Source organism: Borostomias antarcticus, assembly GCF_949987555.1.
Source record: "Borostomias antarcticus genome assembly, chromosome: 14".
Taxonomy (NCBI): Eukaryota; Metazoa; Chordata; class Actinopteri; order Stomiiformes; family Stomiidae; genus Borostomias; species Borostomias antarcticus.
In genome coordinates, this window is record NC_140247.1 from 8400340 (window position 1) to 8471258 (window position 70919).

Genomic DNA, 70919 nt, shown 5'->3' on the forward strand with positions numbered 1-70919 from the left:
TCTGTTCTCTAGTGACACATGAAATGGCAACTGCCCCCAAAACCTTTATAGAGGTTTGAAATGGGGGGGCATGTAACACAGGCATGTTAAAGCAATTCAACCCGTAACCTAATCCCATGTTCCCAGGCCGACTGCTGGTTGGGCCGCGTCATTCTCCACTCATCTTCAGAGGAAGTGGGAGATCCCTCAACTGGCACTGCACCCATGGGAACAAGAGCGAAACGGCTAAAGTATATAAACTCTTGTACGATTAAGTGGTAAGTCGCGGATGTACCCTCATAATAACACTGATATGTCCGGATCAAGAGCAGTTTGATTTCTCACCACAGAAAACAAAGGTTTTACATGAATAATAAGCCAGATGGGTGTGAGGTAACGTGATCTCAGTTTGCTTTGAATCTGTCTACGACTGCAGCGACGGAGAGACAGATGCTCTCGATTACCGGGCCCAGTGTCTCCGATCTACGGAAGAGCATTAGGGCCAACAGCTGACTTTTTTCTCAGAAGTTATTTCTGACTTTTTTTTCTCAGAAATTCAGTTTTTTTCTCAGAAATTCTTACTTTAATCTCAGAAATTCTGACTTTAATCTCAGAAGTTATTTCTGACTTTTTTTCTCAGAAATTCTGACTTTAAACTCAGAAATTCTGACTTTAAACTCAGAAGCTTAAAAAAATAATAAACAAAGTTGTTGGCCCTAATGCTCTTCCATACCGATCAGATGAGACTCAACTAGGCTACGTTTCATTCAGCTCTGTGAGCTACATAGAATCTCCTCCATCATCCTACACATGCAAGCCTTTGGGTGTGTGTGTGTGTGTGTGTGTGTGTGTGTGTGTGTGTGTGTGTGTGTGTGTGTGTGTGTGTGTGTGTGTGAGGAAAAGTAGCATCCCCATCCGACTAATGACATGTCACATGTGATTATGACTTTAATTGAAAAAGGATTGTTCCACACTAGGCTATCACTGGTCCACGCTGTGGTTTATTTTCTCAAAGGCTTTGCTATTGCAACAATGTCCTTTCCCATACTCTCTGTGGTAGAATAACAAACACGGTCTGAGCAAGCTGACGCTTTTAAGTGTGGGCGTTATTAAGCAGCGCAGCTTAAACCCTGGACCCGCGCCGACCTCCGACCCCACAGGCAACTGGGTTTACCAAAACACTTTGGAGGAAAGTATTGAACCCTTTTAATTTATACTGATTTTTTTGAATAATGCAAAAAGTGGGATTCTACGCTCTTTATCTAAAAGTGCATGTCAGTGAGTATGGAAATGGAACTGTTTATGATCACCATTGAAACCATGTTGAGGTACATCAAAATACAGTTCATGCACTAAATGTAAATGTACTAAATAAAATACAAACCAAATATGTAATGTTTCTCAGTGGTTATGCAACTTTATTCAGAAGCTGAAGTTTGCGCACTACAATGGTTCCTGTGGTAATAATTTCAGGATCAGACCATAATCCCTGAGAAGCAAATATTTGAGTTGACCATTTCAACCATCCAGATACTGGAGGATAAATGACAGCCATTAGCACAAGTTAAAGCAGTACAAAATCATTTCAACGTCATCAAAAGCATGTGTAAACCACATGGGAAAATGCATTTCTACATTCTAAACATCATTATACAAATACAGCATTTAAACAAAGGCACAGTACATAACTACTGCTTTATAATAAGATATACAATCATACCCAATATGGGTGAGGAACAGATTGATAACACCTCTGTTAAACACTGTTCTTGCTCTTGTAAAGCGTTCAAACCCACAGCGACTATTTAGCCTGTGGGATTCTACTGCAGCATGATTACATGAGCACATTGGCAGCATTCACACTGATAAGAGTCAAATAAAATAGAATACATGGCTCTCCAATAATCTATGTTGTGCAAAAAGTATCTGAGAGCACCTGTTACATGAGTCATTATTCTAATTTCATCTGTCATTGATTCAAACTATGGGTCTCCTGTGGACTAGTGGAAACATAACAAACTGATTTTAGTGGGTGTGAGAGTATTCAAGACAAGTCATCCGCTCTCAGTGGACGAGGTCCAAATGGTTAAAGAGCATTAAACTACTTTACAAGAGCAAGCAACACTTCATTTGAAACCCAGCTGTGCAATTTTTTAACAACAATATCTTCAAGCAAATCAGCAGTTGATTGTAACATTAATTCAATATCTCCACTATATATATTAGTTTCCCTGACTGTATCAAATACAAGGAATGTTTTTAAATACAATAGATCCTAGAGATATTGGCATATTTGGGGTTAAATTGTTACATCACTTGGCTTTGACACAGCTGTGGAACACGTCAGTGGACGTAAAATCTATTAATTCATTCATTTCAACACGAGGGGAAAGTGCTTCATCCCAACATACCTCAGGTTAGACAACCTGACCCGAGAGTACATTTGAAAAACTGCCAATTGCCAGCTCAAATCATAACACTGACATAACCATAACAAAAAGCAGATAAAATATCTTCACATCACTGATTTTGTCCGGAGTCTTTTGAGATAAATGAACAAAGGGAACAACTTAAAAACAAGAACCCAAAATTAAAATATTTCCCCCCAATTTCTAGAGTTCTCATGTGTTTCCTACTGACCCATAAACACTCATGTGTTTCCTACTGACCCATAAACATCACACTGAACGGCTTTCAAGATTCTGAAAGGAAATGAACAATAAGGCAAACAACTATGAAATTCAGCAAATAATGAATGTAAAGCTGCAAAAGGCTTGAATATAAGAATACATTCTATGAGAATTGCAAATACATTTACAAGCAACATTTACAACACAGAGCACACGTGATTCCCTACAAAGCTCAACACTGGAAGCTCCTCCCACCCAGCGCCGGGCTGCTCCGCCCATAACCGCGACAGGAAGTTCAGGCACCAGACAGGAAGGGGAGTGTCCCGAGGGGGGGGGGCCGCACAGCAGCCTGGAAAAACTATCAGAGGCCGCGTGTCACTGTGGCAAAAACACAGTGACATCACGGTCCAATACCAAACACGGGTCCCCGAGGGCCTTTCAGATACCGAGGCCCCGGGGACGAGGATACGAGAGGGGCCGGTCACCCTAGGCAACCTGCGGAGGGCACCAGGGGGTGTCTGGGTAGAGAAGACAGTGAACAGACCTGAACCTGAGAACACAAACAGGCAGAGAGAGAAGCAGGGAGGTTAGATTCACTGTTGTGAAAGACGTTACTATTTTTATTTTGCTAAGGAGCTCTATTCCAGAGGACGGGGGTACGCGGCCGGACCCCAGTGAGATGATCTCGTCTCTTACCTGGATGGGTCCTCCTCCACAGGAAAAGCCCCTTTCATATTAATGATGTTCCTCTTGTTCTCAAACATCCCATAACTCAATGTGATCTGAAAAGGACAGCAGAGATACAGTAGATAGTTAGCACCACTGGTAAATTAATAAACTATGATGCTTCTCAATATATGGTCAGATAGACACAGACACACACACACACACATGCACTCACCTGTTTGTGAAGTTCAGTTCTGGACACCTGTTGCAGGTTCTCCAGGTGGGAGTGGAACAGGTTGCTTCGGGTCAGAGGAACCCCCAGCACCGACTCGATGATGTAGCCAACGGTGCAGTCATCAGGCAGGCGGATTTTCTCTGCAGTGTTCATGAAATGACCGCCGCTGAGGTCACGAGAGGAGAGAGAGAGCACGGTCAACGGCCGTCCGCACAGTGGAACACAACCTAAGGGCTGGTTATGGTTGTTGTTGTTGTTGTGGTTGCGCAAGTCTACTATCTCACCTGGCCCAAGGGCTCATCTTCAGCGCCAGACCTCGACTCACGCAGAAACCCGCTCCCCCCGTAGCAAACCAGAAGTTGACCGGTCTCTAAAATCACAGAGAGAGAGGATGTTAAGGAAATGGTTACTGACCCAACTGAGGCATCTCAAATGAGCTGGGTGAGAGAAGGTTCATCCATTACATTACAGTCATTTAGCAGACGCTTTTATCCAAATCCAAAGCTTTTATCTGGACAAGGCAATACTGAAAACATGGTAGATACACAAGGTGAGCACCAGGGTCTCAGGTGTAAAACATTACAGTACATTACAGTCATTTAGCAGACGCTTTTATCCAAAGCGAATTACAATAATTGCATTTATGTAGGAAAAGCCAATGTACTACTACTTGCCAGAACTCACAAGTGCATCTCCTTTCTAAAACAAGTGACTAAAAGCAAAATCTAGTGCTGAAGGCAAAGTGCAAGAATAGATATCTAATTGTTCCCCCACCATCTTGTTGTCCCCGAGCCTCTCAGTGGCCTCGATGGGCCGGTCCAGGCTGGGCTTGCCCAGGTACATGTCCTGGGTGTGGGGGTACTGGGACAGCAGCTTCACCAGCGTCCCAACGTTCACATAGTTGTCATCGTCCACATGACAGAACCACCTAAGAAGGAGAATAATATTGTTGTAGCTTGATATCCATACGAGCAATACTATCATTATGAAATCCTACGCACAATTCAACAAGGCATTCTGAGTGAAACCGGCAGTTGGAAACACATACTTTTTCCCGGACTCTATAAACTTGTCGTACTCGACGGCCATCTTGCAGGAGAGCGCCTGGCGACTGTGAGCAGCCGAGCAGTTGGTGTTGATGGCGTGGCTCCCTGTAGCAACAGGAAGAGAAGAGGTGATCAGACCTTACTGGCTAACTGGAGCAAAACAGCCTCTTCCACTCAGCACCATCTGCCACTAGGACTACAAACCCCAGGAGCCCAGGGCGGCCATTTCCATGGGGATTAACAGACTTGGTTTCTCACAACATAAAAAAAATCTAGACCTTTCTTAATAATCTCTTCAGATAAAACTTTCAACTCCAAAACTCACCAATTTTCTTCTTCAGCTCCTCATCCTCTCCATCCGTGAAAATGTACGTCTGCGAAAAGAGAAGAATCATTGTTGAATGAATCGGTTCACTTGATCGTGAAATACATGAAATTAGAGCCCCTTTCTCAAGTGGTCACGCAATCAGCAACATTCCTCAGGACTACGCAGGTCCTGGTCAGTCCAGCGTCTGTCCAGCCCAGCGTGGTCAGTCCCCCAGAGTTAAACCAGCCAGATCTAAGACCGCCCTTGTGTCCCCCGTTTCCCTCTCCATGGCAACTGTGCAGCTCTCCCAAGCATCCCAGACATAGAACAAAGAGAAAGGCAGACTGTGCCGACACACACACACACACACTGACTCGCACGCACTCACACACACACACACACACCAAGCCCCAAACACTCCATTCCTCTAGACCCACCCCGCTCCCTTATTTCAACCAGTTGAATACAGTTAGAGATGTTAGGGAGCTCTTTTGTGCGCCCTGTTTTTACGGGCTTTAACTTGTCAGGCCGAGCTGCAGGCTCTTGTTTTGTGTAACAACAAAAGGGCGTCCCGAGTGGCACCCTGTAAAGAGCGCTGGTGGATTAGGAGTGTGTGTCTATGGGCTGGGCTGGGCTGAGCAGGTGTTGGGCAGGGCGTCTCAGACAGAGCTCTGGTGATGGCAGCCCCCCCCCCCCCCCACCATGCCCCGCCTGTGGCCTTGGCTCCGCCGCTGCTGTTTACTCCCCCCCCAGGTGAGAGAGCACCTGCCGCCCAATGCCACGCTCCCTTATCTCCGCCACGTGTCCCAACACGCCGGGTCACGCTGCCTCGCCTGGGGTCGCCCCCCCCCCCCTCCTCCTCTGCTGTCTGTGTGCACTTGGAACACTTTATGACAACCAACCCACCCTCCCTCTAACTGATTACCCCCAACGCCCCCAACGCAACCGCAACAGTAATTTGTGTGATCAGTATCTGAACGGCAAACAACAAAAACGTTGAATTCTTTCGCAAGGCCCGTTTTCCACCCTCCAGCACTGCCGGCCAAAGCCAATTTGATAGGTTTGCGGAACAAACTCTGAGCAGATGTTGGGCGATGCTCGGGGCCTTGGGCCTGTGTGTGTTTAGGGCAGGATGGCGGTTTCGCTGGTGAAGGGATCAGAGACTGGCGCTGTTTGCTTTAAACTTCACTCAATAGACGGCCTAATCACCCGGGCAGCTGCCTGGCCCGCCGGCCTGGGCACTGACAGAGACGAGGGGGAGCCGGAGGGCGGGGGGGGGGGTGGGTTCTGCTGATTAGTAAATCGAAATCTGTGTGTGGCCATTCACCCCCACTTCACCACCACCCCCCCTCCCCCTCCCCTGCCTCACACTCAATAGAACAATGCTGGCTGTTTTCATGCTGGGGAAAGTCTCGGCTGGTAAATTCTAAATATGTTTGCCTGCATTTGCATACAGCTGCACCAGTTAACTAAAGAGAGACCCGCGGGAAGGGAGGGGGGGGGGGACTAAAGAGAGACCGGGGGGGGGGGGGGCTGCTTTGTCTCTCCCCTCTTTAACTGCAACATTCAAGAATACCTCTACCCATGTGGAATACTGATTCCTACCCCATCGCATAAATAACTAGTCTGCTATTGAGGAGAAGTGTGGACGTAAAATCGGATTTTTACTGCTCTGTGTCTCGACCACAGAGAGGAGAGAGAGGGTGTGTGTGTGTGTGTGGGGGGGGGGGGGCGCTCCTCACCGCAGGAAGCCCTGGCTCGGCCCCGTCTGGGGGGAGAACTGCAGAGCGTGGTGCCTGGATGGCTGTCTCCACATCCCCGGGAAGGAAGGGCACGACGGCCCCCCTCCCTCTATCAACAACCACCTACTGCCTGGCCTGCCTCCACCCCTCCTCTCTCTCCTTCCCTCTCTCCCTCTCCCTCCCTCTCTCTCTCTCCCTCCCTCTCTCTCTGACCCCCCCCTCTATCAACAACCACCTACTGCCTGGCCTGCCTCCACCCCTCACCACCATCCTCTCTCTCCCCCCCCCCCCCCCCCCCCCTCTCTCCCTCCCCCCTCTCTCTCTCTTTATCTGTCCTTTGGCCCAGTGTCACTATGGATAGAGTAGGCCCACCCTACAGAACAGCACTGTCCTGAGCAGCTGTACACATGCAGGCTAATTCCTCCATACTGTGAAGAGCTATTTGATTAACTCCAGCACGGAGCCAAGTACCCCTCCAACGGTCAGCCACACAAACACCCTCATTGTGGCACCGCTGGCTAATGAATGGGATCTAGAGGTGGAATGCGCGCCACACACAACAAAGATGTCCCTGCCAGCTGTCCTGGACACCAGCAAAGTGTCAGTTCAAGTCTGATGGACGGGGATGTGTGCAGTCCGATACTGAAAAATAAACTGTTTGTGAGGCAACAGTGACTGGTCATTTTCTGCGGGTCACTGAGGACCGCAGCCCAGTGGTTTAGTCCTCATTGTCTAGAAGCTTCTCTCTAGGGAAGCGGTATTGTTCCAGGGGGGAAGTATGGTGAAACGCCGGAAACAGAGACACAGTAGATTAACAATCCTGCACAATAACACATTGTAGACAAGAATGCACAAGAGAAAACTCAACGATAAAAAATAGTTTTTTAACACCACTGACTCATAAATTGTGCATTTCACTTCCTATAATTCCTCTGAGAGAAAACCTGCTAAATAATTATCCAACTGTAAAAAGAGGCTGACTTGCTCCATGTTCATCAAAACTCTATTATAGCGCTGTCCATAATTCACAGGCACATTGTGTCAACACAGTAATCACAGCCTGGGTCTGTTTACATGTATACAGCCTCTGGGAACGGTCGTGTTACGGGCGGATCTGGCGTGAGACGCTCTCAACCCGTGAGAGATTTCACTCAGAGCCCTGAACCAGTCCTCGGGATTACCAGGGCCACACGCAGCAGTGATCATGGTCCAGTTCTGTTTATCCGGACCGAGCACAGCCTCGAAGTAACATAACTGTGACTGTAGACTACACTGCACATTGCATGTGACGAATAGAAGAATCTGGATCTTGACCTTGGTGGCAACAGGGGTTTTAAATAGAAATCAACCCCCTTGAGAACGTGCAGGATCTAGCTTCGCAGGTGTTCCCTCTGCTGGGAATCCCACCCTGAGAACCGTGTCTGTCCGTGTGTACTTTCTACGGTGGGAATATCGAGCGTGCGTTAGAGGGCGGTCCTTTGTTCCCGCTCCTGGCCACCTGGCCGGCCTCCTCCAGGAACTCCCTCTGGTATTGTGGGTCCGGCTCGGTCTTTGTGTCTGCCGAGCCTCCCACCAGCTGCCTGACTAAGCCTGCTGTTCCTCTCACAGACAGGTTCACTCACACCCGCTATGGCCGGGTCCACTGTTACTGCAAACGGCCGGGTCAGAGCCTGTCTTCAGCTTGAACCTGGGCTGATGGTGGTGGGAAAGATTTAATAGTGGTCCCATCGGGCAGGTGTGGATGCAGAAACCTCCCCTCGTGTGTTTAGGGCATGGTTCGTAATGTGTGTGTGTGACAAACGAATGCTGCTCATTCTTAGGTGTTCAGAGCAGTTTTCATGGTAGTACATTCAACTCAGCCCACCTCCTCTTCATAACAGTGCAAAGCGAGAGGGAGGGAGAGAGCGCTCATCTAACCAGCGTCAGATGTCTATCGCACGGAACAGTGGTGTTTGGGAAAGAAACCCTCATAAAGAAAGTCTGTGATCGTGCCCGAAGCGAATTTAACGGACTTTTGGAAACTATGCGTGACAACTCGGAGTGCTGGGTAAAAATCACTTTGACTGCCTCCTGTTTCCTCCTCTGCTGTGCCCGTGCGCGCCTTTGTGTGCGCTCTTAAAAAGCGCTTGGTTCTCAGGGTCCCATTTTCATACCCAGCGTGCTTCTCCCGGCGCAGACTTCCCTATAGATGCTCTCCTTTGTCCCAGGCATCCCCTTACCGAAGCCCCCGTTTTCCCATCCTTCGCTGGCTTGACCCAGACGCGGCTCCCCCGTTCCCATGGAGAGAATGAGACAAGGAGCTGGGAAAGCCTTTCTTCGCCCTTCAGAAAGACGCTTTGTTAGCGCTGGAAGGGGGACAGAGCTGGAGCCGCGGCCGTGGGGCATCCATTGCACCGAGGCATTCACGGGGACACCCAAAAGAGGCGGATAATAGAGGGGAGGGGGGCTGGGAGTCCTGAAACTTCGCCCTCCCCGCGTTCTCAGGGGCATCACTCAAGGCAGAATAAAAAGTGACAGAGTCTAAGAAACTGAGCATAATTAAGAGGGTCGTTTGGGCATCGCGGTGCCAGTGGGGGGAACGAGCCACAGTAGCCTGAGCAGTTACCATCCAGGTGGTCAGACCAACACTGCACTAGTAAAAGAGCAACATTTGTGTTGTTGGCCTATAACTTATGAGTAATCATACTAAATTATATTTCTATGGGGCTACTGCGTTCACGTGTTGCATGTTTGACATGAAATGTGCCAACTGCCTGCCAATAAGTTAAATTCAGTTGTGTAGGCCTATCATATAAATAGCAATAAATCAAATCATCATAATCGTGTATTCGTGCTCACCTGCTTTATGTTTCTTGAGATCCAGGTATCGAGGAGAAGATTGAGTCGAGACTGGTGGAACTTCTTTGTGGTCTTGACAGCGATGAAGATGTCATCTGCTCTGATGTCCTCAGCGGGAGTCGCCTCTGTCCCCGACCCAGCGGACAATGCAGGCTTCTCCACCTCTCTCCGTCCCCGAGATAACTTGGAAAAATAGGCAGAAAATCCTTTCTTGGCTTGCGGCTCAGAGTTGTGATTCTCCTCCCCCTGAACTCCATCGTCCAGGCTCTGGAGAGAGCGCGTCCCGACCTCGTCCTCGCTGGGCACGTCTTTCACCTGGACTCGGTGGAGCTGCGCGACAACCAGCAGCAGCAGCAGACAGATGAAGCCCGCACTAGCTATACAAATAGCCGTTTTCTTCCCATAACTTTTCAACATGTTGACATGTATTTTAAAACTACAATATGTAGTTGCATAAAGATAATTACTAAAACCTAAAAGTCCATATGGTAATTATCTAGGGAAAGCTGTATTCGCCTATAAGGTCCCGTTTGTCTGCATTTTCTGAATAAAGCGCTACCAACTGGTGAGAGACCTATTTATAACCTCTCCCAACGCAGGCCACGCCCCGTAGGCGGTCCGCGCGCTGGTTTCATGTCATTGACGCCCATAGGCGGGATTTCCTTTGAGGGACTCCCAAGAAGAGTGCGCGCGCGTGTGAGTGTGTGCGCGCGCGCGCGTGTGAGTGAGTGTGTGTGCGAGCGTGTGTGCGTGTGTCGAAAAGATAACTTGGGAGATTAAGAACAGTTTGTCTTATCAGCAAGCAGCTGGTCAGTTACAGAGCCTAGGCCTGCATGTAAAATATTTACTTTAGGAAAACACGGAAGCAGGTGAACATTTGATTAGCTGCGTCTTTCAAGTATGCACGTTGAACCTATGGTTTCTTGAGACCAACAGAGGAAGGCCTTTACTATCCACAGAACAAAAGGTCCAAGGGTTCGAGAAATTCCTCCCCTTTACCAAAATATAGTGAAAACATCAAGACAAAATATTTCTTCATTTGAAAAAAGGCATTATTGCCATGAGTTACATAACGTTAGTGTTTGAACATTTTCAATTCACTTCTACATTGAAATTCTGTGCAAAGTCGTTAAAATTCAGCCAGTGTGGACAGCTTGTTCAGCAGCACGTCTGAGTCTATTCTTCTACTTTGACCTTGTAAGGGCTTTAAACAGCTGCCCATTCCTCTGCACTTGTTATTCAAATGTTGTCTCTTAACTGAGGGGCGTCTGGTGGTGGAGGCCTGACCCCAGATGGACTGTGAGTTCCAGCAGCAGGTCGTCCTGCTCCTAAACATACCAGCACTATACTGGTCTACTGGTCCCAGTCCACTCCTGGTCAGAGTCATGGCCTGTGTTTGGTGCCAACCTTTTGTGTTGTGTGAAAATGTTGATATTTTTGGTGCCACTGGTCATCGTTTTGGTGGGGGATTTTTGGTAATGTTCAGCCATGGCACCCCTTGAGTGCCATAACTAGACCGTAGTGTAGCCGGTATGTGAAAGTCCTTCTTACAGAATGTAACAGGGACTCCTATAGACAACAGTAGGGTTGGGCTCTGACCATAAAACTAAACTCACAGCTTACAAGAGAGAGGCCGTCTGTTAACTTAAGCATTGTTGTTATTGACAAGGCCTTTTGTGCATCTTTTGAAACTACCCAGAAATGGGCAGCTCAAAACAAGCATAAGAAACCAGGCAGAGGGGGCCGTCTCCTCGGCCCTTCTGGTCTTGGATCAGCGGCTTCTTTCTCCCGGCCTTTAGAGGAGGATTCAGTCGGCCCCCTGGAATCCTGGGACAAAGCCACGGCGGGTGAAATATACAAAGTAGGTTTCTCCTTCAGAACCGGCTCGCTGGTCACTTTCCCCCTGTCTTCCGTCCGCTGACAGCCATGACAGAAAGAGCAAAGAGCTTCTCCTCCTCTCAAACGGCCCTCCAACGCCTCTTCATCCCCACCGCCCTAACCACGTTACCGCCGAATTCCAGAGAAATGAACCCCTCGTTCTTCAGAGAACCCACTTCCTCACCAGAGAACCGCAGACCCACCAGGACACGCAGCCGTGCCTGAGTCCTCCCTGAACTTGTCAACATGTCTGAGGATCTGAGCAGGCCTGGGGGGCCGTGGAGGCCTGAGCGTGATTAAAGACCTGCTATTTATAGTCCTCGCTTCACGAGCCGCTCACAAAGACGAGGTGAAGTATTCCTGTGCACTCGGAGACTAGTGTGAGTAATACGACTATTGTCATTAGAGGATGGAAAGCCTGTCTGTACTTACTCCAAAATGGTCCCAGTTGAAAAAGATACTGTTGCTGTCCAGTCAGGAACATGCATTAAACGGAGCCGAGAGCTTAAACAATTGCAGCTGCGACTGACTGAAGTCGAGGCATACTGAGGCATACTGTAGGCATTATCTCGCTCTGCTGATGACAGGCATAAAGCGTCTGTACCTGATGAAAAAGGCTGAGCCTCCCTCCAGCTCTGAGGCATGCTGGGAGAATTGTTTTTGAATATGTTACCAATAAGCAGGGAACAGAACAGGAAGGACAACTTTGTCAAATCTCTCCCTTCCCTTCCATCTCTTCTCTCTCTCTCTCTCTCTCTCTCTCTCTCTCTTTCTCTTCCATGTTTGTCTATTTGAAAGGCCTCCACTCAAACTTATGGACATGTTTTCCGTGTGGAGGACTGATTTATAAACACATGCTCCATTTATTAGTTCCTTCATTGTGCAGCTATAACCCTGCAGAGCATCATGATCCTCTAACGTTGCAGAAAAGGCAGGAAACTGACCCTCACTTCTGAGGGCCGGCTGGGTCCCCTGGCTCTCACTTCTGGTGTGACCTGTAATCCTATCAGAGCTAGTGTGTCCACGCTGGGAGGATAAACAGAGCCAGGGGCTTCTCTCTGATCCAGGCTTTCTCAGCCCCTCTGAGAGCGGGAGCCACATAATACATACAACCTAATGTTATACGCGCTAATGTCATGTCTGTTTTACATAATATCCGTACATATAACAACATACGCTTCCATGGAGATGTCTTATGGTCATGAATATGAAAGCTTGAGCAACAAATATATGAATCATTCTCAACTCTCTCTCGTTCTAACTGATTACATGTAGAAGCTGTACAAGGCTCTAGTTATTTTACTATAATGTATTAAAATACTGATTGTTTTTGCTCAGTTGAGTTCCCTCTAGGACTTCCAAAATTATTTGGACTTAAAATGTCAAGATTCACTAATGATGGCAGATTTTTTTTTGGGGGGGGGGGGGGGAGGGTGGGGGCATACCTCATAGGCAGTGGATGCCGAGTTTAGTTTCCAGTTGTTGTGGGCGTGATTACTTCCACCGGAGCAAATTGATTTGCAGTACAGTGTTGACAGGACTTGATGGCCATCACAGTACAGCCTGTTCACAGACTGACATGTCTGGGCATGTTGAACGACCATAAGGCCTGGACGAATCTGTCTATGGGGTTGACAATAACAACAAAATATTGCTTTTGCATGTCGTATATATTTCTCTTTATCCAGCACCAGATGCGACTCATTTTCATGTCAAACTCTGACAGATTGATTACAACGAGCCACACCGGTGGTGAATGTGTTCAATAATGTTATTCTATCAGAGGCGGAGCCAAACTACCATGATTGGAAATATTCAAATATCCCTGTCGTCACTTAAGAGACTCATCTCAGACCTGTTGGGTGTGGTGGTGATGATGAGCACAAACCGTACCATCATAGTCTATATTTATTTTGAAACCTACACATAAACAGTTCTAATGCCTTGATTACAGATTAGTCTCACGAGAAGGTTGAGTCTGTTTTAACTGGGTGAGTGCTGCCTATCAAGGCCTGAGTACAAGAGGTCTCTGTTAGGATGAATGGCCCTTCTTCAACCTGTACAGTCTCTTTGTCCCTGTGCTGCCATTAGCTCCTTGCTGGGACACAATGGGGATCCAGATGATAATGAGACATATCAGTGTGAGGACTGGCTTCCATTAAGTTCTCAGACATTTCTGACTGGGTTCTCTCGTCAGGCCTATTCTCATTCAAATAGCCCAAAGCATGTCTATGGGGAACTAGAGCCAGCAGTTGGATAGCGGTCAAAGGGGGTATTTGGACTTTTAGTTTTGAAGAGGTTTGTTTTCCCTCTGTCTCTGATCGTTCACACTGTCTGTGGTGATTTGGTGGTGCCTTGCTGCAAAGGAATTTAATTAGCAGCTACAGTCCCAGTTTAACCACACTTCAATCTCTAAAACATGCTCTAAACCTAGGAAATAAGCAGCGTGTTGAAAATCTTAGTGTTAGTCTTTTGCTTTTCAATTGTACATGAAAGCTTTCTCATCAATTATCTGAGCCACTTACATCTGTACGAGTTACCAAACAACCGTTTCCACATCCAAACAGCACGTATCTATTGCAAACAGGAAACTCTAGATGACATCACGGATGTCCATGATGCCCTATTTAACGTGGTCACAGTGTTCTTTCACACTAATACTCAGTCTCTCTTTCTCCTCTCCCACAACTCTAGAGCCTGTTCAACTCATTTGCATAACTGTTCAGACTTCCCAGCATGCCCCTGTCCCTGCCCCACTTCCACACTCAAAGCTCACAACTTTCCCTTTGTCCCATCAGGTTGCCGTGGGAACCGCCGATGATTGACAAATTGGAAGGATGCTAGTCTCCCCGTCTCAGGCCAGGGTTATAGGGATGCTGGTCTCCCCGTCTCAGGCCAGGGTTATAGGGATGCTGGTCTCCCCGTCTCAGGCCAGGGTTATAGGGATGCTGGTCTCCCCGTCTCAGGCCAGGGTTATAGGGATGCTGGTCTCCCCGTCTCAGGCCAGGGTTATAGGGGTGCTGGTCTCCCCGTCTCAGGCCAAGGTTATAGAGGAGGCGGACTCAGGGAAACGGAGCTAGATGAACTCACCGAATAGGAACATGGGGGACATGTGGGACATGTGGGACATGTGGGACATGTGGGACATGTGGGACATGGGCAAGCTGTTGTATTCGTCTTGTTTGTGTTGTTCCCAACGGTACAGGCTGGTCATTGTGCGTTCAATGTGGGAATCTGCAGGGGACCTGTTCCGCCGGCATACTGTCGGGGAAGAAAGGAGCTCTGGGAACTGATACTGTCCAAAGGACAGGGCTGCCGACGTGTGAGTCTCTCACGGGACGGCTCTCAGAGTGCTGAGCTGGGCGACATTCCACTGGGAAAGTGCTGAGCTCAGACTCGGGTTGTGTTATGAGGGTGTTGTGTACATTGTGTGAATCACCTCATCTCAAAGGGGAATGGAAGTATATTGGTTTAGTTTTAACAACCGTGATGTGATATTATGTGGCTAGCCCATGAAATTTGTGCTACCTCCTTTCTGTGACGCCCCCCCGTTCCCTGTAACTTATCTGCTCAGGAGTTCCTGTTCAAGCGCAGGTGAAAAGGACAGAGTTCTCCCCGGAGTCTCACACTTCACAGTGGATTGATACCTGATCTGTTTGGAACTGACCGGCTCCATGTGACCCCCTCACTTCCCTGCCCTCAGGCGCCTCGGGGCTCCCAGCGGGCCCCCAGGGAGGCCCACAGAAAACATTCCCCCCTCAGCGGTGGCTCGGCCCCGGCCAGCGTGTGTGAGGCTGGGGGCCTCCGCCCTGAGAGAGCTCCATCATTGTGTCCTTCATAAAACGCTGAAGAGGACAATGACAGATGATCCAGGCTTCCAGGTCAATTATCAGCACCATCGCTAATGTCCTTCTGCGTGTGTCGTTCTTATCTTCTGCCATGTCAGAATTATCTTACCATTCTCTTTTTCATAACACGTCTTTCATAAATCTCAAAATGGGGCTGATTTACGTGTCTACAGCTGGAGTTATAATGTGGATTTATACTTTTCTTTGCCAGTGTTGCTGTTGTTGCTGTTGTTGTGATTGATGTTGTTTTCGTTGTTGCTGTTTGTCTTAGAGGATTAATATGATGTCATTGTTGCGTTTTCAGAGGCGAGCCATTTCTCAGTGATGATGTCATGTGATCGGTCTGTCCACAGAGCAGCATCCCTCTGTCGCTTCTGCGTTTACAGCAGGGAAATCATGTCAGCGAGGCTCAGAGAACGGGGCTTATGGGAGCACCATGGGAGGCCGGGGGAATTACGGCCCAACAATGTGAAGCAGATGTGATTGTGAGGTTGTTGGATTGTTTTACTGCCGTGTGAAACCGGGGGGAGACGACACAATGAGGACGAGCTAATCAAGCTAATTAGCGAAGAAAAGATGGTAACTGCGCCGACATGGGACGTAAAGTCTGCATCTCCTGTTGACACACACACACACACACACACACACACACACACACACACACACACACACACACACACACACACACACACACACCTTCTGCGCCCCAGACAGGCCAACCTGGTCAGCTGAGGGGATCTTCCGCTCTATTTGGTTCAGATTGGTTCGTGGCTCAGCGCAGCTCCAGAGCCCGTCTCCTTCCCACAGAGCTGCGGAGCTGATCCTCTCAGATTAAGTGGATTAGCAGAAGCCTTGTTTAACTGTCAGGCTGCTCTCAATATAGAATAGGGATTTAATGCGCAATCCCTCCCATAAAGAAAAGTATAAACTCATTATTGTTTTAATTAGTAAAAGGAATGTGTAGATAGATATAATAAATTACTCAACTGAGCCATCATAGTTTTTCCAAGAGCAGACCAGTGTTGGACACGTCCTGCGTACTGACCCCTATGCGTTTCAGCCCTCCTCTCCTGCTCTCTCCGTGGGAAGCTGCACATGTAGCATCGGTTACAAGCCTTCTGATTTCCCAGGGGGGGCATCAATGCGCAGCAGGTTAGGCTGGAATTCCCTGCCGCAAATTATATGCGGCCCATTATACGATGGGATAGAAAGCATCACGTTACCTGTTTAAACGGATCAGGTGACCGGGTCAGGTTTGGTCTTGACCATCAAGTGAGCAGTTAAAAACATGACTTTCTCACAGCTACTTTGCAGGTCTAGTGATCACATTCTCTCATTTTATTACACTGTGGCATTACATTCATGTCCACCAGGCATTCCTCCATGGTAATCTGATGACAGAGATTCTCATGGGTTGGGTTGGCATGAGTGCCAGCCAGCCAGGCATGGGGACAGCAGTCGTCCAGACAGACAGATCAGAGTGTGCTTCTGTTGATGCCGGGTCCTTTCATGGAGCTGGGCTGGGTGTAGCTGTGTGGCAGGTGCTCCTCCCCGCCCCGCGCCCCTCTGTTAATCTCCCTCACAAGGCCGCGACCTCTCACCCCTCGCAGTCCTCCATACGGGCGCCACGCTAATCGCACTGTTTAGCAGGAGGTCGTCTGCGGCCCGACCGCCACAGATGGGCCCAGACAGACAGACGGACAGACGTGGGTCTTCTCACAAACACCCCGAGCTGTGGTCCCGGGTCTCCGCCTCGGGCCCCAGCAGCCCCCACTGCCCCCCCCCCCCCCATGCCCCCCCAGGCCCAGTCTGGATGTGCTGTAAATCTGCTGTTAGCCGTGTTAAGCTAACGCTCTTTAGCGCAGCTCAGTAGCTGAAGAGTGTGTTTTCCGTGGGACGCGTCCCCTGGTTCTGTGGTTTTAGATGCGTTTCTAATACAGGTTCTAGTATTTGGACAAAGTCATGGGATTTTCCAGCGAGCTGCATGTCGTTAATTCAAGTTGAAATTGTCTGTTTGTTGTGTTTTGTCTGAACAAAAACATGTCAGAGGAAAAGAGGAGAGAAACATCCACCTGTTTATTTATTTCCCTGCTTTCATTGAGCATCTGTGCCCATGTGGCGTCATGCCGTGGGGAGGAGGAGGGGGAGGAGGGGGGGACTTTTGTTTTGTGTTCCCCCTGTGACTGGGCCGGTCATGTGATCTCCCCCAGCGAGGCCGGTTTGGAGGCGCCCCGGTTTGCGTGATCCGTTCAGCCAGGCCCACTCGCTGGCCGGGCCTTTCCCACAACCTCCGGGCACCTTGGAGGAAGTCATCCATGGCTAACCGGCCTCCTTAATCAAAGGCTGAATGTAGAAGTTGTCCCGGAGGTTGGCTGCTGCAAGTGCGGCATTAGCAAAGCACATGCTCTCCTTTCACACAGAGACAATGCTGCCCATTGTGTGAGTCCAGAACTGTCCATTTTGATTTAAGAGGGATCTCTCCAGCTAATGGACAATGCAGAGGGGATATCTTTGGCCCTGGAGTACACCAGTGCACTTTTGGAAGCACTGAACAACATCAGAGAATCAAAGGGCCTTCTGTTTGCATTTGATCCCCTCTAGATAAAAGATTTAGGGAACTCTGTGAAGCCTCTTGTATCTAATTAGATATTGGGAAGTTAAGAGTTGTGAAAAGAGGGCTGTAAATATGTAGAACAATGTATGCAGTAGTAACAGACACATTTAAGCAGATAAAAGTGTTTCCTAACAAAATCAACATTTCATTAGGCGATTGAGCTGAAAAGGTGGTCTCTGCAATGCTGTTGTGACAAGATGAACTGGGCTTGATTCCAGCTGATGAAAGAGGCTGGAGGGTGATTCTCACTCACGTCATAACAGCAGCTCACCATGACTAATGCATCTCCGGGCTTCACATGCACGTCTGCAGCGCCGCTGAATCACCAGACACTGTGCTGGGAGAAGAGGTGACAAAAATGCCCCGGTTTGATATTGATTTCAGCTTGTGATCTGGATACCGTTGACTCGCAGTTTAAGATAAGATAAGCTTTAATAATTCCCTACGGGGACGTTGGGGCCTTTAAGAGTGGGATGGGTTAGGGTTAGGGTTAGGGTTCTGCCTGAACAACGCTGTCTTTTTTGACCCGTAGCCTCGGCTCCAGTCAGTTTATAAATAGCTCTGACGCATCTCTAAAAAGAGCTTTGTTTTGTCTATTGTGTCCCCATCCTGGTACTGTCCTGAGCGTTAACGGGCCTATCTCTGACGTGTGCTGGTAAACATCCTGCAGACTCAGTGATCTACCCTCCCATAGAGACGGCCCTCTCTGGACTGGGGGAGGCCAGATCACTAACACTGTTGTCTTTGTCATGTTTTGCATGAATAAGGGACGAGGGCCAGACTAACATCCACACTAACATCATGACCCAAATGTTGGCGAAAATATTTCTCGCAATGTTTAACTGGGCAAACATGGTCCTTTTTCCTGTGTGTGTGTTTAGGAAATGAGCTGATTAGAGGACTGAACTAGCGCACATTCTGTTCTCTTTCTTCTGATTACAACTGACTCTTATAAATACAGAACATTCATCACTTCACACAAGGTTTCTTGTTAATATTGTAATTTAATTAAATAAATACAGCATCAACCTGTCAAATCCTATCTTTACTTGTGTTTTGTTGTTGTGCGTTGTCGGCTGAATCATCCAAGTAAGAAGCTATGTATTTCCATTTATCTCTGACATGTAATTCTTTGAACATTATCAATGTTTATTGCATAGTTTGAGTTCTGATAACAATTTCCTTTTTTTGGCATCACTATTTTTCTTTTGAAGTAGTTCACACGTTGATGCAAACAGGGACAGCGTTAAGGGAAGCATAAAACTTGGTCAGACATGGTTTCTTTTCTCTACGTGATTAGGGTCCGTATCAGGCTGTTTAAGAGTGCCCTTTAAATGGGGGTTTAGGGGCTTTAAGTGTGTGTGTGTGTGTGTGTGGGGGGGGGGGGGGGGGTGCTGGATCACCATTCTTTTCAAGCTCTTGCTTTTTTCATTGAAATGAAGGCTATCTATCCATCTAAGGGCCTGTATAGGTCTTTTCACAGCAGGAGAAAGGGCGTTGTAGACAGACCTGTCCAGGGATTGCACAGACATGGGTCACAACAGATGTGTTAAACACAGTCAACCCTACCACAAAAAAAGTTTAGAAGGGGGGTTGTGCGTTCTTTATTAGGGCCAGTTTTATGCTAATTGCTGAACAGAGTTAGTCAAAGCTGTTTTCTTCCTGGTCTTTGGCGTGCGCGGCGCCCGACGTCACAAAGCATGGAGTAACCCTCGTTTCCCTCCTTTTCCTGGTTGTGACGGGGTGTTACAGAGAAGGCGAGGTTTACCGCGTCTCAAGCTATAAAGGCTCCCAGGAATCCCCGTTATAACCTTAACTCTGTATTCTGATGTGTTTGAATATATTGAATATTGAAATGAAAATATGTTCACTCATCTCAGTGTGCTGCACATTGCAGCACAAAGATGTCTATCTTCTATCTCAACAAGTGGTTTTGTTTGGGGGTGTGATCTGGCCAGAGGGCAGAGTCTCAGGTCGAGGGGGTGGAGCCTGCAGCCGAGCGCCTGCTGCTGGGGTCCTGACCAGCCGGCCTCCTGGGAACAGAGAAGCAGCCTGGGTCTGGCCCACACCACTTTCTGCCTGCTGTCACCATGCAAACACAGCTCCAACCTAAACAGTGTGACTATATTGTCTGAGTGCACTTTTACAATCTTACTTCACGTTCCATAAAGTAGAGCAACATTCCTAAGTACGTTCCAAAAAGTAGAACATTCCTAAAAAAGTAGGATGTAGTGTAACAAAGCGATCCAAATCATGATGTTGTGGATTTCAGCCTTGCTTTGTCTTCCGCCTATCCAAATGTCCCAGCTCTGATGCTGTAGGGGGAGGAGCCAAGCTCTCTGCATCAAGCTGGGGAGTAAACAATGGGAGCTTGGCATGGACAGCCCAAGGCAAGCCATCTGCCATGGAGAGAGCTGGCCCCCATTGTCAGCCATAGTGGAATGTGTAGCCAGATTGATGGGGCTCTGTGGTGGCTGATTCCTTCAGGGTTCTCTGAGGCAGCAGGCCGAAGCGCTCCACAGGGAAGCCCCTCCATCTCCCCCTGTCCCCACACCCCCCCAACCCCCCTCCATCCCCCCCTGTCCCCACACCCCCCTAAACCCCCTCCATCTCCCCCTGTCCCCACACCCCCCTAACCCCCTCCATCTCCCCCTGTCCCCACACCCCCCTAAACCCCCCCAATCTCCCCCTGTCCCCACACCCCCCTAACCCCCTCTATCTCCCCCTGTCCCCACACCCCCCTAAACCCCCTCCATCTCCCCCTGTCCCCACACCCCCCTAAACCCCCTCCATCTCCCCCTGTCCCCACACCCCCCTAAACCCCCTCCATCTCCCCCTGTCCCCACACCCCCCCAAACCCCCTCCATCTCCCCCTGTCCCCACACCCCCCAAACCCCCTCCATCTCCCCCTGTCCCCAAACCCCCTCCATCTCCCCCTGTCCCCACACCCCCCTAAACCCCCTCCATCTCCCCCTGTCTCCACACCCCCTCCATCTCCCCCTGTCCCCACACCCCCCTCCATCTCCCCCTGTCCCCACACCCCCCTAAACCCCCTCCATCTCCCCCTACCACCTGACCCAGCAGCAGGCCTCACTGCCTCCTGAGCAGATTACTGAAGTCAGCCTAATATTATATGAAACACGGGTTGTTAGTTAACTTGAAAAACATTTTCATGGAACATTGTCGACATACCACAAGAGAAGTTGGCCCTTTTCAATTTGTTACTGCAGTTTGTAATAAGCATGCACTTTCTCAAATGAGATGAAAGTATTTAATGAGAAAATAATCCTCTTATGTTTAGTGGTTGAGCCCATCATACATTTCAAAGTGAATTCCTTGTGATAAATGCATTTATTCCCCTTTGTTGAAGCGCTTTTCTTCACTCTGAATTTCATCGGGCTGAACTTTGTCCCAGTAGCACATTTATTGTAATATGGTTGCATTGTTTTATACTCGTCCATAAGACTTTACTAGACTGTGTGTTGAGTGTCAGTGGGTGTGAGTGGGGGTGAGCCTCTCAGAGTGTGAGTGGGTGTGAGTGGGTGTGAATGGGTGTGAGCCCCTCTCAGAGTGTGAGAATGGGATCTTCCAGGCGGCTCCCTGGTGACGGGGGCCATGGTAATGTGCTCATGCCTGGATGGCGACCCTAGCCCTAACCCTGGCGACCTCCGACCTTCTCAGCAGGTGTGCTAGTGGCCGGCCTTTATGAGGAGAGGCGCCCTCTCTGGCTCCTAGAGTGTGTGGGGCGGGGGGGGGGGGGGCAGAGGGGTTTACACGGGACAGATGTTGTATGTGAAGCCCCGCCCCCTCCCCAGGGAAAGTGTGCCATCGCCGGGGGAGGGGTTAGGACAATGGGGCAGATCGCTGGGGGGGGCAGGACAATGGGGCAGATCTCTGACACAGCCTCACAACACTGGTTTCCATGGCAGCCTGTTGTTCCAGACACATCCACTGACGCCGTCTGTTAATTATGACTGGAAACACTCTGGTCTGGAATCCCCAACAGAATACCCCTTTATTCCACTGCTGGAATTACGCCAGCATGGCGTTCATAGTTCAAACTCGTAATTCTGCATGTCTCTGCTTAGCCTCTCAGCTAATGCCTTTGATAGGCTGAAAAGAGTTCGAGCTGAAGTCAAAATAGCCATGGAATAGTACCACTCATTTACCTGAAACCAAATATAGCTACAGTAAGCCAAAACAGTTTGATTCTGGAATATATCGACAGTGCTTGAGATGATGCTAAATCACATAGCCTCGTGTTCTGACTGTCGTTGTCCGTCTGCCGGGGTTGGGGGGGGGGGGTTGAGGGGTCTGCCGTGTCCTGGGGTAGCGGCGGGGGGGGGGAGGGTTGAGGGCTCTGCCGTGTCCTGGGGTAGCGGGGGGGGGGGGGGGGGGGGTTGAGGGGTCTGCCGTGTCCTGGGGAAACGGGGGGGGGGGGGGGGGTTGAGGGGTCTGCCGTGTCCTGGGGTAGCGGGGGGGGGGGGGGTTGAGGGGTCTGCCGTGTCCTGGGGTAGCGGGAGGGGGGGGGGGGGTTGAGGGGTCTGCCGTGTCCTGTGGTGGGGGGGGGGGGTTGAGGGGTCTGCCGTGTCCTGTGGTGGGGGGGGGGGGGGGTTGAGGGGTCTGCCGTGTCCTGTGGTGGGGGGGGGGGGGGTTGAGGGGTCTGCCGTGTCCTGGGGTGGGGGGGGGGGGGGGTTGAGGGGTCTGCCGTGTCCTGGGGTAGCAGGGGGGGGGGGGGGGGGGGGGGTCTGCCGTGTCCTGGGGTAGCGGGGTGGGGGGGTTGAGGGGTGTCCTGGGGTAGCTACTATCTCCAGGTTGGATCAGGGCGGTGGAGGAACGTCTGCTCGCTGACGAGCTTCAAAGCTTCAAAGCGTCGGGGAGCAGCAGAGACACAAGACAGAGACTCAAACCCAGCTTGTTGTCCTGTCTGTTTACAGCAGCAGTCGTTTCCTCTGACGAGGTGGTTCAGCGGAATGCAGGTTTCTGTCGGTCTTTGATCAAACCAGGCGTCATCTGAGAGTCACAGTGTGCAATAAACGGGCCGTAAAGCAGCTACTTCAATAGCCTGGAAGATTGACCGCTCTATCCAGTTCAATCGCAATGTGTAAGCACATAAACAATGTTATATCCAGTTTCAATTAAAAGATTAAGAGACACTCTTGAACTCGGTTCCTGGAAAGTTTTCACTTGTATTCTGAAGGCTGACAGGGGAGCTGGGCACAGTAATAAACAGGAACAGAAGGGCCCGGAAAAAAAAAGATCAACGGAAACGGTTCTAAAAGGAGGGTTCTAAAAGGAGAGCTCTATGTGGAGCGTTCTATGAGGAGAACACATCGCCTCACTGTGCTGGTGTTTTTGTCGACATTGACCCTGTCTATAAAAGCGCATTGTTAATTTGGCCGGGGGTCTCTGCTCGGCCACAAAGAGCCTGCAGACAATGTTGGGGGGTAAACGCTGGCCCCTGGTGTGGGAGCCGTCACTCCTATGATGCAGGACATTTGTATAACATTAGCGGGTTCACAGCCCCGGGGTCAGAGTGACCAGGGGTGAGGAGAAAGAGAGGGCAGGGCCTCGGGACGCATCTTGAACTTCGGTTGACAGGAAGAAAGCGAAGGTCAAACAACCCTTAGATACGCGTCTTGGCAGTAGCTTGGCCGTCAACGTTTTTTGAAAAGAACTCTGAAAGATTGCTTTCTCTGTTTTGACCTGAAAGGCCGTGGTGATCTAGCACAGAGGAGCAGCTGCTCGAGGGAGAACAGCTCTCCACAAACCTCTTCCTCTTCTAAAATCCCCCAATTCTGATGGAATTTGTGGAGTTTATTTTTATTATTCACCAGTGTTACAACGTTTAGAGAACACCAACTCCACATGTGAGAATGTAGAGAGAGTGAGATGGCTATCTTCTATCAAAGCAGGCTTATCTTACAGTGGGGATTAATGAAGCAGTAGCTCACAAGGTGCAGCTGAGTGCCGAGGTAGTTCCGACCTTGCGATTTGATTGGTTAACAGCCGTTGCATATTCATGATACACCAGGGGTAAAGCCGCTTCACAGTTCTATATGAATTATTACTGTGCAACATGTGGGTTAAAGAGCTAGCATTCTATCCATATCCAGGTTCATCTCATCTTATATGTAGCTAATAATGTTGCAGCATTTTCTGGAGAGCAGCAGCATTCCCATCGTCAATACACCACGTGTTGTGATGTTGTGATGTTGTGATGTTGTGATGTTGTGATGTTGTGATGTTGTGATGTTGTGATGTTGTGATGTTGTGATGTTGTGCTGCGGTCATCGAGACGCAGCTGAGTTTTTGGAAACAATAGTGCCGTTCCCATTTACACGGCACAGCGCCCCCTGGCTGCACTTCCTTGGGTCCTAGGTTCGTTGGACATTCGTTGGAATTAATTTCTTTCTGGAGAACCACTCATCCAAACAACTTCACACTCAACACGGCACTTCCTTGGGTCCTGTACAATATGTCTGCTGAACGTCAACTTCGTACAGCGTCCCGTTCTCGAGAATATACAAATACATCAGACATACAGACAGACCTTTATAGTAAGATTGTGGCACAGGGCATCCTAGAATGCCAACAGATGAGTTGGGATGCTGCTGTAGAAAATGCAGCCATTATCTTACGTTACATTACGATGCAATAATTAATATATAACTAAAGAGACTTGGTTGGCCTATATCATGAATATACAATAGCTCTTAACTAATAGGTCTGCAAGGTCGGAACTAGCTGTTGTGTAAAATCTGTTAATACACTGACTGACGAGCCAAATCTCAAGTTTGTTAATTTTAAGAAATGTGTAAAGCGTTGATTTACTATGTAATGTGCTCAGCATGCTGGCTGTAGTAGTACTCTCTAAATCCCATCCCTTTTTAAAACCATTTAATTGTTGTGATTTAGGATGGTAAATACAAACCAGATATGGAAAAAAACCACCATCATGTTTTTCATAGCTGACAAGTTTTCCCATGTAACCACATAAGACCTCAGCAGCTGATGACAAATGTCGCCTCAGAGAGAGGATTTTTCCGACAGGCTATGGAAACAAGTCTCTCCCTCATTCTGCTTCTTGTTAGCTGCACATGAATCACAACACAGAAACAAATATATCCACTACAGAGGAGCAATGTATGGGTCTCTCCTCCCCGCTTCACAGGAAACTATGGTTACATATTTTTACATGTTTCACAATAATATTGGCCGAGTGCACAAAGTGACTTTGAGGCAGGAAAAATGATTTTCAGTCGTCATGAATGATGAAGGAGAGGAGAGGAATGAATGACCAGCAACTTCATTTCAACAGGATGACATGAAATGAGTGTGAGCCAGCATACTCACTAGCAAGCCAGCATACTCACTAGCAAGCCAGTGTACTCACTAGCAAGCCAGTATACTCACTAGCAAGCCAGTGTACTCACTAGCAAGCCAGTATACTCACTAGCAAGCCAGTGTACTCACTAGCAAGCCAGTATACTCACTAGCAAGCCAGTGTACTCACTAGCAAGCCAGTGTACTCACTAGCAAGCCAGTATACTCACTAGCAAGCCAGTATACTCACTAGCAAGCTAGTGTACTCACTAGCAAGCCAGCTTACTCACTAGCAAGCCAGCGTACTCACTAGCAAGCTAGTGTACTCACTAGCACGCCAGCGGCCTCCAACCAATCCCTGGCTGGCCTTGTTTTCCAGCGTGCGCCAAGGCAAACATGGAAACCTCCTGACCGAGCGAGCAGAGGTCAGAGGTCAGGAGAGCAGCCCTTCCTCTCGGCCTATCTCTCCCTGATTAGCGGGAAGGGGGTCATCCTGTCCTGACTTCCCTTTGTGTCCGTATCCAACGGAAAAGATGCTGATTTCCCCCGGAGAGATGGCTGATCACCAAGAGCGGAGACGCTGGTTGACGCCAAGGTCTGTTTGATGTTAGACCTGGCCCACCTTCACAGCCCGGACCCCGGAGACACGATGTGACACAGTCACATCTGCAGGAAGACGTCCTGACTGGGATGAAAGCCCTGGGGTCCTCTCTGGCTGCTCACACACTTCCTCCTCACGGTGGACCTGGACAGACATCATGTGCATCTGTAATGTTTCTATGTAGCTACTGTCTGTAACTGTCTGTACTTGTAAATGTAGAAGTGATCTTGGATTTAGATTTCCTGCTGGATGGAAACTGAGGGGGCTTGTGTCCTTTTCTGTCATCTTTTCTGTTTACTAGCGGATTCCAATCTGTCATTTCCCACCATTGTCTACTGTAAAGTTTAGTTTTTGGGGAAAGTGTTTGTTTATAATATACTTTAACTCTTGGCTTGTCCAAAGAAGACACAGCTAAACATATCTGTTCAGACGACAAATAGATGTTCCCTTCTTTCGATATATTTACCAGCTGGGTGTGGTCCTTGGATTTTGTACGCATGGAAAATTAGCATTAGAGCACATTCAGCTCAAAATAACATGGCCTCTTACTGCATCTGCATACGGCTGCACATGATTCTACTTTCTTAAGACAAATATCCTCCCTGAAGAAAATCATCAAGAAGAAAAATGGAGCATTATTTTCCAAGGACTCCCTGGACATTGAGACAGTCCTGCCTGTGTTTGGCGAGGGAATAACCGGCTAAATAGTGAGTAGGATGTGAGCGCCCAACTCTGACCTTCCTCTCCAGGGTTTCCTGAGCAGTTCCCTGGGTGGGTCTCCCTGGGGCTACTACACACACACACACACACACACACACACACACACACACACACACGCACACAGGGTCTCCCTGGGGCTGCCACACACACACACACACACACACACACACACACACACACACAGGGTCTCCCTGGGGCTGCCACACACACACACACACACACACACACACACACACACACACACACACACACACACACACACACACACACACACACACACACACACACACACACACACACATCTACTGTTCTCAGCACCATTGTCTCCCTGTATGCTGGCCTGGCTGGTGTTAGCCCAGTTGGCAGAGTCAGGGAATCTGGAGAGAACATTGACTGTCTGGCAGGAGTAGCAGGGACATCTGCCCGTTTGTTTCAGTTGGGTTGGTGCCATGGGAGACATCATTCTTCTATCTTGAGCAGGAAATGAAAGATAATCTTCAAACACATGAAATGAGTGAAAATGCTGAGTCAATCCACTGCTTTAACAACACGGCCTAATGTCCGCTGGTTTTTCCCCTGGCATGGTGTTGCTCACCCTTTCTGATCACATTTCAATATCATATATATATAGTATATATATATATATTTATCCCTGGTTCGATCCCAGGTTTCGGAGTGTCCTAGTACTGTCGCCTCACAGCAAGGAGGTTTCCGGGTCTTTCTGTGTGGAGTGTGCATGTTCTCCCCATGTTCACAAGGGTTTCCCCCATAAAGAACCCAGTATGAAAAACATGCAGAAGAGCAGATCGCTAACGCTGTCCGTCCCTGGCGAAGACAGACGGGAGCATTTGGTTGGTCCCCGGGTGCATCCCAGCATGCACGCTGCCTACTGTCTGCTCCCAGCAGCCCTTGGGGGAAGGACGACGAGATGGGTAAAGAGCAGGAGAAGAGCTTCATGGGTGGACGCTCCAGACACTCGTGTGTGTGTGTGTGTGTTTGTGTGTGTGTGTCTCGGCATTGCCACCTACCTTGTGTGATGTGTGTGTCTCACTGTGTGAGAAATAAAGATGTTTTTTTTGTTTTTGTTCCATAGGCCTTCTATTATGCTTTAATACGAGTTTAAGTGTGTGTGTGTGTGGGGGGGGGGTTCTTAGGGAAGTAGGCAGTAGGTTAATTACTTAACAAATTAAGGATTTGCAACGGCTTACAACCATATTTTGTAAGTTTACAGATCTTTATCTTTCTCTTCACAAAGCTTTGATATATTCCTTACATTCCAGACATCTATGCAATGGGAAATAATTTGTCATTCCTAAACAGGCTTTATTTATTTACTCTGTAGCAATGTTTCAACGCTCAATGGCAAAATCAACAAAACTGACACATGGCTTGAATTTGCATGGCTAGTTTGTTTTATCTCTGGTGCATGAGGCTGTAATCTGTATGAAGAGTGGGCTTCAGTCTGGTGCAGCTCTGTATCCCTCCAGGAAGTGTGTGTAGCAGTGCAGGGAGGGGAAGTTTACACTGCAGCTGAGCAGATCTCTGTTGATGTTGGGGCCACCTCAGAAGGACACAGCAGCGCTAGCAGAGCTAGCAACGGGCTCCTAGGTCCCTGCTCATTACATGAGTCACTTTTTCCACTTGCTAAGTGGAGAGCAACCAGTTTGATTCTGCCGTTATTGATGGATGACAGGATGTGTCTGAGAGATATTAAAGCCACGCGATCCACAAACACAGATAGCCTTGATACAATCATGTTGACCTACGATACGCAATGGAATTCATTCAATTTAACCTTACAGTACATTCCCACCAGAATAACATAAAAAGTCATGTTTTTCCTCTTTGGTATGGTCCCCATCGGCCAGCATGGGTCAGCGCGCTGGTGTGTATGGAAAACAGATGAGGGGTTGTAGTTCACAGGGGAAAGGTGAGTCTGCTGGCTGTTTGTTTAGGAGACATGAGCCCCGCATGCTGATAACAGGACGGATGCTAATTTTAAAGCTAGTTTCCGACTCTGAAGCACCGGCTCAGCATTTCTATCGCGTGCGACATTAAGTGAATGTTAGACATGAACAGCCTATCATGGTTGCCTGTCTTTCATATTGTAGGCGATGTTCATATTTTTTCGGCATTATGCTGTACTTTATACCTCCAGAAAGTACACATAATTAGACATTTTCAAATGGCAATGAGAAAGTGTAGACAAGAATGTCATCACACTTGCTTTCAGTTGCTGTGGTCTCAGATGCTATCTGTGTTCAGATAAGCTGCTTGTTTTTAGTTTTAAGATAGGAAGATGTTTGCTCTTTTGCGCATGTTTGAGATCTGGAGCTCTTTCAAGATGTAAACAGAATAACATGTCCTACTGAGAACCAGCAACAACAGAGCTGCTGTATTTCTCTCTGTCCCTGCACCCTCTCTCTCTCCCTCTCTCTCTCTCTCACCCTCTCTCTCTCTCTCTCTCCCTCTCTCTCCCTCTCACTCTCTCTCTCTCTCCCTCTCTCTCTCCCTCTCTCTCTCTCTCTCTCCCTCTCTCTCTCTCTCCCTCTCTCTGAACAAACACTCAACCGCCTCTTCTCTTCCGTGGCTCCGCCCCCAGACTCTTTCTCCTGGCCAGTACAGAGAGCAGTGCGGACGTCTGTCCAGAAACACAACCTCCTCTCTGGACTCACCGCCTCTGACCCGGTGGCCGGCTGCTCGCTGTGACCCGTTTTGAACCATCTTCCCTTTACATGATAGAAGAACAACTCTCTTCTCTTCATGCTGCCCACACTCACTGGTCACTCCCTGCTCTGTAGGAGCTCTGAGGAGCGGAACAGACTTCTGACCCCTCCCTCAGGGAGACTATAGTAGAGTGTTGCCATTTTGGAACAGCGATAATAGGAAGGACTGTTCTTTCTCTCAGTTCTGGTTTTATTGTAGCTCAGACGGGATCTCTATCTGCAGGTTCTTAGGGAGTGCAGGGCGTGCTCACTTGATCCCTATTGTTCTCAATGACCCACTACAATCTGCTGAAGAAACTCGATACCGATTCTTTCCTCTTCTCCTTTCCTTATAGAAACTTGTATTGAAACACCTCATTCATGGAGCTCCCTTCAAGGATGTTAGCATCTCCACAACATCCTTCGACAAAAACCTCATTCACAAATCATGTTGACACCCCAAAGAATAACATGAAATTCCACCAAATTCAGTCCCTGAAATTCCTCCACCAGTGGCAGCAGTGGCTACCAGCATGCCGTGATATGAAAGGAGATATGGTGACGAGGCCGCGATGGGGAGATTGGGCCTGTCCTGATTACCTCCAGGTTCCCAGGGTCCTGTCTCTCTCTGGGGAGAGAGCTGCTGCCTCAGAGACCAGCGCCGGTCTCTCCACTGTCATTACTGCCAGCGGAGCCCCACAATAGCTCAGGGAGATGAGATAACATTGTCTGTGTCGGAGCAGCAGGTGAGAAGCTCAAGCAGGCGTTATTGGGTATCCGGGTCCCAGGGTGTAGCGTTGCTGCTGGCCTCAGGGGCCCCGGCCCCGCCATCTGCCAGGGAGGATTCCTCCTGCTCAGAAACCCACTCTCCGCTCACTATAGCGCTCCTCTGCTAAGGCCCAGCGCTTTGGAGAATGAACACAATAAATCAATACTACTGAATGTAATATTCAATAGAGGATGTTTCCAGTTAGACATTACAAGGACTCACATATACACTGTACACTGAGCAAAACATGGCAGTGATAATAAAACAGGTTGTATTGTACACTGATATTTCAGATGATTGAATAAATGTGAAATGTCAGCAGTTAGTAGAGTAGACCTGTGGAATCTGCTCCTAGTCGGGATGTGGTGTGAATTTAGACTGGTTTTCACATTCTCTGATTTACCGACTCCAGCGTGGGCCCAGGGGAGCCTCTGCAGACGCCATACTGGATGATTCCCCATGGTCCTGATGAGCTGACGCCGGGTACACCCTGACCCCTGACCCCTGCGCCTGTTTGATCTGACATCATGGTGTAAAATTGTGAACTCACACATGCCAGTCATCCATCCTGGAGGACAGGTAGGACATGGTTGAACCTGTGAATATTGAATTAGGACCTGCTGCTTCGCCTTCAGCTCCATGAGGCGGTGAAGAGGAAGAGCCAGCAGCCCCGTGACCTCTGACCTCTCTCCAGACATTCCTTAAAGGGTGCAACAGGTCTCCTATCTTGACAGGACAGGTGAACTATTGTTATTCAAGAGCATTGATAGGGACTCTCCACTCGAAAGACCTGCGGTTTTGTGACAAGAGCAACTTAAAATAAGCCTTCAAAAACAGAAAAAGAAATTCAAACTTCAAACAGAAATTAAAAATTCAAACTTTTGTTTTACTCTTTTTGTTTTTCCTTAGACATGGACTCTTGTATACTTCCCAAAGTAAATGAGCTGGGAGATGAGAAGCTACAGCAACATCTGCTGAATCAATTCAAATCAGTTAAGGAGAGGGCCTCATGCTTCCACCAGTGGTGTAGTCGTTGCTACCAGACACCTAACAGCCATGACCGGCACCTTTGACCCGGGACTAATACGCTGTCATGCTAATTATAACTACTTTCACTGTAGAACCAACCAACAACAATACTATCATCATTTCCACCCAAATGAGCAGAGTATCTCTGAGTTTGTTTTCCCTGCTAGTGAACTGACCCTCATGAGAAAGTCTGATACCAGTACTGAATCTGATCCAGGAACAGTGGATGTCCTTGTGCGAGTCAGAGGGACTGATGCATTGTCCAGATGTGGAGCGTGACCCCGCGCTGACCCCCATGGAGCCCGTGGTGCCTTGGAGGACACATCCAGCTGGGAGATTTACTCTCCAGTGAGAGACGGGGCAAGCAGCCAGACGCTGGCCGGCTCAGTCATTACACTGTTATACCACTCATGAGGAGAGTAATAAACTACAACGTCAACAACAGAAACATTATTAACATTACTGTAAATAAACATGAACCAGCACGTTTCATGACAATTGTATGAACGTGTATTTTTATAGAATGACGGTGTAGCTTCAAATGTCCAGCATCCCATCCCCCTGAGCGCAGGGCTCAGCTCGCCATGACAACCCCGTGCCCGTGCTACCCCCAGAGAAGAGGCCCAGAGAAGAGGCCCAGAGATGAGGCCCAGAGAAGAGGCCCAGAGAAGAGGCCCAGAGATGAGGCCCAGAGATGAGGCCCAGAGAAGAGGCCCAGAGGTGAGGCCCAGATAAGAGGCCCAGAGAAGAAGCCCAGAGATGAGGCCCAGAGACGAGGCCCCTGACTCTGTGCTGACAGAGGTCAGGGGACCGAGGGACCTGGGGACCTGGAGGTTTAAGAGGCTACTCGGGGTCGACTACACAACGCTGCTCCCATCTGCTCATCTCATCAGGCCTGCTCTGCCCTGGAAAACACTTTGTGTTCTACAAACATCCAAACAATCTTAGAAGGAGGGCTGTGTGCAGGACTGAGACCCCCTCGGCTGTCCGGCCCCCTGCTGGGTCAACATAAGGCCTCTGTTTAGATTTCAGCCATTACCCTCAATGAGATGACCCTCTGAACCAACATCCGTGCCACTGGACATACCAGTAAGCAAGCCTGCGAGCGTGCTCTGTGACAGGGTAAACATGCTGGCCAGACTGCAGGCTGTTAAGTGACAGTAAATAATCATGACAACAACAGAAAGCAGGCGCAGAGAGCCAGCTACGCTACTCTGTCACTACCGGACCACAAACATGGCCTCTGCTCTTTTATTTTATTATTGGTTTATTTTGTCAGGGAAAATGCACATTAATAGACAATAAATCGTGGGTACAATAAATCATAAATGAGCCAAAATTAGCCAAGGGGCTGGTTTTCATCTGCTTTCTGATGTACGTCCTCCCCACTCAGCTTAGAGGAGCGGTCAGATCTGAGCGCCCTGCTGGTGCTGCGCTCAGGGGACAGGGAGGCTCTGACCTGGAACTGATGACCCGGTCACTCCCAGCGCCCTCACTTGTTCTCAGCCTCACCTGCCTCCAGTTCAAAGAAGGAGATCTTTTTCAGAGAAATGAGAGAGAGGCTGTCTGTCTCTGTGCGCTCCAACATCCCCCCCTTAGGATCAGACATGGATTCTCATTCAGGATGTTAGTTAGAAAATGGTGGCCACTGGAGTGGATGAAGTAGCACTGAAGCATAATAAGCTTTGTTAGGCTGAGAGACTTACCGCCACGTCGCCTACAGGTCAAGTATGGTACTGCGCCACTGACAGTTACACAGAGCAAAAATGGACCTAGCTACATCGAAAAAATGTAACTACTGCATCGGAGAGTGGAATTTTACAATGTTTTCAGAATCAAGCTCATTCATCCAGATCCATTCTAGATCAAATAATAAGTACGAGTAAAAAAAAGCACAGTAGTTTGTACCTCTTCCATTGCTTGAACAGCTGCAGCAGGTATGAGCAGCCTACAATGATGCAAGTACAACAATTGCTAGGATGCGTCATAGAACACACTCCTTTACAGACATGTAATAAAAACAGCGCTTTGAACTGTCACAGGTGGCCTTTCAGCCACCGTTTTACATCAATATCAAGTTATTGCCTGATAACATTGTTGCCTCAAACTCTACATTCCCTCAATTGTGTTGTTGGGACAAGAAACACGTTAACCTTGGAAAAACAAACCCTTGATCTCCTTCCATAATGGACCCACTCACATGAAAGTAAAAGGTGTTTTTATGACTCATAAAAAAAACTACCTGTATAAGGTTTCTTTGTGCCACAAAGGACACATATACTTAGATGACCTCCCCCCCCCCCAACTGATAATTATGTAATATTACTGTGCAAAAGGTAACACCAAAACACTTAAATAAACTCCCTGTTTAAACTGTTTAAACTGCTGATGAATCTGTTTCTAACTTTCCTCAGCGTCGCCTCACAAGCAGTGTGATCTCTCCGGGGTGAGATCCCAGTCCCTTCCAGACAAACTGAGTCTGGGATGGAGGGAACAGACTTCCCAGAGGCCCTCTCCCTCCCTCTCCCTCCCTCTCTCTCTGCTTCCCTGGGGTGTCTGTGTTTGAGAGGCTGTTCTCCAGCGGACCCTCTTGGGGTCTGACCCCCCCACAGCCCCACACTCCACTGTGTCTGGGACTGGAGAGGTCTCATCAGCACCAGTCCAGCAGACTCCCACTTCACCATAATGGTCCTCATTCACTTGGGCACTGTGAAAAAAGCTCCCTGAGCATCATTTTGTAAATGCAGACGCCGCGACTAGGGTATCCCGGCAGACAGACAGGGGGACAGAGTCCTAGCCCGGGGGACAGAGTCCTAGCCCGGGGGGACAGAGTCCTAGCCCGGGGGCAGAGTTCTATCCCGGGGGACACAGGCCTAGCCCGGGGGACACAGGCCTAGCCCGGGGGACAGAGTCCTAGCCCCGGGGGACAGAGTTCTATCCCGGAGGACAGAGTCCTAGTCCGGGGGACAGAGTCCTAGCCCGGGGGACACAGGCCAAGCCCGGGGGACAGAGTCCTAGCCCGGGGAACAGCAGAGTCCTAGCCCGGGGGACAGCAGAGTCCTAGCCCGGGGGACACAGACCTAGCCCGGGGGACACAGGCCTAGCCCGGGGGACAGAGTCCTAGCCCGGGGAACAGCAGAGTCCTAGTCCGGGGGACAGAGTCCTAGCCCGGGGGACACAGGCCTAGCCCGGGGGACAGAGTCCTAGCCCGGGGGACACAGGCCAAGCCCGGGGGACAGCAGAGTCCTAGCCCGGGGGACACAGGCCAAGCCCGGGGGACAGCAGAGTCCTAGCCCGGAGGACACAGGCCTAGCCCGGGGGACACAGGCCTAGCCCGGGGGAGGGGTGATTCATTCCCATACAGCAAACACGTGAAACAAGGACACATGTTAAACCCTAGTGTGTGGAGCGTACAGCTGGATATGTTTCTGTCTGGGTCTCAGACACCATCACCATAGACACACTTGTAGCCATAGACTACATACGACAATGGAATAAAGCGGTACGCAAGTCAATTTCAATAATAATAATAATAATAATAATAATAATAATAATAATGATACATTTCATTTGTTACACACTTTTCATTAAAAAATCTCAAAGTGCTACTGGTTTAAAAGCATAGCATAACACAACATAACTGAACAAAAAGAACACAAGGCCTTTTTAAAAAGGTAGGTTTTTGGGCGATGCAATTCTAGCATAATGCTTCTATGGTTATATGCTCAGTTCCGATTAGTGCGATTATGTGGGAGAATCATAACAACTACAGTTTGTATCAGAACAATCCAAATTGATAGGCCTAGGTCTCCATTATGAATGAAGACTGTCCCTGGTTGTTCTCTTAAGTGTGTTGTCCATAAATAGCCATGAGTTCATGTGTTTGTATCGGGCCTAGCCTACTATATTCATAGCTTAACAGAAATACATTAGTCATTTAGCAGACACTTTATGTCACTCATCCAAAGCGACTTAGAATAATTGCATTTACCTCCCTGGGGATTAATAAGGTGATATCGTATCTAGTGATGGGACATGCGATGCTGGGTCTGGGCGAAGTGTAGGAGCTCCAACGACGGTGACCACGTGATTGATGACGTCTGAAGTTTGGTGCTGCTTCAAATGTCATCAACCTATCGGAACAACTTTGAACGTTTTAGCACTGACTGTATATTATACCTCCATGACTGTACCCGATCGGCACATTTGACAGCATGCTATGATTTCTGCAAACCACCAGAGGTCACTGTGTTTTAAAACATAAACATATGTGGTGGTCATGACACAATTCAAACGGGATCAACGTAATCTATTACCGCCCTTATTGTGCCTGTGTTGTCTGTAAAGCTACAACGAAAGAACGGGATTATTAATATAAAGCGTCTACTTATCTAGGCTATTGCTCTCTGCTATGACAATGTGACAATGCATTGGAAGTACAGAGGTACTACTGTAGGCTATACACGGAAACATGCTGCCCTCTTCTGGTCGCCACCTGAACATACATGCTGATGTGTATTTGTGCGTGGCTGTAACGTGCGTGTCCACTATAGGCGATGAAAAACGCTCGATTCGCGGGCCCTCCGCGGTTTGGTCCGCTTGTGGGCGTCACGGGTGATTATGGGCGTTTCATGGTCCCTGTCAAGCCCCCAGGATCAGATTGGAGAATTGTAGCCACCATGGGCTTTCAGGCCAAGCTCTGTATTGCAAGTCACGTGACGGCATGCAGCCCAAGACCCTTATTTTTCCCCATGATTTGTGGATTATGATAGATAGGGCTAGAAAAGGGGGGGGGAAATCTGGGTATCATTCAGCATCAGAGACCAATCTAATCAGTATAAACTTTTAACTCAATTTGTTTTTTTGTTTGTTTTTGAAGCCAACAATACCTGTATCGAGCCCATTTGAGAAATATGCTGTGAACGAGCCTCGGGGACGCTGGGCACGCGTTCATGAGTCCTGCGAATAGCTACCGTAAGTAGTGCCGCTTCCTGAATCCCCTCTGCGGATTGATCTACACATCTACAACGGTCGCGTCAATACAACTCAATGGATTTCATAAAATGATCAATAAAACCCTACAGGATTCATACTTTGCGGCGAATTTGATGTCAGAACACCAACGGACACCAATTACCCCCTCGGTAAGCTTCTTGTCTTTGAAATCGAGAGTTTCACGTTTTTGAAAGATTTTTAAAGGTGCCCACCCACATCCATTGTATGACCAAAACGGTGGTAGAGCAATTATCAGACTTTCTCAAAAGTGCTAGTTTTTTCAATGTTTTGATCTGAACCATTATATATGATCATAAGTAACCTTAAAACAGGGCTAAACATGCATTTCCCCTTTACTACTTCTTTAATGTTATGGAATCTGCTGCTAGTAGTTGTGAGCTCATGAGCTAACTGGCTATCCCGCTTTTATTGTGCTGGATTAGTATTGGAACTGATGTGTCCAGGCGACAAGACCTATCTTAATTTATCAGACATTATTTCATGTAATTTCAATTCAGCTATTTCAGTGGCATGACTAGCTTCCATTCTACCAGTCCTGAACAGAAACAAGCCAGCCACGCACATAAGCCAGGCTGGACCTGGCCTGGTTTCTACCAGCGACCAAAAGAGGACAGCATTGTTCCAGATTCTGATCTGGCAAGAGGGCTACACTAACACTACATGGAGTTTAAGCGTCAATCAGAAAATACTAAGGATCTGGTCTCATCTCAGGTTATCCCATCCTATAGTGCATATATTGTATACTCTTCAATGCATAATCTTTACTCTGATCTATTCTGTATATTATCTATGCTGTTAAACCCAAATTCTCCCGAGGTACATCTTCCCTCAATTTTGGTTAGATGAGCAGTGTGGTACTTTAAGTGTGGCTATTGATTTGTGGTTTCTTTTCTTCTTGACTTTTGGGCAAAAATGAAAGGACTTCAGGAGCAAAATGCAGTTAAACCAAATATTTATTGAGCACGCCAGACAGGTCAAAATTTCGCCAGTACTAAAGTTCTTTTACGAGGTGGCGAGTTTATATCTTGGCTGCAGGCCAAGTATCACATGACAAACAAATTTGCATACAAGGATGTACATTTAACACAGATCTGGTCAACTAGTCTTGTAATTGGTCAACAGGTCACTGGGCTCTGCCCCCCTCCGGACATGGGGGCAATCTTGGGTTCTTCCCCAAGCCCCCAGGATTCGAAATCTAAAGTGAAGGCCTATTGAACCGCGCCATCTTGGCTAGATTTGTAGTCACTTGGCTATTTCCGGTGACTTTTGACTTGCGCAGTTGAGCTTCTCTGGCCGACGCGCGTCCACGAAAAAGTTCACATTTATCTGAAATGTAGACGCGCGTTCCCGGCTCTCTCGGCTCTCCCCGCTTTGATTTAGCAATGAAAACCGGCTTGCATATTAACCTGTTTTTGTCAAATATATCAATTGGAGAAATTATTTTTTCATCCAGGCATCTTAGTTTTAACAGGTTAAATATAACTGAACATGTTTCGTTTGCTAGTAGATGGTATTCATTCCGTTCGCGATAACGTTATTGCAGCCAGGCTAAATTCCTCCAGGGAGCCAGTGACCGGCGAGTTGAAGAGCTTCACTCCCCGCCAGCAGGAGCTTTGGCCGCGGCTACCGCATCTCGGATAACCCGCTGAGTTCCTGGCTGCTATTTCACATTCGCCCTTGATCAACCCCAATACCGATCCATGGTAATAATGAATCAATCGTTCAGATCAGATCGGCAGTGCTGCATGCATGTTACAACATCATTGTTAGCTTTATTAACATAACCATAGCCTACATTTATCTCTCTAACGTTAGGCTATCCATCTTACACCAGTCGGCCATTCGATAGCTGGAAGCGGTCAACGCCAACGTTGACTGAAAACACCCAAACTCAGTGTATCGTTTCATCTTCATGCTACACATCAACTCCTTTACATTGTATGTGAATAAATTCCTGTTATTCTAAAAATATCCCATTTCTGTCCATTCTTGGAAAAGGCTAATAATTGCTGTCAAAAGATCACTCCAGTTTATCACCGTATCCCACTACCATTTCAGCTATGCACAGGAGGTTGTCTTGTGGTCATTTTCATTAAAAAATGATTAGCCTGATCAGTTTGTTGTATGTATTAAGCCCTTTTTGAGCGGTATGCTTGTATTAATAGCTTATAGCTTGCCATACTCACCAACCTTGGGACCTCAGAAATAGGGAGCATTTCCAAACCAAATTGCGGGGGGGGGGCATTAAAAGCATTACAAATTAGACATTAAAAGCATTAAAACGAAATGTGAAACATTATATATATATATATATATATATGTGTGTATGGAGCAATTGTTTTTAATGTCCGACTTTTGTCTGTGCTGTTCAGTAAATGTGCATCTGTCCTAATTTATTGTAGCCTATCTACTACACAACCTAGTTCAAATTTATGAATCTCCCGCGGAAGTCAGGAGGGTTGGCAAGTAGGCTATGGTCACTGCTCCCCAGTAAAATTGAATAATTGAGGGGTTACTTACAGTAATTGTGGAGGATTCCTGTCAAGCCGGCGAGACTCAACAAAGCTCGGAAATTTGTGAACAATGTGATGGTCACATTTATTAGGGAACTGGGCGGCAACAGTGTTGGGCATCCTCAAATAAAACATGACAACTCCGATTTATTTGAGACTGATGGATGTCATTTATCCACTTTGGGAAATGACCTTTTTTTAAGAAACATCTTGCGGTCCCTTGAAGCAACAATCCGGAGTGGGTGAAGTTGCTTTGGCCTACACCTCCTCTGGATTGCAACTTCAACTGACAAAGCATTATTTTTTAATAAGAACAGCTCAAATAAATCAGTGTGTTATTTTTATGTGATGATGAACATACTGCTGTTGCTCTTTTTTTTTGTTAGTTTAGTATACATAGGCTAAGTACATTTTTGTACCAAGACATATTTGTTGCCATCACATTGTTCATTAATTTCACTGTTCTTCCTCATCCCTTTCCCACCCCCTCCTCCTCTCCCTCTTCTCATCCTCCCCAGCCAAACCACTCAGTGGGTCTGTTCTGTGCTCTCATTTTACATATTGTGGATGTAGCTGTCCCAGTGTATGACCCACATGTGCTCCATGGCTCGTAATGTGCTCCATGGCCATGCGTCCCCACATTATTGTTTTTTTTAATTATATTTTTATTATCTGTTTTATTATTATAAATAAATACTTTTAAAACTACCACTGAAGCTGTCTGTGCAAATTACAGTAGGCTAGGTATTTAACTATTACATTACTACAGCTGCTAAAGGCACATATTGTAGTGTTTCCAAACAAATTTTCTTAAACTATTGGAGACTTGGAAATAACAACTAGGCCTACATGAAGACTTTCACAGTTTCAGACTGCTGTAACCATTAAAGTTTGGAGTAGGCTGCATAAGCTTACACTTAACAATGCACACACACAAAACGCTCAAAAAGGGCTTAATACATACAACAAACTGATCAGGCTAATCAATTTTTAATGAAAATGACCACAAGACAACCTCCTGTGCATAGCTGAAATGGTAGTGGGATACGGTGATAAACTGGAGTGATCTTTTGACAGCAATTATTAGCCTTTTCCAAGAATGGACAGAAATGGGATATTTTTAGAATAACAGGAATTTATTCACATACAATGTAAAGGAGTTGATGTGTAGCATGAAGATGAAACGATACACTGAGTTTGGGTGTTTTCAGTCAACGTTGGCGTTCACCGCTTCCATTTATCGAATGGCCGACTGGTGTAAGATGGATAGCCTAACGTTAGAGAGATAAATGTAGGCTATGTTAATAAAGCTAACAATGATGTTGTAACATGCATGCAGCACTGCCGATCTGATCTGAACGATTGATTCATTATTACCATGGATCGGTATTGGGATTGATCAAGGGCGAATGTGAAATAGCAGCCACGAACTCAGCGGGTTATCCGAGATGCGGTAGCCGCGGCCAAAGCTCCTGCTGGCGGGGAGTGAAGCTCTTCAACTCGCCGGTCACTGGCTCCCTGGAGGAATTTAGCCTGGCTGCAATAACGTTATCGCGAACGGAATGAATACCATCTACTAGCAAACAAAACATGTTCAATTATATTTAACCTGTTAAAACTAAGATGCAAGGATCAAAAAATAATTTCTCCAATTGATATATTTGACAAAAACAGGTTAATATGCAAGCCGGTTTTCATTGCTAAATCAAAGCGGGGAGAGCCGAGAGAGCCGGGAACGTGCGTCTACATTTCAGATAAATGTGAACTTTTTCGTGGACGCGCGTCGGCCAGAGAAGCTCAACTGCGCAAGTCAAAAGTCACCGGAAGGCCAGAAAAGCACAACTGCGCAAGTCAAAAGTCACCGGAAATAAGTCAAATGACTACAAATTTGCCAAGATGGCGCGGTTCAATAGGGCTTCATTGTTGATAGCGGCCAGTGAATGGAGTGGCTGTATCCAGTTTAATTAATACATCCATGGTTCTTCCTGTCCTGCTTAGATCACGTTTCAACTGTAGACGAGGTGTTATCTTTATTGACCCAGAGGACAAAGGAATGTTTACTCAGGACAGGGCATCTGATGTCAATATCCTGTTATACTAACACAGTTCTTCCTATAGTGAAGTTTATTCATTATTCTTAGTAATATTGATTACTACATGAGTAATCCAGATGTATTGATGTAATACAGTATAAAATATACTACAATTCATCACATCATTGGGTACTCATGTCAGTTTGTATTCCATAGGATTTCAAGCCTTTGTGATTTACTTCCCATTCTGGGAGTGCTTAACTCATAGGAGCATCCCTTTCTAAATTAACAATATGATACTGCAGGGTGTGTTTTGAATTCCAATACATGAGCGAAAACAAAGTAGAGAGTAAAGAAAACTTTCTTTTATTTGACAAAGCAAGTCAGCTGATCTTGAGCTGATTCCTGGCGACAGTCATCCAACATCTAAAACTTCTGGAACTGCTTCTTGGCTCCAGCAGCCTTTGTGACCTTGAGAACGTTGAACCTCACTGTCTTGCTGAGTGGTCGGCACTCTCCAACAATGACATTGTCCCCAACCTGGACGTCTCTGCAAAGAGGAAAAACTTGATTGGAACATGTACCTGAGGCGAGACACTCCCAACCTTGAGACAACACAAGGACACTGCAGAAAGATGGCTGTGAAGTTCCCCATCCACAAACAGCACATTCCCATCTACAAAACGATGTAAAAGTGATGCATTATATCGAGCTGCATCAGTGTTGCCATAAGGCGTTATCCTCAGAACCACATTGGCTAGGAAGACCATCGTGAGAAAAACATCATTTGCAGCAAAACATCTAATGTAGTCAAATATCTATAGCACGACCATCCTTGTAGTAGACTGGGGGGAAAGGGGCAGGTGTAAAGAAAATGGATGCACAACATGGTAATGGCGCCGCACCTGAAGGCGGGTGACAGATGGACAGACATGTTCTTGTGCCTCTTCTCAAAGCGGTTGTACTTGCGAATGTAATGCAGGTAGTCCCGTCTGATCACAATGGTCCTCTGCATCTTCATCTTGGTCACCACGCCTACAGACAAACCACACAAGGAAGGAAACGATGAGACAAAGCAGGGGGCTGGTGCAAGAAAGCTGGGCGGTCTCAACAACGAAGTCGTCAAACCGATCCGTCTGCACCATGTGTACAGAGAGCCTGCAGAAACCATGTCAAAACTATTTACTGGCTGAAGATAATAGAAGAGCTATGCAGACCAGGTACAGGACACACCGGAGTGCCAATGAGAAAAAGAGCAGAGTCCGCACACTGGAGCGTATAGGAAATCTTCCCAATAGTTTAGTAAATATTGACGTTTCGATCTTATTCAGAAGACTGAATAAGAGCAAAACGTCAATATTTAATAAACGATTGGGAACATTTACTGTATGCTCCAGTGTGCGGACCCTAATCTTTTTTTCTAAACTATTTACTGGGCCACATCAGCAATGCCATTAGGCAGTGTCGTCAGAACCCGAGGGCTTGGAAGACCATCGTGAGATAAACATCATTTGTAGCCCAGTGGGGAAAAGAGGTGGAAATCTTGCAGTAGTGTAAACGAGGTCAACAGCAGGTCATTCCACCAGCGTAACTGAAGATAGAAAGCAGACTTGAAGACTGACCAGAGAGGATACGGCCACGGATGGAGACGTTTCCGGTGAAGGGGCATTTCTTGTCAATGTAAGTGCCGTCAATTGCCTGGTGATAAAGCATGTGCAACAGTAAGGTTAAAGTGGTTTAATTTGCTTGACTAAGTCACAGCAGCATAACTGTCCCTAAGAGGAGAGAGGTGGGGTTCAATGAAAACACTGCAAGATATCTGCATCAGTGCTGCCAAAAGGCAATTTCGTCAGGGCCTTGCAGGCTTGGAAGACCATCGTGAGAAAAACATCATTTGCAGGTTAAGAAAAAATGACCGTTATAAGCACCAAGAGTACTTCAGGTAGTATTAGTCGGAATACAAATGAACCTACCTCTCTTGGGGTTTTGAAGCCAAGCCCCACACTTTTGTGGTAGCGAGGAAGCTTCTCTTTAGCCTCCTTCCCACCATCGGCAACAAGAACCCGCTTCTTGTTCTGGAAGATTGTGGGCTGCTTCTGATAAGCCCTCTCCGTCTGTGAGAAGAGTAGTAATGCGTTATTGCAGGGTCGGTAAACATGCCACTAAAACAAATAGTCATCTAAATTGTCCTGCATCAGCATTGCCTTAACGGCACTTTCGTCAGAGCCACGAGGGCTTGGAAGACCATCGTGAGAAAAACATCATTTGCAGGCAAGTAAATTCATTCGCAGAATGTTCCATCGGTTAGCTCGCTAACGTGAACCAGCTCCGTGAACTAGCTCACGTTAATGGTGCGTTCGTTTATAACTGGGAGGTGGCAAATTGCGACTTGCTACTAGGAATTAAATAAAACACCGCATGAACTCGCACTTCCTGATATAATGGTATATAGATATAACTAGGTAACTGTGATATAATGGTATATAGATATAACTAGGTAAACTGTGATATAATGGTATATAGCTTGAATGCACACAGGTCGGAGGTAGGTAGGTAGGTATTTTGCCACTTGCGACTCGCCACCTCCGAAAACAAACGAACGCACCATAACTGCCTAGCCTCAGCTGGTCAACACGATTTAAACGATTCAGCCAGTTAGATAACGCCACCTAGTTAACCCAAATAACACGTTATCAAATTAATACCGACTAACAAGCAGGCATGGCGATTAAAACATGCAAGTCGTCAAGTTACAGCTGAAGCAAACGCCCGACGTCGGGGCCTGGCCGAGTGGGAGCTGGGCTAGCATAGCATGCTAACTAGAAACTACCTAGCATGCTAACTAGCAGCTACCTAGCATGCTAACTAGTAGCTACCTAGCATGCTAACTAGTAGCTACCTAGCTACACGAGCACGCGAGAAGTGGAACACAGATTTAATCAGTTACGACTGCTTCTTCTTGTTCGGAAGGATCTCACAGACACGCTCTTGGCTTATCTGGTATCGTCTAATGCATTTCACACGATCGAAGCATTCATTATAACGGTAGAAAGAGTATATTATAATCACCACGCCATTGAGCTGAACGTACTTGTGCGTCCGCCATCTTTGCCAGCCGAGTCGTAAAGAGACCGACGCATGCGCGTGGCGGAGCTAAGACAGAAGGGACCGGAGGTGACGTTTTATGGGAAGGCCAACTCGCGGGGGCGTGGTTATGGCAGAAGTTGGTTGGGAGAAAAAAATGACGCGTACAGGGAAGGAAGACATTCACCACTAATTTGAAGCGGCTAATGTGCCGCAAAACTATATGATGTCTATCAAGGATACATCAATACATTTTTACGTAGTCCTGTAAGTGACCTGATCATTATAGCAGAACCTTCTTCGATTATGCCCACTTCCCCCAGCGTCGGCCTATATAATTTCAGCATCACATGAATATAGTAGCCTACACATTCATATGGCGCGTTCCAGGCAACCCGTAACTCGTGTTTTTCCGACCTCCTACACTTGAAAATGCTCTGGAATGGCAGTCAAACCCGTAACTTCCCACCCGTGAACTCGTACAGATCGATGTACTCCCAGTTGCCGGGTGGGAAGTTACGGGTTTGACTGCCATTCCAGAGCATTTTCACGTGTAGGAGGTCGGAAAAACACGAGTTACGGGTTGCCTGGAACGCACCAATACTTTCACCCCCCAGACACCTTCACACAGCCACGCCCCTCGATGGCTGCTGCCATAAACACATGAGTCACATGACCAGAGACGGAAGCAATCTAGAAGAAGTTTTACAAGATGGCAGCGTCGGGAGGAGGCGATTCTGGTAAATAAATACTTTGATCGACGTGGAATAGGACTGATAATGTAAAAAATCTGAAGTTAGCTACAGCGTGGACATATTGAATGGGCCGTTGGGTTGTCCTGTTTATGTAGTGGGTGTACGATACAGCGTGTACTTGACAGATAACGTTTTCTAGCCAGCTAGCATTACATTACATTACAACCAGTGTCATGCTACAGACATGTCCCATCTCTTCAGCCCCCTAAGCAAAGCACAAAACTGTTTGTTTGTTAAGTGTTTGCTCAGGTATAATATTTCCATGTTACTCGTGAGAAAAAATAACAGTTCATAGTTTGTTAATTCTTATTCACAATTAATGAAATATGTTTATTTACTCGCGTCTTTTCCCGAGAACAGAGCTGTTTGTCGAATTTTTGTTTCACTTTCCTGGCATTTTCCCAGCAGGGTAGGCTACCTGCTAAACCTAGGCCCACCTATTTGGTTTCAAATTATTTTAATGATAGCTCAAATATCTGCTTTGTTTTTAACCCCAAGAAAATAATAGAAAAGATTTGACAATACACACATACATTTTTTCTGCTCTGCTTTTTATTAGGTAAGAACGGTAATGATCAGATACTACTTGTGGGAACTGCATTACTGAAAGAGTGAGTATACATGTAATCTCTATTTTTACTCATTGAACCAGCTCTTGCGGACTAAAATGTAATTGTGCCCTTTTGTATGCAGTTTCATTTATGAACGAGTACGCCGTCATGGTGACAGTAATGCAGTGGTGACCCGATCACAGCTGGGTGGAGTCGAGCTGTGTGACACCAAACATAAGGAGCTGGCTCGATGCTTGCAGCAGATCGGAGATGAGCTCGATGGCAACGTACAGCTCCAAAGGTATCTTCAGAATTTGTCACAGTCCTTCAATCTGTGAAATGCAATATTAAGTGAGACCTTAGTAGCAATACAACTGCAATAATTCATTTGAATACTTTCCTGTGTTCTTTTCAGCATGATAAATGATTCTGCACTCCAGCCCACCAAGGACGTATTTGTGAAAGTGGCCTGTGAGATCTTTTCCGATGGCAAATTCAACTGGGGAAGAGTAGTGGCCCTCTTCTACTTTGCCTGTCGGCTGGTCATCAAGGTCAGTAGAGCAAGTAGCACTCCCTGCTTACTTCACCTCCGTTGGTCTGGGGAAAGGGGGCTTTAATTGTTCTACATCAGAGTTTGAACTTAAAGGACAATGCTCGTTTTTGACAACCTGGACCTTATTTACGACATATTATAAGACGTTTGACTCACCGAGATCACTTTGGTGTAGTTCGGAGGCCTGTAGAAGAAATGTAAAATCCAGCGCGAGCCAGTATATCCATGTAATGGCGGTGATCGGGGCAACGAGAATGCAGCTTCTAAAAATCTATTTTCTGCCGCGAAACAGTTGTTTTCATCAATCTGTCTGGATGAATCGCTAGTTGTGCTTACATAGAGCATAGGCCTGTTGTGGTATTTCCCATGCCTCTGTAATATGATCTTTAGAAACGTCGTTGGACACAACTAGCGATTCATCCAGACAGATTGATGAAAACAACCGTTTCGCGGCAGAAAATAGATTTTTAGAAGCTGCATTCTCGTTGCCCCGATCACCGCCATTACATGGATATACTGGCTCGCGCTGGATTTTACATTTCTTCTACAGGCCTCCGAACTACACCAAAGTGATCTCGGTGAGTCAAACGTCTTATAATATGTCGTAAATAAGGTACAGGTTGTCAAAAACGAGCATTGTCCTTTAAGGGATTTATTCATGGAATGTATCCTCTACTATCCAAACAAGTAGCTCCAAGTCGTTCTCCTCTCTTGTCTCCTCCATCCCTCTCTCTGACCTCTGACCTAGGCTCTGGTGACCGAGGTTCCTGACGTCATTCGAACCATCATCTCTTGGACCACAGACTACCTGCGCGATCATGTGATCAACTGGATTCGAGATCAGGGGGGCTGGGTAAGGAGCTGCATCCCAGTTCTGTCTTACTGTACAGAGAGCCCAGGTTGTCATATTATAGCCACCAATGGAGGTTATGCATCTTCCGGTTCATTGAAGAAAAGCTTTTTCAAAGAAGCATGTACATGTGTTTTATGAATTAGTCTGTGAATCTTTTTCCAGGTATTGTTGTCGTTGTTCGGTACTCTGCACCGTTAGCCGCTAGTTCACTTTTTAATCTGGGGGAAATTACGGCCTAAATGTGTTCCACCAAACTCCAACTGAAAGAGATGAGCTCATCGTAAAACATTATCCAGTTAATTCTCTATGGAAACAATGAATGGGATTTTTCAGTCAGCAACCTGACTTTACCGTCCGACCACATTTTAGCACCATGAAATGGACTGGTCACCTAGGTTGTGTTGAACATGCACTAGTTCACTCTTTATTAAAGCAAAGCTCTCATGTATGGATGGTTCATACCGTTGTCTGTTTATTTTTTTTCTTTCTTTTTTAGGAGGGAATTCGTTCCCACTTTGGAACGCCCACCTGGCAGACCGTGGGCGTGTTTCTGGCCGGAGTCCTCACCACCGCTCTGGTCATACGCAAGTTGTGAGAGAGAGAGAGAGAGAGAGAGAGCAGAGAGGAGGAGGAGGGAGGGGTTAGAGGAGTGGAAGGAGCAGGGAGGAGGTCAGGGTAAAGAAGAGGAGCTTGTGCTGAATCAAGGGGGTGTGAGAGAGAAGAGAGCGAGTTGGGGTTGGATGGACTGAAGAGCGTGAAGAGAGCGAGTTGGGGTTGGATGGACTGAAGAGCGTGAAGAGGGTGAGTTGGGGTTGGATGGACTGAAGAGCGAGAAGAGGGCGAGTTGGGGTTGGTTGGACTGAAGAGCGTGAAGAGAGCGAGTTGGGGTTGGTTGGACTGAAGAGCGTGAAGAGAGCGAGTTGGGGTTGGATGGACTGAAGAGCGTGAAGAGGGCGAGTTGGGGTTGGATGGACTGAAGAGCGTGAAGAGGGCGAGTTGGGGTTGGATGGACTGAAGAGCGTGAAGAGGGCGAGTTGGGGTTGGATGGACTGAAGAGCGTGAAGAGGGCGAGTTGGGGTTGGATGGACTGAAGAGCGTGAAGAGAGCGAGTTGGGGTTGGATGGACTGAAGAGCGTTTGGACCTAATGATCAACTCCTCGTTTCCAACCTCCGTCCGCGGCAAAGGATTTGGAACGCGAGTCACGCCTCTGTTCTCTGAGATGACGAGTCACGCCTCTGTTCTCTGAGATGACGAGCCATGCGTGACTGCCATCAAAAGAGAGAGAGAAGGATGGAGAGATTTGGAAAGACTCTGCCAAGGCACATCTTTTAATTTATTTTATATTTCTTAAAAAGTCACTGCGTTAATTAAATGTTAACAGAGTCTCTGAAAAATATATGAACTGATGATATGAATATTGTTGTTCAGGTGAGCCATGAGCTGACTCATCTGTTTTCTTTTAGCGCTTTGTCATTGCACTTTTTTCTTCAAGTCTCTCCTTTTCTCTTTCTGATTCTCTCCATCCGTCTCATCACGGAGTCGCTGTGCTTGAGTATGCATTCACAAATGTTTCTGTGAGTGTACGTGTACACGTGTGTGATTTTATGACCAGCTGATACTGAAGGTGTGTGTGCGTGTGTGCAAACATCCATCCATCCATTCATGTGTATCCAGTCTCTCCTACATGGCAATCACGAACAGCACTGTGCTTCACTCACAGATGTTTACCTCTCAGCATAGTGTTCAAAGTACTGTATTTTGAGGTGGGGTATATAAACTAAAAACCACAACCCTACCTGCCGTTATGCTCTAGGTACCTTTCCCTGTTGGTTTTAAGTTGTCAGTGCCTTGGTCTTTTTTTCTACTATAAAATCACTTTGATACGCTCTCAATTTTTCACTTTTTCTATCTCGTTTGTATCGGATCAATCGTTTAAGTAAGCCTCCCCCCCCCCAAAAAAAAAATAATTTGCAGTGACATTGTTTTTATATAATGCAATATGAAAAAAATAAAGTTTTTTATGGATTTCAGCCTATCAGGTTTTGTGAACTATTTATCACATGCAAATCAGAAGGATTGAACTATGACAATGCTGGCCCTCTATACTTATACAGTCTTAGTTATTCCAGGTACTGTATGGTCATAACTCACAGTCCACAACAGAATCACTTTTATTCCAGAAGGCAATGACTTTATTTTACACAGGAGACCAGACATTAGATATGAACACCACAGTGGTTCCATGACTACAGCACTTTCATGTCTTGAGAAAAAACAGCCATCTCAAAAGACATACACACCTCCACACACACACACACCTCCACACACAGCAGACTTACACACACACACAACACACCTCCACACACACACACCTCCACACACAGCACACCTCCACACACCCCACACACACACCACAAACACACACAACACACCTCCACACACCAAACACACAGCACACCTCCACACACACACACACACAGACACCTCCACACACACACAACACACCACACACACGCAATGGGCGACACACGGCTATACATACAGTACACAAGCATTTTAAGGTCGCTGATCAAATGTTCTCTCTCCCTCCGTCCTCCCCCAAGCCATCTGTGGGCGTTAGCGTTCTGTTCTTCTGCATGTTTTTCATACTGGGTTCTTTATGCGAACACGGAGAGAACATGCAAACTACACAGAAGGGCCCAGGAGACCCCCCACCTGAGTACCTGACCACCCTGGGGAGAACATCCCCAGTGCCGACATCATCGCAAACAGGGATCGAACCCATGACCTTCTGGCTGTGAGGCAGCAGTGCTAAGTACTGCGCCACTGTGCCGCCCTCTAAAGACAACGGTGTAAAATCGTCTTGAGGCCCGCAGAGCAGTAGAAAATCACACTCATACATGAAAAAAGCATTTATCAGATATTGAATCTATTAACTGTCTTACTAGACAAAGCAGAAATGGATCAAGCGCATGGTTGGATAAAGCGGCCTGGCTATCCTTGAGACCGGTACGGAAGCCCTCATAGCTTATACGAAAGGCCCTGGTGACCAGAGTGTCTGTCCTGGCTCAGTCCCGCGTCTCCAGGACACCGTCTCTGATCCTCCATGTCCAGAGAGGGCTGGACTCCGGGGCCGGGACACAGCGCAGCCCGATGCCAGAGTCCTGGACCTCCTCGTCATGGAGCACCGGCTGACCCTCCTGGGTCTCCATAGTGAAGACCCGCTCAGAGATCTGGAGGAGAGAGACACACGAGAGCTCATGAGCGCTGATGGAGGAGAGACTGAGGAAGGAATAATAATGCAATAATGCAGGTTACGGGAAAGACGATGATTTTTCGACTGAAGTGTAAAACCGCGCGCCCTCACCTGATCGCTGATCCCTGAGGCGATGTGACCCACCTTCACCCGGCGTGACTCCCGGATCTGGAGCTCACAGCCCGTAAAGTCCCGGATGCAGACGTCCACCCCTGAACCAAGCAGAGAGAAAGACTTTCACTTAGTTAAAGGTGTCTGTTGTTTTTATCTGTTACCCGTTTACAGGGACTGCAGATGCAAATTAGCCTAAGGCTAACTCTGGTGCGATGCATCAAATGTTTTTACATTCATGTTTTAATTGCACATGGTCCCTTCCAAATAATAAGAATAATTTTTATTTTTTTAATTAGAGATGTTACGGGCTGCTTGAGAACAGCTAACGCAGTGTAAATGTCACTATTTTGTAGATCAGATGGAATCCTGAGATGTGACTCACCCTCAAAGCAGCGGGGTGGGGGCAGGTGGGTCTGACCCAGCCAGTCCGTACTGAACACCTGGTCCGGTTGGCTGCTATAGGAGAAGACGCCGGAGCTCAGGTAATCACCGGGGCTGATGGACCAGCGCCCCGAGTCCTGAGGTCAGGGGGAAGAGATGGACAGAAAGAGCCGGAGGTCAAGAGGCCTGTTACTTCATGTGCTAGTGGCGTAACCAGGGGACCCATATCAACACATTCACAACCCCTCACTTGGGATCGCCGTCGGAGGGAAGGGACTCACCTTTCTGTCCCCTAGTTCCCTGTTGGAGTGGGTCGGAGGGAAGGGACTCACCTTTCTGTCCCCTAGTTCCCTGTTGGAGTGGGTCGGAGGGAAGGGACTCACCTTTCTGTCCCCTAGTTCCCTGTTGGAGTGGCACTCGCTGCTCAGGCAGGAGAGAAGCTGTTCCTGGATCTCAGCGGAGTGCAGCTGAGACAGACTGCTCAGGTAGAAGTCTGACAACAACAACAACAGAACAATAACAACAAAAACAGAAATCCAGCCGTGAGAAAGAGAACGATAAATAGGCCTTGTTGAACTATGGAGTTCAGTTCACGCACGCACACGCACGCACACACACACACACACACACACACACACACACGCACACACACACACACACACACACACACACATGCACACATGCACACACGCACACACGCACACACACACACGATCCAGTGATGACCCTCACCCCACTCCAGTTTGCGCAGCTCGAGCTCGGAGCCGGTGGAGGTGAGGGGGGGTTTGGGCCGGTCGTGGAGGGTCGTCGGGGGAGAGAGCCGCGAGCTCGCAGGTGTCTCCTCCTCCTCGCCATCATCATCCTCCTCCTCTAGCTCCTCCCTCAGCCTGGTTAGATTGGTGGAGAGCTCCCACAGGTCAGGCTGCTCGGAGGAGGAGGTGTCTGTGCTGGAGGGGGGCTGGGGGGAGGAGAGGGGGGGGGGGGCTTTCTGCAGGGGCTCCCTGTACGACCCTCTGATGGGGCTTGTGAGTCCCCCCACTGCACCAACAGAAACACATTTCAAATATGGTTACTACAGTAAATATAATGTTATTACACAGCTATTACAGTTATTACAATGTTATTACACAGTTATTACACAGCAACTAAGCTATACATGCTCGATAAATGATGGGCAACTAATCCAGCTGATTAAAGAACAGATCCTGATACCTTCTCGCAGGGCTTTGGCGGTCTTTGTCTTGAGGTCAGAGGCTGAGGCTCTCTTGATTGGCTCCTTATGTAGCCCCGCCTTTATGACCTCGGCGGTGTGCGGACTGCAGTCAGGCGGGATCTCTCTGAGAGGAGGTGGCTCACTGGCGATCTGTGATGGAAGCAAGACTCTTTAGGAGAACATTCAAACAATATCTATTTGACTCGTATGGCTGATGACTTGTGTATCGTTCCTACTGTACCTTGAGATACAGCGGACGGGAGTAATAGCGCGTCCAGGGTTGGCACCCATTGAGCATGTGCAGTAACATACAGCAGCTGCTCCACACGTCTGCTTTGGCTCCGTGGGGCTCCCCGTTCACCACCTCAGGGGCCATGTGAGTCTCTGTGCCCTTCAGACCTGCTCTCACACACACACACACACGCACACACACACACAGACATGCACACACACAGACAAGCACACACACACACACGCACACAGACAAGCACACACACACGCATGCACGCACACATGCACGCACACACACGCACGCACGCACACACACACACAGACATGCACACACACAGACACGCACACACGCACGCACGCGCGCATGCACACACACACACACACACACACGCACAAACATAAAAACATCAATCAAGGTCACATATGTCTCTACGGTATATGATTTCCTAAAGTGTTTGAGGTGATTTGAGGTAAGGATTATTTTTACTTTGAGAGGCACTGATGCTCTGTCCCTTAGAGTCCAGTATCTCGGATTGTCCAAAGTCACAAAGAAAGGTGTCCTTCCCGTCCTCTGAGAGCAGCACGTTGTCCACTGAGAGACAAAGACATGGAGGACATTCTCTTTACTCCATGCTAGCTGTCTTACACTGGATTACATGTGATGGTGGTTCTGTAATCCTTAGATGACAGAGACATATTTAACAGCAGAGTGGTGATCAGACACTGAGCCGACCTGGTTTCCTGTGGAGAGGAACAGTAGAACATGAGTCATGTCAGCCAGTAGGAAGTATAAAACAGAAACACAACCAGAACACATCGGGGGAAGTGGTTAGCTACGGCCAGCAGGTGCTCAGGTTTAGCAAAGCCGCCTTGTTTCATATCAGACACCAGGTGGCGCCGAGGCTCAACAACCCAGGCAATGAAGGGATTTTTTCTCTCTGCCTCATTCTTTCTTTTTTTTTTCTTTCATTCTTTCTTTCTTTCTTTCTCTCTCTCTCTAATTCAGTCTCTCACTTTCCACTCTCTCCTGCCGATTACATGTCTCTGCGATACTCTCTCTTTCTTTGTCTCTCTCTTTTTGTCTCCTCCTCCTCTCTCTCTCTCTCTCTCTCTCTCTGGCTGAGCATCTGGTTCCAGCGTGCTCACATGCGCTGCCCCTCCAGAGCAGAGCAGAGCAGAGCAGAGCAGAACAGAGCAGAGCAGAGCAGAGCAGAGCAGAGCAGAGCAGAGCAGAGCAGAGCAGAACAGAACAGAACAGAACAGAACAGAACAGAACAGAACAGAGCAGAACAGAGCAGAGCAGAGCAGAACAGAGCAGAGCAGAACAGAGCAGAGCAGAGCAGAGCAGAGCAGAGCAGAGCAGAACACAGCAGAACAGAGCAGAGCAGAACAGAACAGAGCAGAACAGAGCAGAGCAGAACAGAACAGAACAGAGCAGAACAGAGCAGAGCATAGCAGAACAGAACAGAACAGAGCAGAGCAGAGCAGAGCAGAGCAGAGCAGAGCAGAACAGAACAGAGCAGAACAGAGCAGAACAGAGCAGAGCAGAGCAGAGCAGAACAGAACAGAGCAGAGCAGAGCAGAGCAGAGCAGAGCAGAGCAGAACAGAACAGAGCAGAACACAGCAGAGCAGAGCAGAACAGAGCAGAGCAGAGCAGAGCAGAGCAGAGCAGAGCAGAGCAGAACAGAGCAGAGCAGAGAAGGGGTGGGTGGGTGAGTGAGTCACTCTGGGAAATTCCCGGCTCGGCTCGTTCTCGCTGCTGGTTCTCTCTGGTTTCACAACACAGGTGCTGCGATCAAGACTCCCTCCCTCTATGACACTTGTGTTCCACACAACAACTGCAAAAACAGAGAGAAAAATGACGCTGTTCTCCCTTTGTATGAATCTTTTGTTTAAATAGTAGATATATACTATGATAGATACTATGATGAACGATCAACTCGGCGCTTGTTGCCGCAACTCTGGACTGCTTCAAGAAACTCCTTAAAACTCACGTCTTTAACATGGCCTTTGACCTCTAGCTTCCGTTACTTAATGTTGTGTGTCTCTGTCTACCATGTTTGTCTCTAGTCTGTTATTGCCCGTATGTAAAGCGACCTTGGGTTTTAAGAAAGGCGCTAGATAAATGAAAGTTATTATTATTATTAACCAGGTGAACATCGATTTATGAATCAATTAAATTGCTTTTTCAAACTTGAAAGCGGTTAATGTCATTACGTTTCACTGTGTCAGCTTTATTATGTGCAGAACATATGGTGGGTCTGTAGAGGTTTATGTTCTGTTATAGTTGCTAAACGTGAAGCTCGGCCATCGTCCATCTCAGCGCTTGGCTCACCCTTGATGTCGAGGTGCAGCACGCGTCTCTTGAGCAGGTGCTCCAGGGCGGTCAGGACCTGGCAGAGGTAGTGCAGGGCCAGATCTTCTGGTAGACGACCTCTCTCCGCCAACAGCTGTCCCACAGAGCCTAGAGGGCAGAGAGAGGTTAGGAGGTCAACGGAAATCACCCCTCCCTTAAATGGAGGCGTCTAACAGAGGCGTGGCCTTACCAGACTTGAGCTCCATGAAGAGGAGTACATAAGGCCCCTCCCTGACCACCCCGAAGAGTTCCACCACGCGAGGAGACCTGAGGGCACTCCACGTACCCACCTCCTCACTGCTGAACATCTTCAGGGGGATCTGGGTGGGAGGGAAGAGGAGCAACAGCTGAAGTGATCACACACCATCAACGACAGAACTCCACCGTACACAGTAAACAACATGGATGACCACTACGCTACTGTCCACAATGACAGAACTCCACCGTACACAGTAAACAACATGGATGACCACTACGCTACTGTCTACAATGACAGAACTCCACCGTACACAGTAAACAACATGGATGACCACTACGCTGACAGAACACACACCGTACACAGTAAACAACATGGATGACCACTACGCTGACAGAACACACACCGTACACAGTAAACAACATGGATGACCACTACGCTGACAGAACACACACCGTACACAGTAAACAACATGGATGACCACTACGCTGACAGAACACACACCGTACACAGTAAACAACATGGATGACCACTACGCTGACAGAACACACACCGTACACAGTAAACAACATGGATGACCACTACGCTACTGTCTACTGCACCTTTTTGGAAGCAAATCTGTAGCCTGTGTTGAGGTCCCGGGTGCAGTACACTTCTCCGTAGGAGCCTCCCTTGATGAAGTGATCGTGAGAGTAGTCCTTCTGCTCCCGGTACTCATAGTCCACCGGTGTGATGTTCTGAGAGGAAACCAGGGGTTGGGGTTAGGGTCACCACGGGGTCACACAGGAACACAAGTAGGGACGCACCCATATGAAAACGATACCAATAACAGATATTAACATTGCTGTTATGACCGATAACCGATATTAACCGATGTCGATATGCTCTGTATAAAAACGTTTCTATGATAATCAAAATGTATACATACTGAAAAACACATGTAAACACTGTCTCTACAGTATTTCCTAAACATTAGGAAAAGCCGATAAATCATAGATTTACCACATTGTTTCCTCTCAACAACAACACACACACACAGCAGCTAGACAGAAATAATTATCTGCTGTTCACATCGGCCATGTTTTGCACATTGGACCGATACCGATATATTAAAAAATGACTAACATCGGCCGATACCGATACGATTGCCGATATATCATCCCTATTCATATTGGTAACAGATAAGACAAGAAAAGAGTGGATCATTTAACCAAGTGAGGACCGAGTCCAGGAGCGTTAGAACTTAGAACTACCTCGTTGAAGATTAGACCCTCATGGCCGTCAGACTGGAGCACCGAGACTCCGCCCTCTTCCGCCTCCCTCTCCCTCACATCCCTCTCCAGATCTTTGGAGAAGGGCCCTGCGAAGCAGCGGTCCCCCTGACTCACGCTGCCCCGGAGCCCTGCTAGGGCCAGGGTGCAGTCTCCCACGCTGCAGCAGGAGGAGTCAGAGTCAGCGCCCTGCCCGTAGGAGAGGGGGTCACAGACCGGGGCCCCCCAGCCCGGAGGGACGCAGCTGGGGCCTCTGAGGTAATGCTGGCGGGGGTGAAGTGGAGGTCCTGTGTCCTGCACCTCTGGGCTTCGGGGGAAGGTGGTGTTTGTTCTCTGAGACTCTGACACATCCTATAGGGAAGACAAGCCAACAAGAACGTGCTTAGAGGAGGCTGTCTCCCAGGTGCCAAATAGCTTTCATGTGAAGATGATGCGGACTCTGCTAGTTCACCACGGCGTCAGGACTAGGAGGCCTAGTCTGATCTGTCTGAATCACTTCCCCAGCATAGGAATGCTAATGTTAACTTTCCACAGTTGTCGGAAGCAACTGATTTGAGTTTGAGGCGTTTACTCTATCTATCTATCTATCTATCTATCTATCTATCTATCTATCTATCTATCTATCTATCTATCTATCTATCTAAATATCTATCTATCTATCTATCTATCTTTCAACTGTATCTATCTATCTATCTATCTATCTTTCTACTCTATCTATCTATCTATCTAAATATATATCCATCTATCTAAATATCTATCTATCTATCTATCTATCTATCTATCTATCTATCTATCTATCTATCTATCTATCTATCTTTCAACTGTATCTATCTATCTATCTTTCTACTCTATCTATCTATCTATCTATCTATCTATCTATCTATCTATCTATCTTTCAACTGTATCTATCTATCTATCTATCTATCTTTCAACTGTATCTATCTATCTATCTATCTATCTATCTATCTATCTATCTATCTTTCAACTGTATCTATCTATCTATCTATCTATCTATCTATCTATCTATCTATCTACCTATCTATCTATCTATCTAGGAAAGACACTGCGCGTGGGTCAGCTCATGGACCAGAGTGTGAGAAGGTGCTGACCGTGTGGTCTGGACCTGGGTCAGGGGAGAGAAGGTGATGACCGTGGGGTCTTACCTGGACCTGGGTCAGGGGAGAGAAGGTGATGACCGTGGGGTCTTACCTGGACGTGGGTCAGGGGAGAGCTGCCACTCTCCTGCTCGGGGACTCCAGAGGGAACTCTGCGTCTTTGTCTCGGCTTCCTCCTCTCCTTCTGCTCCTCTTTCTTCTTCTCCTTCCTCCTCTGCCTCCTCCGCTGCTTCTTCTTGGGGGCGTGCCGCGCCGGGGCCCCCAAGGATATGGTGGGGACCACCACGTTGTTCTGTTCTGAGGAGGTGCTACTAGGAAACATCCAAAAAACAACTAGCTGATTTACTCTGGAACTCTCTGGCATTGATAAATCCACTGCCGCAAAAAAGAGAGGACAGAATGACATCTCAAACTTAAGAGAACGTTGGACAGAACTTCAAACAGCCTCAACTAAGAGAAAAACCCAAAGTTTTCCTGAACGGGCAGAGAGGAGCCGATGTGTGAGCGCGTCCTGTCATACCTGCTGATGGGAATGTAGGAGCGTTCGGTGCAAGAGGGACTAAACTCCTGGGACTCTTGGGTTTCACCTGGAGAGCGAGGGCAGAGCAGGTGTTAGCTCGCTCTACCTATCTTCCTCCTCAAACGGCAGCGAGAGCGTTGATATTGTATTTCAAACAAGCCACTTCACCCCACAGAAACTAGTACCCCCTTTCTGCTGAAACTCACATTCGGCCTGGGCGATGAAGGGTGAGACCTTCCAGCAGTTCGGGGACCCCAGGTTCTCCTGCGCCGTGCCCTGGGTCAGGACTTTAGTCAGCATGGAGTTCATGGGGTTCAGGCCCACTCTGCTCCCCTTCCCCTCACGGTCCTCAGTCTCCTGGCCCGGGCTGTGGTAGCTCTGGTCACCTCCTTTCAGCTCCGTTCGGGACATAGAGAACGGCGTGGTCGAGTTCAAGATCCTGGTCACCGCCATTTTGCCTCCTGGGGGGGAAGAAAACAGACCGAACACTTGTAGTAACCTTAAAAAAAAAAGAAGGAGTTAAACACAAGTCAGTTAAACAGGAGTTAAACACTATTAGCTGTGCTATTCAAACTCTTGCACCAAAGAAATAATTAACAACAACCAAAACCTACTCATCTAAGTAGTCCCACAGCACACCCACCCATTAACAGGAAAGGGAGGCCACTTGTGGTTGGAAGGACACCAAGTGTGATCAAACTGTACAGCCACTCGGCTACAGTAGCTCCGCCTACAAGTCTGCAACCATCTGGTGTGAATAGAACTTTGAACCTGCTGGGAATGGAACAATGGGAGCCAATCAGATGTGTATCTCTGGCTTGTTCTTCCATCCCCTCGCTGACCTATCAGACCATCCCCTCGCTGACCTATCAGACCATCCCCTCGCTGACCTATCGGCCGCTGGATGTGTGGCCTGTTTCACACACAGACGCTTGATCAGCAGAACGTCTTCACTGCATCTTCAAGCCTCGCGGTGGAGCGTGGATACGAGGCAGTAACCTTGATTCAGGTCTTGTGTTGATAGTTACAACTGTGAAGTTTGTAGCCTAAACCAGGAAGTACAGTCGTTTTGTCAGACATGAAACATGATGTCAGTGAAGACAGGCTTGGCTGAATTACACCGTTACACACTGCAGAATGGCATGAGCACCGGTATAAAGCAAAAGGAACGGTTTGAAAATAGATTAACAGATGTAAATGTGAGTGTAACTGAACAAGATCTTAACACGTTGCGAGTTCAGTGGCAGAAATGTGACGTGTCTGAGAGACTGTCCCGAGCGTGTGGACAGAGCAGCTGAGCAGCAGAGGGAGCTCAGGGCTCGGGCGCCTGAGTTACTGCCTGTTGCATCAGTGCGTCTCCCTGGACCCTGGGTTATCTCCCTGCTGCTGAACCTTTGAGCACAAGGAGGAGCTCTTCCCTCAGATAAGCTCTAGAGGTCAAGACTAGCCAGCGTGCGTCGGTCTGCAAGACAGCAGCTTCAGCAACTGGGCTGATCTCTGCTTGTTTGGCAGCTTCAGTCACCAGCATCAACACAAAAACATCCATTATACATCTGACTACCAACTAAAAGAGAAGTGGGTATTAACCGGGTATCACTTCCTGGTTTATCAACTTTGTGCACGTCTGTCTTTCTCTTACCACACTTTGCACGTTCTATGAAACAGACACAAGTTCTCACTAAACAAACACTTCCTGCTAAAGCTAGAACACAAGCGCCCCAACTGCAAAACCGCAACACAGCGCCACAGCCCAACTGAACTGAAGAATGGAAGACGCAGACACAGCCCTGTTGAAGCTGAGGAAGGTGCAAACAGGCCACAGACATACCGACAGAGGAGGATGTTAGTTGTTGTCTCTCTTCTGGTTATCCAGTCTTGAACAACTTGATGAGCTACATGAAGTTTTTAGGAAGGTTTTCTTCTGCCCTCTACCCCTAGGACTGGTGTGTGCTTCTGAGTGTTCTCTCTTCCTCTCTTTGTAATCCCTCTCTCTCTCTCTCTCTCTCTCTCTCTGTAATCATGCTGTGTATATCGGTTGCTCAGCGTCGCTTGATCCTGGCTGGCGCTGGGCCAACTCCAGGGGAGAGCTATGATTGGCTGATGGTGATTTACTGGAAATTCAGCTCCACTTCCCCACTGCTGCTCCATGCTTAAGCCCCTCCCCCTTCCCCCCAGCAGGCCTGGCGTGCAGCGCCGCCTCTCTGTCCGCTCTCACCCTCCCTCAATAAACCAACAATCACACATCATGCAGAGAGGAACCCTGCAATCAAATTCACATGTGCGAGTTCTAACAGATCTGATGGCTTTAAACGCTGCAGCAGTGTCCAAAGGCTCTGTGTGTGTGTGTGTGTGTGTGTGTGTGTGTGTGTGTGTGTGTGTGTGTGTGTGTGTGAGGCAACAGTACTGACGTTTTCTACATGTGGATTCCCTGAGAGAAGGCTCACATTATAGTCTGCTCACACTGATTCAGGGGCAAATACCAACCAATAATGCACAAACCCCTTGGTCCTATCTAGCCAGTACGCATCACTGCTCTTCTCTTATTTCCATGTGCTCTATGGGCCCATCCCCAGCCAATCACCAGCAGACAATTACCTCATTATTTGCATGTTCTGTACAATCTGGGGGGGGGGGGGGGGGGTTAATAGTAAATGGACTATATACATATATGTATACTTATATAGCGCCTTTCTAACTTAACGGACAAGGCACGCTATACGATGGCCTCTTATTCACACATTCAAACACACATCCACACACCAATGGCGGCAGCTGCCATGCAAGGTGCTAACCTGCTCAGCCTGCTCAATTTGGGGTTCAGTGTTTTGCCCAAGGACACTTCGACATGTGGACAGGAGTAATCGGGATTCGAACCGCCGACCCTACGGTCACTGGACGACCCGCTCTACCACTGAGCCACCGCCGCCCCCGGTTAGAATGCTTATTGTATTATGTTGCACTCTTGTATAGCTTGATTTATGTATATATTGTACATCCTTTTGTATATTTTGTGTACTTACTGTACATTTTTATTAGTCCAAGATTGTGCGTTTTTGTTGTTCTAACTGCTGTAACACAACGACGTACCATCTGTCTGTTAGACACATAGAAGAAACTCCCAACTAGGATTCAGAAACTCCCAACTAGGATTCAGATAGATGAGAAAGAGCTTCAAACACAGATCAAATTAGGATTTGCCCTCGAGAGTAACAGCAAACATGTGGGATAGATGTCAGTTCTGAATACATGTTGGCCAACTTGGAATACATTATCACTTCCTTGTTTGATTTCCTCTTTCTGACTGTTGAACAACAACTTACTCATAACACCACCATACTCTTGAAGGTCAGAGAAGCTCCATGTAAGAAAGAAATTAGTTTATGGTTTGACCTTTTTTACTAAGGAAATGCAGTGTCCCGGGTGAAGTTGTTTGGATGAGCGCTTCTTGAATTAGAAGAGAGAAAAACGTCTGCACATCCACGATGCAAACCAGGTGCACGACCAACGAAGCTATACTAGAAAAAGAACAAGTCTGCACTCTGGAGCACATATAGAATTTTTCTAGAGTTTTATTAACGTTTCGGTCCACTGACTTTCATCAGAATGGAGAGCGTGTGGACAAGCACTCACATATACATATACAATATATATATACATATACATATAATGTCAACGTGATAGAATACAATATAGAATAGTCTACAGTCTACAAAGTCTACACTACTCGTTCAGTTAACACTGTATTACGCAAGGGCACACAGCTGGACCTGGCGCATCTGGGATATTATTGGACAGACAGCACTCTCGCTTTGTAAAATAATGAAAACCATTATTGTAAGATAAATTATACAAATATTATAGTATTGCAATCCTATAATGTTATATAATGTCCTATAATGAAGTAAAGGCAATCACAAATCATTTAAAATGAACATGTCTTTTGCACAAATAGTCCGTAGCCTACTGAAGACTGCTCTTCTATGTTCGTAGATTCTGTTCTTAGTTTGTGGAACTTATATTTCTGTCCGAGTCAGTAGGCGGAGTATTACTCAGTTAGAGCATTTAATAATATAGGTCCCCAAACCAGAACAGATTACACGATAGTTTGAATTCAAAATGGACTGTAAATAGACACAAAAGAATCCCAGAGAGACTTAACTCATATTTAATTTGTTTTTGGGTGCGCATTGGGTGTTTTTTAGACAGGCTAACGTGACTTCATTGTGTTGCACTAGCATTAGCCACCAGTGGAAATTGGAACGACCCAAAGCTATCTACAGCATGGAATTAACTGAGAATGATCTCCATCAGTCAAAAACATCATAGGTAAGTAGAAAATGAGGCCCTAGTTAAAAAAAATCCAGAATATCCCTTTAAAGGAAAAGCTGTAGGTAAAAAGTAATGCAAAGCACTGCTGTTGTACTGTGTTTATGTGAATATACTGCGATTGAATGTCATTGACATTTGAGTGTATAAAAATGTGACTTTTATTTAGGCCTACAATATCTTACATAATATGAAATAGATGAAAACATACAGTATAATAAAAGTAAAACTATAAGGAAAGTATGTAGCCTAATGTTAAACAAAGGTCTGTTGTTGATATCTCACTGATACGATCTGAGTCAGTGGCCCAGGTCACCAGTATGAAATGTATCTTCATGTTGAGCTATGCACTGCAAACAAACCTATGTTATTAAGGAATGTGTAATTGGTCTAGCTGTGTATTAAGTCAAGTAAAGTTTATTAAAGTAACGATTGCACCTTATCTGCTTATTAACAGTTTATGTACTTGGATTTCAAAGCAAATATAAATATTTGGCTCCCCAAGAAGCCCATAAATTGTCTGGCACTAAAGGCGCCACAGTGAAATGTTGTGCCCCCATATTATGTGCTTGGTGCCCCACTAGTGGAAGAGACTAGTCTGGAGACCTGCTCTCATTCAACATGGGAACTAAAAAGATGATCGTTTAGGAACCCGGAAACCGGGTTAAACCGGAATCAGTACCAGAATCTCTAATGATTCCCAGCCCAATTGAAGGGTCTGTGTCTTGGACTCATTCTAAATGAATAGACGCACACACACGCACACACTACTCGTGATAGATTAGCTGAACACAAATTACTCATGTTACACTAGCAGAATACCAGAGGTTTGAGTAAGTAGGCTGCAGGCTTCGTCTTCTGCAGGACTGTTAATTCAATAGCCTACATCAGTGCGCCCCCGCCATTCCTGACTATCTGTCAATCGGGCCCTCTAACCGTGTACCACTTAGGTCAACAGGGCCCTCTAACCGTGTACCACTTAGGTCAACAGGGCCCTCTAACCGTGTACCACTTAGGTCAACAGGGCCCTCTAACCGTGTACCACTTAGGTCAACAGGGCCCTCTAACCGTGTACCACTTAGGTCAACAGGGCCCTCTAACCGTGTACCACTTAGGTCAACAGGGCCCTCCACTTAGGTCAACAGGGCCCTCTAACCGTGTACCATTTAGGTCAAAACTTAAATGTAGCCTTTAAATTGTCCTTATTGATGAGTGACGCATGTCGCGGAACGGGTCGGCTACTGTGATCTACCGTTGTTGACTGATGGGTAACCCAAACTATTCCATAAATCACTGAACATGTTGGAACAGGTTGATAGGCTGGATGAACTCAAGTTCTGAGAATAGTGTGTATGACTGTTTCAATGTTGAATGATAGGATATGATAGGCTACTGGGAATAGTTCGAGTAGCCTAATTGGGGGCCCATCAAATAACTACCTCGTAGTAATTTATTTGCAAAAACAGGATTTCCTAGCCAAATGTTTGTCATTACACAAAGACGTACGAGACGCCTCTAAAACATCGGCCATTCCAGGCAGAGATACTAGCGACTTGACGCTTCATTTTCCTCTTTCGGCCGCCATTTCACATTTCTACTTAGTTCGAGTTTCCAAAGAAGTTAGGTGATTTATATTTAGAGAGTAATGCGTAGGCTATGTGTGTATGGCAGTAGTAGTAAATCGACTCACCCGTTATTCCTGCAAAATAGGCGTCGGCTAACTCGACCCGAGCTATCGGCTCAGAACTGGTCCTAGATTCAGAATGTCCAATCTAGGAAATGATTACGTCATGAGGGGTGTGATGTGAAGAACGAAAGTGAGCTACAGAGAGAGCAGTTCTGGGTAGGCCTACTCGGAATACAGATAGGCCTACTCGGAATACAGATAGGCCTACTCGGAATACAGATGAATTAAAATTATGCTACATGATATAGGCAACACTTGTCAATCAATAACTCATATGAATAGGCCTAGTCAAAAGTTGAACTGGAAGTGTAACAACTGCTTATAAAAGAAAGTATTCTGATATGTTGCCTTGCCGAGAAAGACAGACGTGGTTTGGGGGGGGAATCACATAGGCCCTACTTGTAATATAACACAGCCAACCGAAATACTTTTTGATCACTTATTTTATTATTTACACTTGACACTGTTCAGACATGGCCACTAGATGGCAGGATAGTCATACAAATCATCCAGGTGGACGTTCTGATGTCAATTCCTCTGTCATTTACATCTCTGTATGAGAAATACATGTTCAAGAATGAATTAGCCTACCTTATCATTAAAGCAATTAGTTGATTAAAATATTAGTAAAAGGCAGTATCTGTTACTTGATTGTCCCGAGTAGCCTTGGCGTCCCTCTGCCAAAACCTCACAATCTACATCAATCTACGTCTTCGACATTAGGTGAATTTGTTTTGCAGGATACGGCCAGCCAAAACCATCGAAGATTGATCTGATCTAGTCTCAGTGCCCCAGATTATCCTGATCTGATCCGCATCGTAATGTAAACAATCTACCTTGATGGACATTTCTGAAACCCATAGTGTTTCGATAGTGTCTTGAAACGTTTAAGGCCTTGCTCTCAAATTAAAAATTGAATGCGGCAGTCCCGATGTCCAGCGGTGCGTACGATGTAACCAAACCGAGCAGACCCTCCTCCAATTGGACAGCCTCAACTGTCACTCTCCTGTCACTCGCCAGTGGGCGTTTCTAGTTGCAGCTAAACTGGTCCATTCAGAGCGACGACAGAGAAGCTGCTGCGTACAGAAAATGGCTGATAGGTTTTCTAGGTTCAACGAGGAGCGTGATTTCCAGGTAATGTTAATGGCCATCAACTGGAAATAAATTAGTCAGAATCATATTGCTAAAATATGTTTAGGTCATTATAATAATTTAAAGAGTCGGTTGGGGGGTTTTACTATCATTCGCAGCGTGTTGTATTCGAGTCTGTGAGAGAATAGCGAGCTGAAGCGAGGCTAGTTGCACAACCAGCGCAGTGAAGCCACATAGCAGCAGTGAGCTGCCTGCCTGTCGAGGTTCATTCCTCTCCAGTTCGCTGTGAGGCCGATCAAACAACCATGTAGCCAGCTATGTGTTTAGTAAATAAACATGGGGAAGTGCAGTGTTGCATGTTTACAGTAAACCCAGCTGCTCAGTGACCTTGAGGAAATCGAGTGAACATTGAAGCTATCGCAGCTAACGGTCGCTCATGTTAGCAGGCTAGCTGATCAACATAGCGAGCTAACGTTAGCGAGCGGGTTTTATATGTCACTAAACGAGTCCACAGGTTTTGTGTGCCGACCTTCGTCTAAACGACGGTTGGTAGTTTGATGTCCGAGCTCCTTTCAGCCCATCACGACCCGTCTGTGTGAGGGTTCAGAACATGCGCACCCAGCCTGCTAGCCTGTGTGTGATGGCTAGCTAACAACAACTAGCATGGTCACCTTCCACAGTCTATTCCTGGGTAATTTACGTTAGACACGGTTGGTAATTGATCACTATCATGCTGTTGCATGCATCAATCAGATGTTGATATAGTGCCCCAGCATGTTCAATCAATTCAGCTACATACGTTCCCCACGTTTGGATACTAGGGGTTTGGATACTAGGGGTTTGGATACTAGGGGTTTCTCCCATGTTAGTCTATGGGAAGTTCTATTTGTTGATTTGCCACTGCCTACTCGCTTCAAAGCCATATTCATCACATCCTTGATGGTATCCTTGACAAGGGAATTGGAAACTGGGGTATTGTTTATATTTGGGGTTGGGCCAGCATCGGCTTCTGTTGGCCAGAGAATGCAGCGCTCATCTTGAATAATATTGTCTCTGTCTGCAACATGATCCACTCCAGTGACTAGTCTCCTGTGTTTCTGACTGGACAGCTACCGTGGAGGAGGGGGGGGGGGTAGTTAAGAGGGTTACAGGCACATTGTCATTTGGATTCAGAGCCCAGCGGAGTTTGCTCCAGACCAGCTGTTCCCCACATGCAGTCTGTGAGAATCCCTAGGAGGTCACCGTACAACCGTGGAGATCTCTCGTCGTCTCTGACTGCTCTGGTTCAACCGTCACACAGTCAGTGTTCATACTGTGCTGCCATCGCTCATTCCATCTTCATGTGTCCCTTTGTCTCTCCAAGATCATTTTGTTTCTGAGAAATTAAAAACATCACTTTATTTGGGCAGCATTGCTGTCAGCTGTCACACTCCCCAGTTATGTTTTAGTATCCTTAATGAAACTATCTCAGTATCTTTGCCTGTTCAGTCTGTGGTTTGATCTCTCAGGGACCAGGGGGAGATCCATCACTGTTTATCACACTCCTTTCCGGGCCCTACTGAGGGAGGTTGTGTGATAATGGGATGAGGGTCCTGTGAATGCAGCCCACCGCCCATCTCTGCGGAGCTCATTCCCAACATTCTGCTGAGGGCAGCATTTTTTCCCCTTTTCATGACCGCCCCAATTAAAGAAAAGAGACGTCCAGGAATAGCGTAGGAATAGCGTAGGGGACAATGAGGACGCCCCCACCAATGGTTATTATCAGGCAAATTAGGAAAACTATCGCAACTTGTATCGTCATTAGAATTAGCTTAGTATAGACAAGTGATTTCAAGCTTGAAAAGCTTGCCTGGTGTCCTTGAATGTCCCTGGCCCAGTTAGCATGTCCCTGGCCCAGTTAGCATGTCCCTGGCCCAGTTAGCATGTCCCTGGCCCAGTTAGCATGTCCCTGGCCCAGTTAGCATGTCCCTGGCCCAGTTAGCATGTCCCTGGCCCAGTTAGCATTATAAGCTCAAGTCGCCAGGGAGCTGAAAAGACCCTCGGGCTGTCCTGGACCTGCATCAGCACGTGAGAGCCTAGAGATCATGACCCTGTAGTCTATTGTCCTTGCTCATGATGACAGTTGTCATAGGGATGTAACGGTATGAAAATGTCATACCGTGATTTTAGTGACCCTAATTCCCACGGTTATCGGTATTAACACTGTATTTTTTACAAATATGCTGAAAATGTCCAATACGTACTGATAGACAGTCTGGAATCCTTTCAACAACTTTTATTTTTAAAAACACAAATAACACAGGGAAAGCCAGGCCTCTCAACGGTTGAAAGGGCATCATGTCCTTTGCTGCGTAACATGGAAGGGCTGCAGTGAGGTATTTGGCATTTTTGGATGTGGGTGCGAAAGCGTATCATTTCCTCTGAGGTGGAAACTGTGACTGACGTTGGACTGTGTGTCTATGGTAGCCTATTTACCCTGGTTATTCAAAGCACGGTGATCGAACATGGTTTTAATGATAATTTATTTTGAAACGGTAATACTAATCGTCGGGAATTTTGACCGTGAAACCGGTAACCGTTTCATTCCAAAGTCGTCATAATATTCTATCTGAATGGGAGATGTGCATCATGGGACCTCACTGTTGTCCTATAATGGCTGGAGAACTCCAGGCACTGGGTGCTGTTGACACTTAACAACAGTTGTTTTTTTCAGTCTTGTGTTTTGTTAATAAAGTTTAGTGGTTGTGTGTCAGGCATTGTGTGAATGATTCTGTGTCTGGGTCTGCAAAGGGCTACTTCAACTCCACACAGTGGGGCTCTGTATGAGAGCTGCGTTGACTCAAGCTATCAGATGCTCAGTATTCACTGGGTGTCTTTCTCACAGCTTAATGGCAGCTCACTGAAGAAGGGAACACCGGGACTCAGGGGTCAGGCTATACCACGGAGCTGGACTCTGCCTCATTCCACTGTCAGCATTGATTTTCATTGTTGTTGGGGCTCTGGCACACCGCCAGGAGATTGATGGGAGTATCCATTCCAGGGAGGTAGCACTAGCAGCCTTCCCTCCCCCTAGTCTTTCTCTGTAATAGTGTCATTATAGGATTATGAATCAACTTTAGTGTTGCAGATGCAGACCGAGCAGAAGGCAACAATTGACCTACCCAGTCCCTTGTAGTAATGCACACTGGTCAATCTCTGTATTTTGATGTAGGGAGGCATCGGCCAAACATTGGCATTGGCCGATGTTGGCCTTGTTGACTGCCATCGGCCCATCGACATTCACCGATGGTAGTGGCCGATGTTGTCACAACAATTACGGCTTTTTTTTGTTGCAAAACGCTTACCGCGGAAAGTTCCATTTCAGCTACACTGTGGATACGTCGTTTTGCTTTGCACAAAAATGTATAGCCTAATCTTAAAATATGATGCCAGAAATAGTTCACACCTAGATAAAAAGCCTACCTATTATGCAAATGTGAAAAATTGGCGTTTTGGAACCAAACATTTCTTTGTTTCCCTGGCACAAAAGGGGGAATAAAAATAAAATGAACATTTGCCATCGGCCGGATTGTTATTTTAAACATCGGCATCGGCCCAGAATTTAGCAATCGGTGCATCCCTATGTTCATGTACTTATCAGCAGTACTGTCTTTGTGTAAAGAGGAAACGAGAGGCAGCAGTGGCGGAAATATGAGATCATGAATGATATGGGACCTGCAGCCTGTCACTCATCAGATGACACGAGTCGACACTAATGAGGAGAGGGAGAGAGGGAGGGAGGGAGGGAGGGAGGAGTCATTGATTAGCTGATAAATATCCCAACTCTCCCTTCTCCTCCTCCACCACCCTCCTCCAATCAGAAGGACCCATCTCTGCCTAATTGAATTGTCCGTTCCTAACATCCTGATGCAAATGAATGCCCCCTGGTTAATTTGAATTCACGGGGTCATTTTGATCCCTGTACAGATGCGTTTCTATGGGTGACGGAACAGTCCATCCTTTTTGGAGTCGCTGGTTTGGTCCTCACGGTCGTCTCCTGTAGGGTTGAGTTTGAATAATTTTTGCAGAGGGCTTCCTGGGCGTAGCTGTGCCCATCAACAGAGACGACACGGCCATGTCCTCTCAGGGCCTCACCGGCCATCAGGAAGTCCACTCAGCCTCACTGTGTGTGTGTGTGTGTGTGTGTGTGTGTGTGTGTGTGTGTGTGTGTGTGTGTGTGTGTGTGTGTGTGTGTGTGTGTGTGTGTGTGTGTGTGTGTCAGGCAGAAGGTCAGGAGATCTCATCTGTCTACAAGGCGGTGAGCTTCAGGCTTCCTCTGCTGTTTCTGATAGGAGGCCGTTTCTGATAGGAGGCTGTTTCTGATAGGAGGCTGTTTCTGATTGGACGCTCTCTTGTCTCAGAACAGAGGCTAAACTGTAAGCTCACCCAAACCCGCCTGAGTAGAGCGACATGATCACTACTCACCTGTCTGCATCACACTCAGGTCAAAGACACTGCTGTAGATATAGACACTCCTGTAGATATAGACACTCCTGTAGATATAGACACTGCTGTAGATATAGACACTGCTGTAGACCTGTAGATAGCCATGCTCCAGTTAAGATGTGAGATTGTAGATTAGGCTCCTGCTGTGTCTTATGTGTGTGTTTTGTGCTGTTAAGTTGTTTGTTGTGACCTCATAGCATTGCAATGTTGTAGATATAGGCCTACCACCTAAACCGGCTCAACCGCTAAGGGAGTTTCTATCAAATGTTACTGTAGATACAGGCGGGTCCAGGATATCTTTACAGTATCAACCATCAACAGGGGGGGGGGGGGGGGGGTAGAGGAGGTTACAGTACGGTGTGTTTGCGTGTTGCGGCGCACAAGTGCTTCCTGTGTTTCCTGTTGGTAGTATTAGTCCTGTGTGGTGCTTCTCTTGGTAGTATTAGTCCTGTGTGGTGCTTCTCTTGGTAGTATTAGTCCTGTGTGGTGCTTCTGTTGGTAGTATTAGACCTGTGTGGTGCTTCTGAGCTGTTGGTAGTATTAGACCTGTGTGGTGCTTCTGTTGGTAGTATTAGTCCTGTGTGGTGCTTCTGAGCTGTTGGTAGTATTAGTCCTGTGTGGTGCTTCTGTTGGTAGTATTAGTCCTGTGTGGTGCTTCTGTTGGTAGTATTAGTCCTGTGTGGTGCTTCTGAGCTGTTGGTAGTATTAGACCTGTGTGGTGCTTCTGTTGGTAGTATTAGTCCTGTGTGGTGCTTCTCTTGGTAGTATTAGACCTGTGTGGTGCTTCTGTTGGTAGTATTAGACCTGTGTGGTGCTTCTGAGCTGTTGGTAGTATTAGTCCTGTGTGGTGCTTCTGTTGGTAGTATTAGACCTGTGTGGTGCTTCTGTTGGTAGTATTAGACCTGTGTGGTGCTTCTGAGCTGTTGGTAGTATTAGTCCTGTGTGGTGCTTCTGTTGGTAGTATTAGTCCTGTGTGGTGCTTCTGTTGGTAGTATTAGACCTGTGTGGTGCTTCTGAGCTGTTTGTAGTATTAGACCTGTGTGGTGCTTCTGAGCTGTTGGTAGTATTAGACCTGTGTGGTGCTTCTGAGCTGTTTGTAGTATTAGACCTGTGTGGTGCTTCTGAGCTGTTTGTAGTATTAGACCTGTGTGGTGCTTCTGAGCTGCTGACAAAGTGAAATGTGTTCCAAAGGCTCTTGGGACCTGAAACGGTTTCACTTCCAAATAGGGAACAGAAAAAAGTGTGTAAAAGGAAAAGAGTTCCTCTTTTCTCAGTAACGTTCCATTCTTTCCAAGCGCTGTTCCCTCTGGCGTTTCTCTGATCTTTCTCGGTCTCTCTCTCTCGGTCTCTCTCCGTCTTGCTCTGACCCATGCTCTGTCTGTGGGCTAACGGTCCTCTTGTCTGCGTCCTAGGGGGGAAATCACTTTGACCAGTATGAAGAGGGCCAGTTGGAGCTGGAGCAGGCGTCGCTGGACAAGCCCATAGAATCGGTAAGACCACACCCGTCACCACGCCCGTTACCGCACGCCGTTAGGCCTCAAACGCGCTGTGCAGTCAGAATGTGAGAGTGGATGATTGGTCCAGAGAAGATAAAGAGCTTTTTTTTCTTCATTTGCCCCGCCCCGTGATAGACATGGCCAGTTTCTCTGGATCACACACTCCTATCTAACCAGTAGTCAGTTCTGTCTCCCAAGAGCCTCTACTGTCCCCCTTTCCCATGACCTCTGCCCTCTGTTCTACTTCCTGTCTGCTAGTCCTACAGTCACTCATTAGATGGACCAGGAGGATTTGCAAGCTTTAAAAAAAATATAATTAATTCTTCATTCCTAGATATGAACTTTGAATGTGTGTCTCTATCCATTTAATCATGATTTAGTGATTTAGGTGTTAGTTGAGCGTTCAGAGCGATGGTGAATGTGTGGAGTGGATAAAGCCAGCGGTCCCCGAGTTGAGCAGCGGAACTTTGCTTTGGCCCATTTGTCACCGGTGGCCAAATGCTCCCTAGCAACTGCAACGCCATTTGTGCCAAACCACCCCCACCCCCAACCAACAACTACTCTCAAAGGCTCTCCCACACACACACACACACAAACAGATTCACTTTCTTCTTTACCACACACACACCACGCGCGCACACACACACACACACATACCCTTTAATAGTTAATTATAGCCTTCTGCCACCCTGCTTACTAAAGTTCAAGAGAAGCAGGCGATGGCCAAGGGTTCCTGTGAGCTGACACACTCCCTCCGAGGGCGGACCACCAGATTAGCATGGCCTCCCATGCCCCGCCCCCTCCCTCCCACTGACATGGTGGCTCGTCTCATATCTAATCGTTCCGTTTCAAAATGGCCGAGACTCTGTGCTTTATCCACTCACAGT

General features: G+C 47.3%; 5 protein-coding genes across 7 annotated transcripts in view; 2 read left to right on the top strand and 3 right to left on the bottom strand.

Annotated features, from left to right (window-relative positions):
• Positions 1–1423: 1423 nt before the first annotated feature.
• lfng (LFNG O-fucosylpeptide 3-beta-N-acetylglucosaminyltransferase) lies at positions 1424–9967 on the bottom strand. Its single transcript, XM_084448956.1, has 8 exons — positions 9444–9967; positions 4882–4930; positions 4559–4661; positions 4285–4438; positions 3795–3880; positions 3511–3676; positions 3306–3391; positions 1424–3159 (listed from the first exon to the last, which is right to left on the bottom strand). The coding sequence occupies exons 1-8, from the start codon at positions 9858–9860 to the stop codon at positions 3096–3098; spliced, it is 1125 nt and encodes a 374-aa protein (XP_084305082.1). The 5' UTR covers positions 9861–9967; the 3' UTR covers positions 1424–3095.
• Positions 9968–40838: 30871 nt separating this feature from the next.
• Positions 40839–43647, bottom strand: rps11 (ribosomal protein S11). Its single transcript, XM_084449211.1, has 5 exons — positions 43587–43647; positions 42469–42609; positions 42118–42193; positions 41401–41530; positions 40839–41045 (listed from the first exon to the last, which is right to left on the bottom strand). Exons 1-5 carry the CDS (start codon positions 43599–43601, stop codon positions 40922–40924), a joined length of 486 nt encoding a protein of 161 aa, XP_084305337.1. The 5' UTR covers positions 43602–43647; the 3' UTR covers positions 40839–40921.
• Positions 43648–44283: 636 nt separating this feature from the next.
• LOC311318007 (apoptosis regulator BAX-like) lies at positions 44284–48261 on the top strand. The gene is made up of 6 exons (XM_084449184.1): positions 44284–44319; positions 44894–44945; positions 45028–45186; positions 45301–45436; positions 46187–46291; positions 46788–48261. Exons 1-6 carry the CDS (start codon positions 44292–44294, stop codon positions 46884–46886), a joined length of 579 nt encoding a protein of 192 aa, XP_084305310.1. The 5' UTR covers positions 44284–44291; the 3' UTR covers positions 46887–48261.
• Positions 48262–48883: 622 nt separating this feature from the next.
• Positions 48884–57399, bottom strand: map3k14a (mitogen-activated protein kinase kinase kinase 14a; the record flags this gene model as incomplete). The annotated part of the gene is made up of 15 exons (XM_084448409.1): positions 48884–49525; positions 49660–49760; positions 50045–50180; positions 50427–50536; positions 50776–51081; positions 51256–51406; positions 51498–51655; positions 51975–52079; positions 53824–53952; positions 54035–54164; positions 54643–54777; positions 55294–55662; positions 56521–56737; positions 56947–57013; positions 57153–57399. 15 exons carry the CDS (start codon positions 57397–57399, stop codon positions 49361–49363), a joined length of 2526 nt encoding a protein of 841 aa, XP_084304535.1. The 3' UTR covers positions 48884–49360.
• A 6597-nt stretch (positions 57400–63996) lies between these two features.
• gpatch8 (G patch domain containing 8) overlaps positions 63997–70919 on the top strand; it is a 32612-nt gene continuing 25689 nt past the window's right edge. For 2 of the 3 annotated variants that reach the window (XM_084448889.1, XM_084448888.1), the window contains exon 1: positions 69949–70026. Coding sequence is in view for 1 of the 3 variants with exons in the window: in XM_084448887.1 (XP_084305013.1) it covers positions 64049–64093; positions 69949–70026 (123 nt within the window). In the remaining 2 variants the exon portion in view is untranslated. Of the gene's footprint in view, positions 64094–69948; positions 70027–70919 lie in introns of those variants that run through there. The other variant, XM_084448887.1, reaches the window with a different exon arrangement.

Excerpts from the sequence above, each read along its gene's own strand:
- lfng (XM_084448956.1), bottom strand. The coding sequence starts at position 9,860 with ATGTTGAAAAGTTATGGGAAGAAAACGGCTATTTGTATAGCTAGTGCG. Across the intron at positions 4,439-4,558 it reads TTTATAGAGTCCGGGAAAAA|GTGGTTCTGTCATGTGGACG; the intron begins GTATGTGTTTCC and ends TCTCCTTCTTAG. Across the intron at positions 3,677-3,794 it reads AAGATGAGCCCTTGGGCCAG|CGGCGGTCATTTCATGAACA; the intron begins GTGAGATAGTAG and ends TCGTGACCTCAG.
- rps11 (XM_084449211.1), bottom strand. Across the intron at positions 41,531-42,117 it reads CCGTGGCCGTATCCTCTCTG|GCGTGGTGACCAAGATGAAG; the intron begins GTCAGTCTTCAA and ends GTTTGTCTGTAG. Across the intron at positions 41,046-41,400 it reads CATCTGTCACCCGCCTTCAG|AGACGTCCAGGTTGGGGACA; the intron begins GTGCGGCGCCAT and ends TCCTCTTTGCAG.
- LOC311318007 (XM_084449184.1), top strand. The coding sequence starts at position 44,292 with ATGGCAGCGTCGGGAGGAGGCGATTCTG. Across the intron at positions 45,187-45,300 it reads GGCAACGTACAGCTCCAAAG|CATGATAAATGATTCTGCAC; the intron begins GTATCTTCAGAA and ends TGTTCTTTTCAG. Across the intron at positions 45,437-46,186 it reads CCTGTCGGCTGGTCATCAAG|GCTCTGGTGACCGAGGTTCC; the intron begins GTCAGTAGAGCA and ends CCTCTGACCTAG.